This window comes from Macaca mulatta, chromosome 9 (genome assembly GCF_049350105.2).
Source record: "Macaca mulatta isolate MMU2019108-1 chromosome 9, T2T-MMU8v2.0, whole genome shotgun sequence".
Classification (NCBI taxonomy): domain Eukaryota; kingdom Metazoa; phylum Chordata; class Mammalia; order Primates; family Cercopithecidae; genus Macaca; species Macaca mulatta.
In genome coordinates, this window is record NC_133414.1 from 43,161,246 (window position 1) to 43,233,334 (window position 72,089).

The window sequence follows — 72,089 nt, forward strand, 5'->3', positions numbered from 1 at the left end:
GAGTACAGATATTTCGGATCCCTTTGAAGACTATAGGGTCAAAGGAAATATCCTCCGATAACAAAGAGAAAGAAGCTTTCTGAGAAACTTCTTTGTGTTCTGTGAAATGATCGCACAGAGTTACAGCTTTCCCCTCAAGAAGCCTTTCGCTAAGAGAGTTCTTGTGGAATAGGCAAAGTGATATTTTGAAGCCCATAGTGGGCTATGGTTAAAAAATAAATATCCTCCGATGAAATCTGGAAAGAAGCTTTCTGAGAAACTGCTTAGTGTTCTGTTAATTCATCTCACAGAGTTACATCTGTATTTCGTGGATCTCTTTGCTAGCCTTATTTCTGTGGAATCTGAGAACCGATATTTCTGATCCCTTTGAAGACTATAGGGCCAAAAGAAATATCCTCCGATAACAAAGAGAAAGAAGCTTTGTGAGAAACTTCTTTGTGTTCTGTGAAATCATCTCACAGAGTTACAGCTTTCCCCTCAAGAAGCCTTTCGCTAAGACAGTTCTTGTGGAATAGGCAAAGTGATATTTGGAAGCCCATAGAGGGCTATGGTGAAAAAGGAAATATCCTCCGATGAAATCTGGAAAGAAGCTTTCTGAGAAACTGCTTAGTGTTCTGTTAATTCATCTCACAGAGTTACATGTGTATTTCGTGGATCTCTTTGCTAGCCTTATTTCTGTGGAATCTGAGAACAGATATTTCGGAACCCTTTGAAGACTATAGGGCCAAAGGAAATATCATGACAAAACAAAGAGAAAGAAGCTTTCTGAGAAACTTCTTTGTGTTCTGTGAAATCACCTCACAGAGTTACAGCTTTCCCCTCAAGAAGCCTTTCGCTAAGACAGTTCTTGTGGAATAGGCAAAGTGATATTTGGAAGCCCATAGAGGGCTATGGTGAAAAAGGATATATCCTCAGATGAAATCTGGAAAGAAGCTTTCTGAGAACCTGCTTAGTGTTCTGTTAATTCATCTCACAGAGTTACATGTGTATTTCGTGGATCTCTTTGCTAGCCTTATTTCTGTGGTATCTGAGAACAGATATTTCTGATCCCTTTGAAGACTAGAGGGCCAAAGGAAATATCCTCCGATAACAAAGAGAAAGAAGCTTTGTGAGAAACTTCTTTGTGTTCTGTGAAATCATCTCACAGAGTTACAGCTTTCTCCTCAAGAAGCCTTTCGCTAAGACAGTTCTTGTGGAATAGGCAAAGTGATATTTGGAAGCCCATAGAGGGCTATGGTGAAAAAGGAAATATCCTCCGATGAAATCTGGAAAGAAGCTTTCTGAGAAACTGCTTAGTGTTCTGTTAATTCATCTCACAGAGTTACATGTGTATTTCGTGGATCTCTTTGCTAGCCTTATTTCTGTGGAATCTGAGAACAGATATTTCGGAACCCTTTGAAGACTATAGGGCCAAAGGAAATATCATGCCAAAACAAAGAGAAAGAAGCTTCCTGAGAAACTTCTTTGTGTTCTGTGAAATCACCTCACAGAGTTACAGCTTTCCCCTCAAGAAGCCTTTCGCTAAGACAGTTCTTGTGGAATTGGCAAAGTAATATTTGGAAGCCCATAGAGGGCTACGGTGAAAAAGGAAATATCCTCAGATGAAATCTGTAAAGAAGCTTTCTGAGAAATTGCTTAGTGTTCTGTTAATTCATCTCAAAGAGTTACATGTATATTTCGTGGATCTCTTTGCTAGCCTTATTTCTGTGGAATCTGAGAACCGATATTTCGGATCCCTCTGAAGACTATAGGGCCAAAGGAAATATCCTCTGATAACAAAGAGAAAGAAGCTTTCTGAGAAACTTCTTTGTGTTCTGTGAAATCATCTCACAGAGTTACAGCTTTCCCCTCAAGAAGCCTTTCGCTAAGACAGTTCTTGTGGAATTGGCAAAGTGATATTTGGAAGCCCTTTGAGGGCTATGGGGAAAAAGGAAATATCCTCAGATGAAATCTGGAAAGAAGCTTTCTGATAAACTGCTTAGTGTTCTGTTAATTCATCTGACAGAGTTACATGTGTATTTCGTGGATCTCTTTGCTAGCCTTATTTCTGTGGAATCTGAGAACAGATATTTCGGATCCCATTGATGACTATAGGGCCAAAGGAAATATCCTCCGATAACAAAGAGAAAGAAGCTTTCTGAGAAACTTCTTTGTGTTCTGTGAAATCATCTCACAGAGTTACAGCTTTCCCCTCAAGAAGCCTTTCGCTAAGACAGTTCTTGTGGAATTGGCAAAGTGATATTTGGAAGCCCATAGAGGGCTATGGTGAAAAAGGAAATATCCTCCGATGAAATCTGGAAAGAAGCTTTCTGATAAACTCCTTAGTGTTCCGTTAATTCATCTCACAGAGTTACATGTGAATTTCGTGGATCTCTTTGCTAGCCTTATTTCTGTGGAATCTGAGAACCGATATTTTGGATCCCTTTGAAGACTATAGGGCCAAAGGAAATATCCTCCCATAACAAAGAGAAAGAAGGTTTCTGAGAAACTTCTTTGTGTTCTGTGAAATCATCTCACAGAGTTACAGCTTTCTCCTCAAGAAGCCTTTCGCTAAGACAGTTCTTGTGGAAATGGCAAAGTGATATTTGGAAGCCCATAGAGGGCTATGGTGAAAAAGGAAATATCCTCCAATGAAATCTGGAAAGAAGCTTTCTGGGAAACTGCTTAGTGTTCTGTTAATTCACCTCACAGAGTTACATATGTATTTCGTGGATCTCTTTGCTAGCCTTATTTCTGTGGAATCTGAGAACCGATATTTCGGATCCCTTTGAAGACTATAGGGCCAAAGGAAATATCCTCCGATAACAAAGAGAAAGAAGCTTTCTGAGAAACTTCTTTGTGTTCTGTGAAATCATCTCACAGAGTTACAGCTTTCCCCTCCAGAAGCCTTTCGCTAAGACAGTTCTTGTGGAAATGGCAAAGTGATATTTGGAAGCCCATAGAGCGCTATGGTGAAAAAGGAAATATCCTCTGATGAAATCTGGAAAGAAGCTTTCTGAGAAACTGCTTAGTGTTCTGTTAATTCATCTCACAGAGTTACATGTGTATTTCGTGGATCTCTTTGCTAGCCTTATTTCTGTGGAATCCGAGAACAGATATTTCGGATCCCTTTGAAGACTATAGGGCCAAAGGAAATATCCTCCGATAACAAAGAGAAAGAAGCTTTCTGAGAAACTCCTTTGTGTTCTGTGAAATCATCTAAAGGAGTTACAGCTTCCCCTCTAGAAGCCTTTCGCTAAGACAGTTCTTGTGGAATTGGCAAAGTGATATTTGGAAGCCCATAGAGGGCTATGGTGAAAAAGGAAATATCCTCCGATGAAATCTGGAAAGAAGCTTTCTGAGAAACTGCTTAGTGTTCTGTTAATTCATCTCACCGAGTTACATGTGTATTTCGTGGATCTCTTTGCTAGCCTTATTTCTGTGGAATCTGAGAACAGATATTTCGGATCCCTTTGAAGACTATAGGGCCAGAGGAAATATGCTCCGATAACAAAGAGAAAGAAGCTTTCTGAGAACCTTCTTTGTGTTCTGTGAAATCATCACACAGAGTTACAGCTTTCCCCTCAAGAAAACTTTCGCTAAGACAGTTCTTGTGGAATTGGCAAAGTGATATTTTGAAGCCCATAGTGGGCTATGGTTAAAAAATAAATATCCTCCGATGAAATCTGGAAAGAAGCTTTCTGAGAAACTGCTTAGTGTTCTGTTAATTCATCTCACAGAGTTACGTGTGTATTTCGTGGATCTCTTTGCTAGCCTTATTTCTGTGGAATCTGACAACCGATATTTCAGATCCCTTTGAAGACTATAGGGCCAAAGGAAATATCCACCGATAACAAAGAGAAAGAAGCTTTCTGAGAAACTTCTTTGTGTTCTGTGAAATCATCTCACAGAGTTACAGCTTTCCCCTCAAGAACCCTTTCGCTAAGACAGTTCTTGTGGATTAGGCAAAGTGATATTTGGAAGCCCATAGAGGGCTATGGTGAAAAAGGATATATCCTCAGATGAAATCTGGAAAGAAGCTTTCTGAGAACCTGCTTAGTGTTCTCTTAATTCATCTCACAGAGTGACATGTGCATTTCGTGGATCTCTTTGCTAGCCTTATTTCTGTGGAATCTGAGAACAGATATTTCGGATCCCTTTGAAGACTTCAAGGCCAAAGGAAATATCCTCCGATAACAAAGAGAAAGAAACTTTCTGAGAAACTTCTTTGTGTTCTGTGAAATCATCTCACAGAGTTACAGCTTTCCCCTCAAGAAGCCTTTCGCTAAGACAGTTCTTGTGGAATAGGCAAAGTGATATTTGGAAGCCCATAGAGGGCTATGGTGAAAAAGGAAATATCCTCCGATGAAATCTGGAAAGAAGCTTTCTGGGAAACTGCTTAGTGTTCTGTTAATTCATCTCACAGAGTTACATGTGTATTTCGTGGATCTCTTTGCTAGCCTTATTTCTGTGGAATCTGAGAAGAGATATTTCGGATCCCTTTGAAGACTATAGGGCCAAAGGAAATATCCTCCGATAACAAAGAGAAAGAAGCTTTCTGAGAAACTGCTTTGTGTTCTTTGAAATCATCTCACAGAGTTACACCTTTCTCCTCAAGAAGCCTTTCGCTAAGACAGTTCTTGTGGAATTGTCAAAGTGATATTTGGAAGCCCATAGAGGGCTAAGGTGAAAAAGGAAATATCCTCAGATGAAATCTGGAAAGAAGCTTTCTGAGAAACTGCTTAGTGTTCTGTTAATTCATCTCACAGAGTTACATGTGTATTTCGTGGATCTCTTTGCTAGCCTTATTTCTGTGGAATCTGAGAACAGATATTTCGGATCCCTTTGAAGACTATAGGGCCAAAGGAAATATCCTCCCATAACAAAGAGAAAGAAGCTTTCTGAGAAACTTCTTTGTGTTCTGTGAAATCATCTCAAGGAGTTACAGCTTCCCCTCCAGAAGCCTTTCGCTAAGACAGTTCTTGTGGAATTGGCAAAGTGATATTTGGAAGCCCATAGAGGGCTATGGTGAAAAAGGAAATATCCTCCGATGAAATCTGGAAAGAAGCTTTCTGATAAACTGCTTAGTGTTCTGTTAATTCATCTCACAGAGTTACATGTGTATTTCGTGGATCTCTTTGCTAGCCTTATTTCTGTGGAATCTGAGAACCGATATTTCGGATCCCTTTGAAGACTATAGGGCCAAAGGAAATATCCTCCGATAACAAAGAGAAAGAAGCTTTATGGAAACTTCTTTGTGTTCTGTGAAATCATCTCACAGAGTTACAGCTTTCCCCTCAAGAAGCCTTTCGCTAAGACAGTTCTTGTGGAATTGGCAAAGTGATATTTGGAAGCCCATAGAGGGCTATGGTGAAAAAGGAAATATCCTCAGATGAAATCTGGAAAGAAGCTTTCTGAGAAACTGCTTAGTGTTCTGTTAATTCATCTCACAGAGTTACATGTGTATTTCGTGGATCTCTTTGCTAGCCTTATTTCTGTGGAATCTGAGAACAGATATTTCAGATCCCTTTGATGACTCTAGGGCCAAAGGAAATATCCTCCCATAACAAAGAGAAAGAAGCTTTCTGAGAAACTTCTTTGTGTTCTGTGAAATCATCTCACAGAGTTACAGCTTTCCCTTCAAGAAGCCTTTCGCTAAGACAGTTCTTGTGGAATTGGCAAAGTGATATTTTTAAGCCCATAGAGGGCTATGGTGAAAAAGGAAATATCCGCCGATGAAATCTGGAAAGAAGCTTTCTGAGAAACTGCTTAGTGTTCTGTTAATTCATCTCAAAGAGTTACATGTGTATTTCGTGGATCTCTTTCCGAGCCTTATTTCTGTGGAATCTGAGAACAGATATTTCGGATCCCTTTGAATGGTATAGGGCCAAAGGAAATATCCTCCCATAACAAAGAGAAAGAAGCTTTCTGAGAAACTTCTTTGTGTTCTGTGAAATCATCTCACAGAGTTACAGCTTTCCCCTCAAGAAGCCTTTCGCTAAGACAGTTCTTGTGGAATAGGCAAAGTGATATTTGGAAGCCCTTTGAGGGCTATGGTGAAAAAGGAAATATCCGCACAGGAAATCTGGAAAGATGCTGTCTGAGAAACTGCTTAGTGTTCTGTTAATTCATCTCACAGAGTTACATGTGTATTTCGTGGATCTCTTTGCTAGACTTATTTCTGTGGAATCTGAGTACAGATATTTCGGATCCCTTTGAAGACTATAGGGACAAAGGAAATATCCTCCGATAACAAAGAGAAAGAAGCTTTCTGAGAAACTTCTTTGTGTTCTGTGAAATCATCTCACAGAGTTACAGCTCTCCCCTAAAGAAGCCTTTCGCTAAGACAGTTCTTGTGGAATTGGCAAAGTGATATTTGGAAGCCCATAGTGGGCTATGGTGAAAAAGGAAATATCCTCTGATGAAATCTAGAAAGAAGCTTTCTGAGAAACTGCTTAGTGTTCTGTTCATTCATCTCACAGAGTTACATCGGTATTTCGTGGATCTCTTTGCTAGCCTTATTTCTGTGGCATCAGAGAACAGATATTTCGGATCCCTTTGAAGAATATTGGGCCAAGGGAAATATCTTCCTATAACAAAGAGAAACAAGCTTTCTGAGAAACTTCTTTGTGTTCTGTGAAATGATCTCACAGAGTTACAGCTTTCCCCTTAAGAACCCTTTCGCTAAGACAGTTCTTGTGGAATTGGCAAAGTGATATTTGGAAGCCCATAGAGGGCTATGGTGCAAAAGGAAATATCCTCAGATGAAATCTGGAAAGAAGCTTTCTGAGAAACTGCTTAGTGTTCTGTTAATTCATCTCACAGAGTTACATGTGTATTTCGTGGATCTCTTTCCGAGCCTTATTTCTATGGAATCTGAGAACAGATATTTCGGATCCCTTTGAATGGTATAGGGCCAAAGGAAATATCCTCCCATAACAAAGAGAAAGAAGCTTTCTGAGAAACTTCTTTGTGTTCTGTGAAATCATCTCACAGAGTTACAGCTTTCCCCTCAAGAAGCCTTTCGCTAAGACAGTTCTTGTGGAATAGGCAAAGTGATATTTGGAAGCCCTTTGAGGGCTATGATGAAAAAGGAAATATCCGCACAGGAAATCTGGAAAGAAGCTGTCTGAGAAACTGCTTACTGTTCTGTTAATTCATCTCACAGAGTTACATGTGTATTTCGTGGATCTCTTTGCTAGCCTTATTTCTGTGGAATCTGAGTACAGATATTTCGGATCCCTTTGAAGACTATAGGGACAAAGGAAATATCCTACGATAAAAAAGAGAAAGAAGCTTTCTGAGAAACTTCTTTGTGTTCTGTGAAGTCATCTCACAGAGTTACAGCTCTCCCCTCAAGAAGCCTTTCGCTAAGACAGTTCTTGTGGAATTGGCAAAGTGATATTTGGAAGCCCATAGAGGGCTATGGTGAAAAAGGAAATATCCTCTGATGAAATCTGGAAAGAAGCTTTCTGAGAAACTGCTTAGTGTTCTGTTCATTCATCTCACAGAGTTACATCGGTATTTCGTGGATCTCTTTGCTAGCCTTATTTCTGTGGCATCTGAGAACAGATATTTCGGATCCCTTTGAAGACTATAGGGCCAAGGGAAATATCTTCGTATAACAAAGAGAAAGAAGCTTTCTGAGAAACTTCTTTGTGTTCTGTGAAATGATCTCACAGAGTTACAGCTTTCCCCTCAAGAACCCTTTCGCTAAGACAGTTCTTGTGGAATTGGCAAAGTGATATTTGGAAGCCCTTTGAGGGCTATGGTGAAAAAGGAAATATCCGCACAGGAAATCTGGAAAGAAGCTTTCTGAGAAACTGCTTAGTGTTCTGTTAATTCATCTCACAGAGTTACATGTGTATTTCGTGGATCTCTTTGCTAGCCTTATTTCTGTGGAATCTGAGAACAGATATTTCGGATCCCTTTGAAGACTATAGGGCCAAAGGAAATATCCTCCGATAACAAAGAGAAAGAAGCTTTCTGAGAAACTGCTTTGTGTTCTGTGAAATCATCTCACAGAGTTACAGCTTTCCGCTCAAGAAGCCTTTCGCTAAGACAGTTCTTGTGGAATAGGCAAAGTGATATTTGGAAGCCCATAGAGGGCTATGGTGAAAAAGGTAATATCCTCAGATGAAATCTGGAAAGAAGCTTTCTGAGAAACTGCTTAGTGTTCTGTTAATTCATCTCACAGAGTTACATGTGTATTTCGTGGATCTCTTTGCTAGCCTTATTTCTGTGGAATCTGAGAACAGATATTTTGGATCGCTCTGAAGAGTATAGGGCCAAAGGAAATATCCTCCCATAACAAAGCGAAAGAAGCTTTCTGAGAAACTTCTTTGTGTTCTGTGAAATCATCTCACAGAGTTACAGCTTTCCCCTCAAGAAGCCTTTCGCTAAGACAGTTCTTGTGGAATAGGCAAAGTGATATTTGGAAGCCCTTTGAGGGCTATGGTGAAAAAGGAAATATCCGCACAGGAAATCTGGAAAGAAGCTTTCTGAGAAACTGCTTAGTGTTCTGTTAATTCATCTCACAGAGTTACATGTGTATTTCGTGGATCTCTTTGCTAGCCTTATTTCTGTGGAATCTGAGTACAGATATTTCGGATCCCTTTGAAGACTATAGGGACAAAGGAAATATCCTCCAATAACAAAGAGAAAGAAGCTTTCTGAGAAACTTCTTTGTGTTCTGTGAAATCATCTCACAGAGTTACAGCTTTCCCCTCAGGAAGCGTTTCACTAAGACAGTTCTTGTGGAATAGGCAAAGAGATATTTGGAAGCCCTTTGATGGCTATGGTGAAAAAGGAAATATCCGCACAGGAAATCTGGAAAGAAGCTGTCTGAGAAACTGCTTAGTGTTCTGTTAATTCATCTCACAGAGTTACATGTGTATTTCGTGGATCTCTTTGCTAGCCTTATTTCTGTGGAATCTGAGTACAGATATTTCGGATCCCTTTGAAGACTATAGGGACAAAGGAAATATCCTCCGATAACAAAGAGAAAGAAGCTTTCTGAGAAACTTCTTTGTGTTCTGTGAAATCATCTCACAGAGTTACAGCTCTCCCCTCAAGAAGCCTTTCGCTAAGACAGTTCTTGTGGAATTGGCAAAGTGATATTTGGAGGCCCATAAAGGGCTATGGTGAAAAAGGAAATATCCTCTGATGAAATCTAGAAAGAAGCTTTCTGAGAAACTGCTTAGTGTTCTGTTCATTCATCTCACAGAGTTACATCGGTATTTCGTGGATCTCTTTGCTAGCCTTATTTCTGTGGAATCTGAGAACAGATATTTCGGATCCCTTTGAAGACTATAGGGCCAAGGGAAATATCTTCCTATAACAAAGAGAAAGAAGCTTTCTGAGAAACTTCTTTGTGTTTTGTGAAATGATCTCACAGAGTTACAGCTTTCCCCTCAAGAACCCTTTCGCTAAGACAGTTCTTGTGGAATTGGCACAGTGATATTTGGAAGCCCATAGAGGGCTATGGTGAAAAAGGAAATATCCTCAGATGAAATCTGGAAAGAAGCTTTCTGAGAAACTGCTTAGTATTCTGTTAATTCATCTCACAGAGTTACATGTGTATTTCGTGGATCTCTTTGCTAGCCTTATTTCTGTGGAATCTGAGAACAGATATTTCGGATCCCTTTGAAGAGTATAGGGCCAAAGGAAATATGCTCCGATAACAAAGAGAAAGAAGCTTTCTGAGAACCTTCTTTGTGTTCTGTGAAATCATCTCACAGAGTTACAGCTTTCCCCTCAAAAAGCCTTTCGCTAACACAGTTCTTATGGAATTGGCAAAGTGATATTTGGAAGCCCATAGAGGGCTATGGTGAAAAAGGAAATATCCTCAGATGAAATCTGGAAAGAAGCTTTCTGAGAAACTGCTTAGTGTTCTGTTAATTCATCTCACAGAGTTACATGTGTATTTCGTGGATCTCTTTGCTAGCCTTATTTCTGTGGAATCTGAGAACAGATATTTCGGATCCCTTTGAAGACTATAGGGCCAAAGGAAATATCCTCCGATAACAAAGAGAAAGAAGCTTTCTGAGAAACTTCTTTGTGTTCTGTGAAATCATCTCACAGAGTTACAGCTTTCCGCTCAAGAAGCCTTTCGCTAAGACACTTCTTGTGGAATTGGCAAAGTGATATTTGGAAGCCCACAGAGGGCTATGGTGAAAAAGGTAATATCCTCAGATGAAATCTGGAAAGAAGCTTTCTGAGAAACTGCTTAGTGTTCTGTTAATTCATCTCACAGAGTTACATGTGTATTTCGTGGATCTCTTTGCTAGCCTTATTTCTGTGGAATCTGAGAACAGATATTTCGGATCCCTTTGAATGGTATAGGGCCAAAGGAAATATCCTCCGATAACAAAGAGAAAGAAGCTTTCTGAGAAACTTCTTTGTGTTCTGTGAAATCATCTCACAGAGTTACAGGTCTCCCCTCAAGAAGCCTTTCGCTAAGACAGTTCTTGTGGAATAGGCAAAGTGATATTTGGAAGCCCTTTGAGGGCTATGGTGAAAAAGGAAATATCCTCTGATGAAATCTGGAAAGAAGCTTTCTGAGAAACTGCTTAGTTTTCTGTTCATTCATCTCACAGAGTTACATCGGTATTTCGTGGATCTCTTTGCTAGCCTTATTTCTGTGGCAACTGAGAACAGATATTTCGGATCCCTTTGAAGACTATAGGGCCAAGGGAAATATCTTCCTATAACAAAGAGAAAGAAGCTTTCTGAGAAACTTCTTTGTGTTTTGTGAAATGATCTCACAGAGTTACAGCTTTCCCCTCAAGAACCCTTTCGCTAAGACAGTTCTTGAGGAATTGGCACAGTGATATTTGGAAGCCCATAGAGGGCTATGGTGAAAAAGGAAATATCCACAGATGAAATCTGGAAAGAAGCTTTCTGAGAAACTGCTTAGTGTTCTGTTAATTCATCTCACAGAGTTACATGTGTATTTCGTGGATCTCTTTGCTAGCCTTATTTCTGTGGAATCTGAGAACAGATATTTCGGATCCCTTTGAAGACTATAGGGCCAAAGAAAATATGCTCCGATAACAAAGAGAAAGAAGCTTTCTGAGAACCTTCTTTGTGTTCTGTGAAATCATCACACAGAGTTACAGCTTTCCCCTCAAGAAGCCTTTCGCTAACACAGTTCTTATGGAATTGGCAAAGTGATATTTGGAAGCCCATAGAGGGCTATGGTGAAAAAGGAAATATCCTCAGATGAAATCTGGAAAGAAGCTTTCTGAGAAACTGCTTAGTGTTCTGTTAATTCATCTCACAGAGTTACATCTGTATTTCGTGGATCTCTTTGCTAGCCTTATTTCTGTGGAATCTGAGAACAGATATTTCGGATCCCTTTGAACACTATAGGGCGAAAGGAAATATCCTCCCATAACAAAGAGAAGGAAGGTTTCTGAGAAACTTCTTTGTGTTCTGCGAAATCATCTCACAGAGTTACAGCTTTCTCCTCAAGAACCCTTTCGCTAAGACAGTTCTTGTGGAATTGGCAAAGTGATATTTGGAAGCACATAGAGGGCTTTGTTGAAAAAGGAAATATCCTCAGATGAAATCTGGAAAGAAGCTTTCTGAGAAACTGCTTAGTGTTCCGTTAATTCATCTCACAGAGTTACATGTGTATTTCGTGGATCTCTTTGCTAGCCTTATTTCTGTGGAATCTGAGAACAGATATTTCGGATCCCTTTGAAGACTATAGGGCCAAAGGAAATATCCTCCAATAACAAAGAGAAAAAAGCTTTCTGAGAAACTCTTTTATGTTCTGTGAAATCACCTCAAGGAGTTACAGCTTCCCCTCCAGAAGCCTTTCGCTAAGACAGTTCTTGTGGAATTGGCAAAGTGATATTTGGAAGCCCATAGAGGGCTATGGTGAAAAAGGCAATATCCTCAGATGAAATCTGGAAAGAAGCTTTCTGAGAAACTGCTTAGTGTTCTGTTAATTCATCTCACAGAGTTACATGTGTATTTCGTGGATCTCTTTGCTAGCCTTATTTCTGTGGAATCTGAGAACCGATATTTCGGATCCCTTTGAAGACTATAGGGCCAAAGGAAATATCCTCCCATAACAAAGAGAAAGAAGCTTTCTGAGAAACTTCTTTGTGTTCTGTGAAATCACCTCACAGAGTTACAGCTTTCCCTTCAAGAAGCCTTTCGCTAAGACAGTTCTTGTGGAATAGGCAAAGTGATATTTGGAAGCCCATAGAGGGCTATGGTGAAAAAGGAAATATCCGCCGATGAAATCTGGAAAGAAGCTTTCTGAGAAACTGCTTAGTGTTCTGTTAATTCATCTCACAGAGTTACATGTGTATTTCGTGGATCTCTTTGCTAGCCTTATTTCTGTGGATTCTGAGAACACATATTTCGGATCCCTTTGAATGGTATAGGGCCAAAGGAAATATCCTCCCATAACAAAGAGAAAGAAGATTTCTGAGAAATTTCTTTGTGTTCTGTGAAATCATCTCACAGAGTTACAGCTTTCCCCTCAAGAAGCCTTTCGCTAAGACAGTTCTTGTGGAATAGGCAAAGTGATATTTGGAAGCCCTTTGAGGGCTATGGTGAAAAAGGAAATATCCTCTGATGAAATCTGGAAAGAAGCTTTCTGAGAAACTGCTTAGTGTTCTGTTAATTCATCTCACAGAGTTACATGTGTATTTCGTGGATCTCTTTGCTAGCCTTATTTCTGTGGCATCTGAGAACAGATATTTCGGATCCCTTTGAAGACTATAGGGCCAAAGGAAATATCCTCCGATAACAAAGAGAAAGAAGCTTTCTGAGAAACTTCTTTGTGTTCTGTGAAATCATCTCACAGAGTTACAGCTTTCCGATCAAGAAGCCTTTCGCTAAGACAGTTCTTGTGGAATAGGCAAAGTGATATTTGGAAGCCCATAGAGGGCTATGGTGAAAAAGGTAATATCCTCAGATGAAATCTGGAAAGAAGCTTTCTGAGAAACTGCTTAGTGTTCTGTTAATTCATCTCACAGAGTTACATGTGTATTTCGTGGATCTCTTTGCTAGCCTTATTTCTGTGGAATCTGAGAACAGATATTTCGGATCCCTTTGAATGGTATAGGGCCAAAGGAAATATCCTCCCATAACAAAGAGAAAGAAGCTTTCTGAGAAACTTCTTTGTGTTCTGTGAAATCATCTCACAGAGTTACAGCTTTCCCCTCAAGAAGCCTTTCGCTAAGACAGTTCTTGTGGAATAGGCATAGTGATATTTGGAAGCCCTTTGAGGGCTATGGTGAAAAAGGAAATATCCGCACAGGAAATCTGGAAAGAAGCTGTCTGAGAAACTGCTTAGTGTTCTGTTAATTCATCTCACAGAGTTACATGTGTATTTCGTGGATCTCTTTGCTAGCCTTATTTCTGTGGAATCTGAGTACAGATATTTCGGATCCCTTTGAAGACTATAGGGACAAAGGAAATATCCTCCGATAACAAAGAGAAAGAAGCTTTCTGAGAAACTTCTTTGTGTTCTGTGAAATCATCTCACAGAGTTACAGCTCTCCCCTCAAGAAGCCTTTCGCTAAGACAGTTCTTGTGGAATTGGCAAAGTGATATTTGGAAGCCCATAGAGGGCTATGGTGAAAAAGGAAATATCCTCTGATGAAATCTGGAAAGAAGCTTTCTGAGAAACTGCTTAGTGTTCTGTTAATTCATCTCACAGAGTTACATCGGTATTTCGTGGATCTCTTTGCTAGCCTTATTTCTGTGGCATCTGAGAACAGATATTTCGGATCCCTTTGAAGACTATAGGGCCAAGGGAAATATCCTCCTATAACAAAGAGAAAGAAGCTTTCTGAGAAACTTCTTTGTGTTTTGTGAAATGATCTCACAGAGTTACAGCTTTCCCCTCAAGAACCCTTTCGCTAAGACAGTGTTTTTGGAATTGGCAAAGTGATATTTGGAAGCCCATAGAGGGCTATGGTGAAAAAGGAAATATCCTCCGATGAAATCTGGAAAGAACCTTTCTGAGAAACTGCTTAGTGTTCTGTTAATTCATCTCACAGAGTTACATGTGTATTTCGTGGATCTCTTTGCTAGCCTTATTTCTGTGGAATCTGAGAACAGATATTTCGGATCCCTTTGAAGACTATAGGGCCAAAGGAAATATCCTCCGATAACAAAGAGAAAGAAGCTTTCTGAGAAACTTCTTTGTGTTCTGTGAAATCATCTCACAGAGTTACAGCTTTCCGCTCAAGAAGCCTTTCGCTAAGACAGTTCTTGTGGAATAGGCAAAGTGATATTTGGAACCCCTAGAGGGCTATGGTGAAAAAGGTAATATCCTCAGATGAAATCTGGAAAGAAGCTTTCTGAGAAACTGCTTAGTGTTCTGTTAATTCATCTCACAGAGTTACATGTGTATTTCGTGGATCTCTTTGCTAGCCTTATTTCTGTGGAATCTGAGAACAGATATTTCGGATCCCTTTGAATGGTATAGGGCCAAAGGAAATATCCTCCCATAACAAAGAGAAAGAAGCTTTCTGAGAAACTTCTTTGTGTTCTGTGAAATCATCTCACAGAGTTACAGCTTTCCCCTCAAGAAGCCTTTCGCTAAGACAGTTCTTGTGGAATAGGCAAAGTGATATTTGGAAGCCCTTTGAGGGCTATGGTGAAAAAGGAAATATCCGCACAGGAAATCTGGAAAGAAGCTGTCTGAGAAACTGCTTAGTGTTCTGTTAATTCATCTCACAGAGTTACATGTGTATTTCGTGGATCTCTTTGCTAGCCTTATTTCTGTGGAATCTGAGTACAGATATTTCGGATCCCTTTGAAGACTATAGGGACAAAGGAAATATCCTCCGATAACAAAGAGAAAGAAGCTTTCTGAGAAACTTCTTTGTGTTCTGTGAAATCATCTCACAGAGTTACAGCTCTCCCCTCAAGAAGCCTTTCGCTAAGACAGTTCTTGTGGAATTGGCAAAGTGATATTTGGAAGCCCATAGAGGGCTATGGTGAAAAAGGAAATATCCTCTGATGAAATCTGGAAAGAAGCTTTCTGAGAAACTGCTTAGTGTTCTGTTCATTCATCTCACAGAGTTACATCGGTATTTCGTGGATCTCTTTGCTAGCCTTATTTCTGTGGCATCTGAGAACAGATATTTCGTATCCCTTTGAAGACTATAGGGCCAAGGGAAATATCCTCCTATAACAAAGAGAAAGAAGCTTTCTGAGAAACTTCTTTGTGTTTTGTGAAATGATCTCACAGAGTTACAGCTTTCCCCTCAAGAACCCTTTCGCTAAGACAGTTCTTGTGGAATTGGCAAAGTGATATTTGGAAGCCCATAGAGAGCTATGGTGAAAAAGGAAATATCCTCCGATGAATACTGGAAAGAAGCTTTCTGAGAAACTGCTTAGTGTTCTGTTAATTCATCTCACAGAGTTACATGTGTATTTCGTGGATCTCTTTGCTAGCCTTATTTCTGTGGAATCTGAGAACAGATATTTCGGATCCCTTTGAAGACTATAGGGCCAAAGGAAATATCCTCCGATAACAAAGAGAAAGAAGCTTTCTGAGAAACTTCTTTGTGTTCTGTGAAATCATCTCACAGAGTTACAGCTTTCCCCTCAAGAAGCCTTTCGCTAAGACAGTTCTTGTGGAATAGGCAAAGTGATATTTGGAAGCCCATAGAGGGTATGGTGAAAAAGGAAATATCCTCTGATGATATCTGGAAAGAAGCTTTCTGAGAAAGTGCTTAGTTTTCTGTTCATTCATCTCACAGAGTTACATCGGTATTTCGTGGATCTCTTTGCTAGCCTTATTTCTGTGGCATCTGAGAACAGATATTTCGGATCCCTTTGAAGACTATAGGGCCAAGGGAAATATCTTCCTATAACAAAGAGAAAGAAGCTTTCTGAGAAACTTCTTTGTGTTTTGTGAAATGATCTCACAGAGTTACTGCTTTCCCCTCAAGAACCCTTTCGCTAAGACAGTTCTTGTGGAATTGACACAGTGATATTTGGAAGCCCATAGAGGGCTATGGTGAAAAAGGAAATATCCACAGATGAAATCTGGAAAGAAGCTTTCTGAGAAACTGCTTAGTGTTCTGTTAATTCATCTCACAGAGTTACATGTGTATTTCGTGGATCTCTTTGCTAGCCTTATTTCTGTGGAATCTGAGAACAGATATTTCGGATCCCTTTGAAGACTATAGGGCCAAAGGAAATATGCTCCGATAACAAAGAGAAAGAAGCTTTCTGAGAACCTTCTTTGTGTTCTGTGAAATCATCACACAGAGTTACAGCTTTCCCCTCAAGAAGCCTTTCGCTAACACAGTTCTTATGGAATTGGCAAAGTGATATTTGGAAGCCCATAGAGGGCTATGGTGAAAAAGGAAATATCCTCAGATGAAATCTGGAAAGAAGCTTTCTGAGAAACTGCTTAGTGTTCTGTTAATTCATCTCACAGAGTTACATCTGTATTTCGTGGATCTCTTTGCTAGCCTTATTTCTGTGGAATCTGAGAACAGATATTTCGGATCCCTTTGAACACTATAGGGCGAAAGGAAATATCCTCCCATAACAAAGAGAAGGAAGGTTTCTGAGAAACTTCTTTGTGTTCTGTGAAATCATCTCACAGAGTTACAGCTTTCTCCTCAAGAACCCTTTCGCTAAGACAGTTCTTGTGGAATTGGCAAAGTGATATTTGGAAGCACATAGAGGGCTATGTTGAAAAAGGAAATATCCTCAGATGAAATCTGAAAAGAAGCTTTCTGAGAAACTGCTTAGTGTTCTGTTAATTCATCTCACAGAGTTACATGTGTATTTCCTGGATCTCTTTGCTAGCCTTATTTCTGTGGAATCTGAGAAGAGATATTTCGGATCCCTTCGAAGACTATAGGGCCAAAGGAAATATCCTCCAATAACAAAGAGAAAGAAGCTTTCTGAGAAACTTCTTTGTGTTCTGAGAAATCATCTCACAGAGTTACAGCTTTCCGCTCAAGAAGCCTTTCGCTAAGACAGATCTTGTGGAATAGGCAAAGTGATATTTGGAAGCCCATAGACGGCTATGGTGAAAAAGGAAATATCCTCAGATGAAATCTGGAAAGAAGCTTTCTGAGAAACTGCTTAGTGTTCTGTTAATTCATCTCACAGAGTTACATGTGTATTTCGTGGATCTCTTTGCTAGCCTTATTTCTGTGGAATCTGAGAACAGATATTTCGGATCCCTTTGAAGACTATAGGGCCAAAGGAAATATCCTCCCATAACAAAGAGAAAAAAGCTTTCTGAGAAACTCCTTTGTGTTCTGTGAAATCATCTCAAGGAGTTACAGCTTCCCCTCCAGAAGCCTTTCGCTAAGACAGTTCTTGTGGAATTGGCAAAGTGATATTTGGAAGCCCATAGAGGGCTATGGTGAAAAAGGCAATATCCTCAGATGAAATCTGGAAAGAAGCTTTCTGAGAAACTGCTTAGTGTTCTGTTAATTCATCTCACAGAGTTACATGTGTATTTCGTGGATCTCTTTGCTAGCCTTATTTCTGTGGAATCTGAGAACCGATATTTCGGATCCCTTTGAAGACTATAGGGCCAAAGGAAATATCCTCCCATAACAAAGAGAAAGAAGCTTTCTGAGAAACTTCTTTCTGTTCTGTGAAATCACCTCACAGAGTTACAGCTTTCCCTTCAAGAAGCCTTTCGCTAAGACAGTTCTTGTGGAATAGGCAAAGTGATATTTGGAAGCCCATAGAGGGCTATGGTGAAAAAGGAAATATCCGCCGATGAAATCTGGAAAGAAGCTTTCTGAGAAACTGCTTAGTGTTCTGTTAATTCATCTCACAGAGTTACATGTGTATTTCCTGGATCTCTTTGCTAGCCTTATTTCTGTGGAATCTGAGAACACATATTTCGGATCCCTTTGAATGGTATAGGGCCAAAGGAAATATCCTCCCATAACAAAGAGAAAGAAGATTTCTGAGAAACTTCTTTGTGTTCTGTGAAATCATCTCACAGAGTTACAGCTTTCCCCTCAAGAAGCCTTTCGCTAAGACAGTTCTTGTGGAATAGGCAAAGTGATATTTGGAAGCCCTTTGAGGGCTATGGTGAAAAAGGAAATATCCTCTGATGAAATCTGGAAAGAAGCTTTCTGAGAAACTGCTTAGTGTTCTGTTCATTCATCTCACAGAGTTACATCGGTATTTCGTGGATCTCTTTGCTAGCCTTATTTCTGTGGCATCTGAGAACAGATATTTCGGATCCCTTTGAAGACTATAGGGCCAAGGGAAATATCTTCCTATAACAAAGAGAAAGAAGCTTTCTGAGAAACTTCTTTGTGTTCTGTGAAATGATCTCACAGAGTTACAGCTTTCCCCTCAAGAAGCATTTCGCTAAGATATTTCTTGTGGAATAGGCAAAGTGGTATTTGGAAGCCCATAGAGGGCTATGGTGAAAAAGGAAATATCCTCAGATGAAATCTGCAAAGAAGCTTTCTGAGAAACTGCTTAGTGTTCTGTTAATTCATCTCACAGAGTTACATGTGTATTTCGTGGATCTCTTTGCTAGCCTTATTTCTGTGGAATCTGAGAACAGATATTTCGGATGCCTTTGAAGACTATAGGGCCAAAGGAAATATCCTCCCATAACAAAGAGAAAGAATTTTTCTGAGAAACTCCTTTGTGTTCTGTGAAATCATCTCAAGGAGTTACAGCTTCCCCTCCAGAAGCCTTTCGCCAAGGCAGTTCTTGTGGAATTGGCAAAGTGATATTTGGAAGCCCATAGAGGGCTATGGTGAAAAAGGAAATATCCTCAGATGAAATCTGGAAAGAAGCTTTCTGAGAAACCGCTTAGTGTTCTGTTAATTCATCTCACCGAGTTACATGCGTATTTCGTGGATCTCTTTGCTAGCCTTATTTCCGTGGAATCTGAGAACCGATATTTCGGATCCCTTTGAAGACTATAGGGCCAAAGGAAATATCCTCCCATAACAAAGAGAAAGAAGCTTTCTGAGAAACTTCTTTGTGTTCTGTGAAATCATCTCACAGAGTTACAGCTTTCCCTTCAGGAAGCCTTTCGCTAAGACAATTCTTGTGGAATTGGCAAAGTGGTATTTGGAAGCCCATAGAGGGCTATGGTGAAAAAGGAAATATCCTCCGATGAAATCTGGAAAGAAGCTTTCTGAGAAACTGCTTAGTGTTCTGTTAATTCATCTCACAGAGTTACATGTGTATTTCGTGGATCTCTTTGCTAGCCTTATTTCTGTGGAATCTGAGAACAGATATTTCCGATCCCTTTGAAGACTATAGGGCCAAAGGAAATATCCTCCGATAACAAAGAGAAAGAAGCTTTCTGAGAAACTTCTTTGTGTTCTGTGAAATCATCTCACAGAGTTACAGCTTTCCCTTCAGGAAGCCTTTCGCTAAGACAATTCTTGTGGAATTGGCAAAGTGATATTTGGAAGCCCGTAGAGGGCTATGGTGAAAAAGGAAATATCCTCCGATGAAATCTGGAAAGAAGCTTTCTGAGAAACTGCTTAGTGTTCTGTTAATTCATCTCACAGAGTTACATGTGTATTTCGTGGATCTCTTTGCTAGCCTTATTTCTGTGGAATCTGAGAACAGATATTTCGGATCCCTTTGAAGACTATAGGGCCAAAGGAAATATCCTCCGATAACAAAGAGAAAGAAGCTTTCTGAGAAACTTCTTTGTGTTCTGTGAAATCATCTCACAGAGTTACAGCTTTCCGCTCAAGAAGCCTTTCGCTAAGACAGTTCTTGTGGAATAGGCAAAGTGATATTTGGAAGCCCATAGAGGGCTATGGTGAAAAAGGAAATATCCTCCGATGAAATCTGGAAAGAAGCTTTCTGAGAAACTGCTTAGTGTTCTGTTAATTCATCTCACAGAGTTACATGTGTATTTCGTGGATCTCTTTGGTAGCCTTATTTCTGTGGAATCTGAGAACAGATATTTCGGATCCCTTTGAAGACTATAGGGCCAAAGGAAATATCCTCCGATAACAAAGAGAAAGAAGCTTTCTGAGAAACTTCTTTGTGTTCTGTGAAATCATCTCACAGAGTTACAGCTTTCCGCTCAAGAAGCCTTTCGCTAAGACAGTTCTTGTGGAATAGGCAAAGTGATATTTGGAAGCCCATAGAGGGCTATGGTGAAAAAGGAAATATCCTTAGATGAAATCTGGAAAGAAGCTTTCTGAGAAACTGCTTAGTGTTCTGTTAATTCATCTCACAGAGTTACATGTGTATTTCGTGGATCTCTTTGCTAGCCTTATTTCTGTGGAATCTGAGAACAGATATTTCGGATCCCTAGGAATGGTATAGGGCCAAAGGAAATATCCTCCAATAACAAAGCGAAAGAAGCTTTCTGAGAAACTTTTTGTGTTCTGTGAAATCATCTCACAGAGTTACAGCTTTCCCCTCAAGAAGCCTTTCGCTAAGACAGTTCTTGTGGAATTGGCAAAGTGATATTTGGAGGCCCATAGAGGGCTATGGTGAAAAAGGAAATATCCTCTGATGAAATCTGGAAAGAAGCTTTCTGAGAAACTGCTTAGTGTTCTGTTCATTCATCTCACAGATTTACATCTGTATTTCGTGGATCTCTTTGCTAGCCTTATTTCTGTGGCATCTGAGAACAGATATTTCGGATCCCTTTGAAGACTATAGGGGCAAGGGAAATATCTTCCTATAACAAAGAGAAAAAAGCTTTCTGAGAAACTTCTTTGTGTTCTGTGAAATGATCTCACAGAGTTACAGCTTTCCCCTCAAGAACCCTTTCGCTAAGACAGTTCTTGTGGAATTGGCAAAGTGATATTTGGAAGCCCTTAGAGGGCTATGGTGAAAAAGGAAATATCCTCCGATGAAATCTGGAAAGAAGCTTTCTGAGAAACTGCTTAGTGTTCTGTTCATTCATCTCACAGAGTTACATGTGTATTTCGTGGATCTCTTTGCTAGCCTTATTTCTGTGGCATCTGAGAACCGATATTTCGGATCCCTTTGAAGACTATAGGGCCAAGGGAAATATCCTCCCATAACAAAGAGAAAGAAGCTTTCTGAGAAACTTCTTTGTGTTCTGTGAAATGATCTCACAGAGATACAGCTTTCCCCTCAAGAAGCCTTTCGCTAAGACAGTTCTTGTGGAATAGGCAAAGTGATATTTGGAAGCCCATAGAGGGCTATGGTGAAAAAGGAAATATCCTCTGATGAAATCTGAAAGAAGCTTTCTGAGAAACTGCTTAGTTTTCTGTTCATTCATCTCACAGAGTTACATGTGTATTTCGTGGATCTCTTTGCTTGCCTTATTTCTGTGGAATCTGAGAACAGATATTTCGGATCCCTTTGAAGACTATAGGGCCAAAGGAAATATGCTCCGATAACAAAGAGAAAGAAGCTTTCTGAGAACCTTCTTTGTGTTCTGTGAAATCATCACACAGAGTTACAGCTTTCCCCTCAAGAAGCCTTTCGCTAACACAGTTCTTATGGAATTGGCAAAGTGATATTTGGAAGCCCATAGAGGGCTATGGTGAAAAAGGAAATATCCTCAGATGAAATCTGGAAAGAAGCTTTCTGAGAAACTGCTTAGTGTTCTGTTAATTCATCTCACAGAGTTACATCTGTATTTCGTGGATCTCTTTGCTAGCCTTATTTCTGTGGAATCTGAGAACAGATATTTCGGATCCCTTTGAACACTATAGGGCGAAAGGAAATATCCTCCCATAACAAAGAGAAGGAAGGTTTCTGAGAAACTTCTTTGTGTTCTGTGAAATTATCTCACAGAGTTACAGCTTTCTCCTCAAGAATCCTTTCGCTAAGACAGTTCTTGTGGAATTGGCAAAGTGATATTTGGAAGCACATAGAGGGCTATGTTGAAAAAGGAAATATCCTCAGATGAAATCTGAAAAGAAGCTTTCTGAGAAACTGCTTAGTGTTCTGTTAATTCATCTCACAGAGTTACATGTGTATTTCGTGGATCTCTTTGCTCGCCTTATTTCTGTGGAATCTGAGAAGAGATATTTCGGATCCCTTCGAAGACTATAGGGCCAAAGGAAATATCCTCCAATAACAAAGAGAAAGAAGCTTTCTGAGAAACTTCTTTGTGTTCTGAGAAATCATCTCACAGAGTTACAGCTTTCCGCTCAAGAAGCCTTTCGCTAAGACAGATCTTGTGGAATAGGCAAAGTGATATTTGGAAGCCCATAGACGGCTATGTTGAAAAAGGAAATATCCTCAGATGAAATCTGGAAAGAAGCTTTCTGAGAAACTGCTTAGTGTTCTGTTAATTCATCTCACAGAGTTACATGTGTATTTCGTGGATCTCTTTGCTAGCCTTATTTCTGTGGAATCTGAGAACAGATATTTCGGATCCCTTTGAAGACTATAGGGCCAAAGGAAATATCCTCCCATAACAAAGAGAAAAAAGCTTTCTGGGAAACTCCTTTGTGTTCTGTGAAATCATCTCAAGGAGTTACAGCTTCCCCTCCAGAAGCCTTTCGCTAAGACAGTTCTTGTGGAATTGGCAAAGTGATATTTGGAAGCCCATAGAGGGCTATGTTGAAAAAGGCAATATCCTCAGATGAAATCTGGAAAGAAGCTTTCTGAGAAACTGCTTAGTGTTCTGTTAATTCATCTCACAGAGTTACATGTGTATTTCGTGGATCTCTTTGCTAGCCTTATTTCTGTGGAATCTGAGAACCGATATTTCGGATCCCTTTGAAGACTATAGGGCCAAAGGAAATATCCTCCCATAACAAAGAGAAAGAAGCTTTCTGAGAAACTTCTTTGTGTTCTGTGAAATCACCTCACAGAGTTACAGCTTTCCCTTCAAGAAGCCTTTCGCTAAGACAGTTCTTGTGGAATAGGCAAAGTGATATTTGGAAGCCCATAGAGGGCTATGGTGAAAAAGAAAATATCCGCCGATGAAATCTGGAAAGAAGCTTTCTGAGAAACTGCTTAGTGTTCTGTTAATTCATCTCACAGAGTTACATGTGTATTTCGTGGATCTCTTTGCTAGCCTTATTTCTGTGGAATCTGAGAACACATATTTCGGATCCCTTTGAATGGTATAGGGCCAAAGGAAATATCCTCCCATAACAAAGAGAAAGAAGCTTTCTGAGAAACTTCTTTGTGTTCTGTGAAATCATCTCACAGAGTTACAGCTTTCCCCTCAAGAAGCCTTTCGCTAAGACAGTTCTTGTGGAATAGGCAAAGTGATATTTGGAAGCCCTTTGAGGGCTATGGTGAAAAAGGAAATATCCGCCGATGAAATCTGGAAAGAAGCTTTCTGAGAAACTGCTTAGTGTTCTGTTAATTCATCTCACAGAGTTACATGTGTATTTCGTGGATCTCTTTGCTAGCCTTATTTCTGTGGAATCTGAGAACACATATTTCGGATCCCTTTGAATGGTATAGGGCCAAAGGAAATATCCTCCCATAACAAAGAGAAAGAAGATTTCTGAGAAACTTCTTTGTGTTCTGTGAAATCATCTCACAGAGTTACAGCTTTCCCCTCAAGAAGCCTTTCGCTAAGACAGTTCTTGTGGAATAGGCAAAGTGATATTTGGAAGCCCTTTGAGGGCTATGGTGAAAAAGGAAATATCCTCTGATGAAATCTGGAAAGAAGCTTTCTGAGAAACTGCTTAGTGTTCTGTTCATTCATCTCACAGAGTTACATCGGTATTTCGTGGATCTCTTTGCTAGCCTTATTTCTGTGGCATCTGAGAACAGATATTTCGGATCCCTTTGAAGACTATAGGGCCAAGGGAAATATCTTCCTATAACAAAGAGAAAGAAGCTTTCTGAGAAACTTCTTTGTGTTCTGTGAAATGATCTCACAGAGTTACAGCTTTCCCCTCAAGAAGCCTTTCGCTAAGATAGTTCTTGTGGAATAGGCAAAGTGGTATTTGGAAGCCCATAGAGGGCTATGGTGAAAAAGGAAATATCCTCCGATGAAATCTGGAAAGAAGCTTTCTGAGAAACTGCTTAGTGTTCTGTTAATTCATCTCACAGAGTTACATGCGTATTTCGTGGATCTCTTTGCTAGCCTTATTTCCGTGGAATCTGAGAACCGATATTTCGGATCCCTTTGAAGACTATAGGGCCAAAGGAAATATCCTCCGATAACAAAGAGAAAGAAGCTTTCTGAGAAACTTCTTTGTGTTCTGTGAAATCATCTCACAGAGTTACAGCTTTCCCTTCAGGAAGCCTTTCGCTAAGACAATTCTTGTGGAATTGGCAAAGTGATATTTGGAAGCCCATAGAGGGCTATGGTGAAAAAGGAAATATCCTGCGATGAAATCTGGAAGAAGCTTTCTGAGATACTGCTTAGTGTTCTGTTAATTCATCTCACAGAGTTACATGTGTATTTCGTGGATCTCTTTGCTAGCCTTATTTCTGTGGAATCTGAGAACAGATATTTCGGATCCCTTTGAAGACTATAGGGCCAAAGGAAATATCCTCGGATAACAAAGAGAAAGAAGCTTTCTGAGAAACTTCTTTGTGTTCTGTGAAATCATCTCACAGAGTTACAGCTTTCCGCTCAAGAAGCCTTTCGCTAAGACAGTTCTTGTGGAATAGGCAAAGTGATATTTGGAAGCCCATAGAGGGCTATGGTGAAAAAGGAAATATCCTCCGATGAAATCTGGAAAGAAGCTTTCTGAGAAACTGCTTAGTGTTCTGTTAATTCATCTCACAGAGTTACATGTGTATTTCGTGGATCTCTTTGCTAGCCTTATTTCTGTGGAATCTGAGAACAGATATTTCGGATCCCTTTGAAGACTATAGGGCCAAAGGAAATATCCTCCGATAACAAAGAGAAAGAAGCTTTCTGAGAAACTTCTTTGTGTTCTGTGAAATCATCTCACAGAGTTACAGCTTTCCGCTCAAGAAGCCTTTCGCTAAGACAGTTCTTGTGGAATAGGCAAAGTGATATTTGGAAGCCCATAGAGGGCTATGGTGAAAAAGGAAATATCCTTAGATGAAATCTGGAAAGAAGCTTTCTGAGAAACTGCTTAGTGTTCTGTTAATTCATCTCACAGAGTTACATGTGTATTTCGTGGATCTCTTTGCTAGCCTTATTTCTGTGGAATCTGAGAACAGATATTTCGGATCCCTAGGAATGGTATAGGGCCAAAGGAAATATCCTCCCATAACAAAGCGAAAGAAGCTTTCTGAGAAACTTTTTGTGTTCTGTGAAATCATCTCACAGAGTTACAGCTTTCCCCTCAAGAAGCCTTTCGCTAAGACAGTTCTTGTGGAATTGGCAAAGTGATATTTGGAGGCCCATAGAGGGCTATGGTGAAAAAGGAAATATCCTCTGATGAAATCTGGAAAGAAGCTTTCTGAGAAACTGCTTAGTGTTCTGTTCATTCATCTCACAGAGTTACATCGGTATTTCGTGGATCTCTTTGCTAGCCTTATTTCTGTGGCATCTGAGAACAGATATTTCGGATCCCTTTGAAGACTATAGGGCCAAGGGAAATATCTTCCTATAACAAAGAGAAAGAAGCTTTCTGAGAAACTTCTTTGTGTTCTGTGAAATGATCTCACAGAGTTACAGCTTTCCCCTCAAGAACCCTTTCGCTAAGACAGTTCTTGTGGAATTGGCAAAGTGATATTTGGAAGCCCTTAGAGGGCTATCGTGAAAAAGGAAATATCCTCCGATGAAATCTGGAAAGAAGCTTTCTGAGAAACTGCTTAGTGTTCTGTTAATTCATCTCACAGAGTTACATGTGTATTTCGTGGATCTCTTTGCTAGCCTTATTTCTGTGGAATCTGAGAACAGATATTTCGGATCCCTTTGAAGACTATAGGGCCAAAGGAAATATCCTCCGATAACAAAGAGAAAGAAGCTTTCTGAGAAACTTCTTTGTGTTCTGTGAAATCATCTCACAGAGTTACAGCTTTCCGCTCAAGAAGCCTTTCGCTAAGACAGTTCTTGTGGAATAGGCAAAGTGATATTTGGAAGCCCAAGGAGGGCTATGGTGAAAAAGGAAATATCCTCAGATGAAATCTGGAAAGAAGCTTTCTGAGAAACTGCTTAGTGTTCTGTTAATTCATCTCACAGAGTTACATGTGTATTTCGTGGATCTCTTTGCTAGCCTTATTTCTGTGGAATCTGAGAACAGATATTTCGGATCCCTAGGAATGGTATAGGGCCAAAGGAAATATCCTCCCATAACAAAGCGAAAGAAGCTTTCTGAGAAACTTCTTTGTATTCTGTGAAATCATCTCACAGAGTTACAGCTTTCCCCTCAAGAAGCCTTTCGCTAAGACAGTTCTTGTGGAATAGGCAAAGTGATATTTGGAAGCCCTTTGAGGGCTATGGTGAAAAAGGAAATATCCGCACAGGAAATCTGGAAAGAAGCTTTCTGAGAAACTGCTTAGTGTTCTGTTAATTCATCTCACAGAGTTACATGTGTATTTCGTGGATCTCTTTGCTAGCCTTTTTTCTGTGGAATCTGAGTACAGATATTTCGGATCCCTTTGAAGACTATAGGGACAAAGGAAATATCCTCCAATAACAAAGAGAAAGAAGCTTTCTGAGAAACTTCTTTGTGTTCTGTGAAATCATCTCACAGAGTTACAGCTCTCCCCTCAAGAAGCCTTTCGCTAAGACAGTTCTTGTGGAATTGGCAAAGTGATATATGAAAGCCCATAGAGGGCTATGGTGAAAAAGGAAATATCCTCTGATGAAATCTGGAAAGAAGCTTTCTGAGAAACTGCTTAGTGTTCTGTTCATTCATCTCACAGAGTTACATCGGTATTTCGTGGATCTCTTTGCTAGCCTTATTTCTGTGGCATCTGAGAACAGATAATTCGGATCCCTTTGAAGACTATAGGGCCAAGGGAAATATCCTCCTATAACAAAGAGAAAGAAGCTTTCTGAGAAACTTCTTTGTGTTTTGTGAAATGATCTCACAGAGTTACAGCTTTCCCCTCAAGAACCCTTTCGCTAAGACAGTTCTTGTGGAATTGGCACAGTGATATTTGGAAGCCCATAGAGGGCTATGGTGAAAAAGGAAATATCCACAGATGAAATCTGGAAAGAAGCTTTCTGAGAAACTGCTTAGTGTTCTGTTAATTCATCTCACAGAGTTACATGTGTATTTCGTGGATCTCTTTGCTAGCCTTATTTCTGTGGAATCTGAGAACAGATATTTCGGATCCCTTTGAAGACTATAGGGCCAAAGGAAATATGCTCCGATAACAAAGAGAAAGAAGCTTTCTGAGAACCTTCTTTGTGTTCTGTGAAATCATCTCACAGAGTTACAGCTTTCCCCTCAAGAAGCCTTTCGCTAACACAGTTCTTATGGAATTGGCAAAGTGATATTTGGAAGCCCATAGAGGGCTATGGTGAAAAAGGAAATATCCTAAGATGAAATCTGGAAAGAAGCTTTCTGAGATACTGCTTAGTGTTCTGTTAATTCATCTCACAGAGTTACATGTGTATTTCGTGGATCTCTTTGCTAGCCTTATTTCTGTGGAATCTGAGAACAGATATTTCGTATCCCTTTGAAGATTATAGGGCCAAAGGAAATATCCTCCCATAACAAAGAGAAAGAAGCTTTCTGAGAAACTTCTTTGTGTTCTGTGAAATCATCTCACAGAGTTACAGCTTTCCCCTCAAGAAGCCTTTCGCTAAGACAGTTCTTGTGGAATAGGCAAAGTGATATTTGGAAGCCCTTTGAGGGCTATGGTGAAAAAGGAAATATCCTCTGATGAAATCTGGAAAGAAGCTTTCTGAGAAACTGCTTAGTGTTCTGTTCATTCATCTCACAGAGTTACATCGGTATTTCGTGGATCTCTTTGCTAGCCTTATTTCTGTGGCATCTGAGAACAGATATTTCGGATCCCTTTGAAGACTATAGGGCCAAGGGAAATATCTTCCTATAACAAAGAGAAAGAAGCTTTCTGAGAAACTTCTTTGTGTTCTGTGAAATGATCTCACAGAGTTACAGCTTTCCCCTCAAGAAGCCTTTCGCTAAGATAGTTCTTGTGGAATAGGCAAAGTGGTATTTGGAAGCCCATAGAGGGCTATGGTGAAAAAGGAAATATCCTCCGATGAAATCTGGAAAGAAGCTTTCTGAGAAACTGCTTAGTGTTCTGTTAATTCATCTCACAGAGTTACATGCGTATTTCGTGGATCTCTTTGCTAGCCTTATTTCCGTGGAATCTGAGAACCGATATTTCGGATCCCTTTGAAGACTATAGGGCCAAAGGAAATATCCTCCGATAACAAAGAGAAAGAAGCTTTCTGAGAAACTTCTTTGTGTTCTGTGAAATCATCTCACAGAGTTACAGCTTTCCCTTCAGGAAGCCTTTCGCTAAGACAATTCTTGTGGAATTGGCAAAGTGATATTTGGAAGCCCATAGAGGGCTATGGTGAAAAAGGAAATATCCTGCGATGAAATCTGGAAAGAAGCTTTCTGAGATACTGCTTAGTGTTCTGTTAATTCATCTCACAGAGTTACATGTGTATTTCGTGGATCTCTTTGCTAGCCTTATTTCTGTGGAATCTGAGAACAGATATTTCGGATCCCTTTGAAGACTATAGGGCCAAAGGAAATATCCTCGGATAACAAAGAGAAAGAAGCTTTCTGAGAAACTTCTTTGTGTTCTGTGAAATCATCTCACAGAGTTACAGCTTTCCGCTCAAGAAGCCTTTCGCTAAGACAGTTCTTGTGGAATAGGCAAAGTGATATTTGGAAGCCCATAGAGGGCTATGGTGAAAAAGGAAATATCCTCCGATGAAATCTGGAAAGAAGCTTTCTGAGAAACTGCTTAGTGTTCTGTTAATTCATCTCACAGAGTTACATGTGTATTTCGTGGATCTCTTTGCTAGCCTTATTTCTGTGGAATCTGAGAACAGATATTTCGGATCCCTTTGAAGACTATAGGGCCAAAGGAAATATCCTCCGATAACAAAGAGAAAGAAGCTTTCTGAGAAACTTCTTTGTGTTCTGTGAAATCATCTCACAGAGTTACAGCTTTCCGCTCAAGAAGCCTTTCGCTAAGACAGTTCTTGTGGAATAGGCAAAGTGATATTTGGAAGCCCATAGAGGGCTATGGTGAAAAAGGAAATATCCTTAGATGAAATCTGGAAAGAAGCTTTCTGAGAAACTGCTTAGTGTTCTGTTAATTCATCTCACAGAGTTACATGTGTATTTCGTGGATCTCTTTGCTAGCCTTATTTCTGTGGAATCTGAGAACAGATATTTCGGATCCCTAGGAATGGTATAGGGCCAAAGGAAATATCCTCCCATAACAAAGCGAAAGAAGCTTTCTGAGAAACTTTTTGTGTTCTGTGAAATCATCTCACAGAGTTACAGCTTTCCCCTCAAGAAGCCTTTCGCTAAGACAGTTCTTGTGGAATTGGCAAAGTGATATTTGGAGGCCCATAGAGGGCTATGGTGAAAAAGGAAATATCCTCTGATGAAATCTGGAAAGAAGCTTTCTGAGAAACTGCTTAGTGTTCTGTTCATTCATCTCACAGAGTTACATCGGTATTTCGTGGATCTCTTTGCTAGCCTTATTTCTGTGGCATCTGAGAACAGATATTTCGGATCCCTTTGAAGACTATAGGGCCAAGGGAAATATCTTCCTATAACAAAGAGAAAGAAGCTTTCTGAGAAACTTCTTTGTGTTCTGTGAAATGATCTCACAGAGTTACAGCTTTCCCCTCAAGAACCCTTTCGCTAAGACAGTTCTTGTGGAATTGGCAAAGTGATATTTGGAAGCCCTTAGAGGGCTATCGTGAAAAAGGAAATATCCTCCGATGAAATCTGGAAAGAAGCTTTCTGAGAAACTGCTTAGTGTTCTGTTAATTCATCTCACAGAGTTACATGTGTATTTCGTGGATCTCTTTGCTAGCCTTATTTCTGTGGAATCTGAGAACAGATATTTCGGATCCCTTTGAAGACTATAGGGCCAAAGGAAATATCCTCCGATAACAAAGAGAAAGAAGCTTTCTGAGAAACTTCTTTGTGTTCTGTGAAATCATCTCACAGAGTTACAGCTTTCCCCTCAAGAAGCCTTTCGCTAAGACAGTTCTTGTGGAATAGGCAAAGTGATATTTGGAAGCCCTTTGAGGGCTATGGTGAAAAAGGAAATATCCGCACAGGAAATCTGGAAAGAAGCTTTCTGAGAAACTGCTTAGTGTTCTGTTAATTCATCTCACAGAGTTACATGTGTATTTCGTGGATCTCTTTGCTAGCCTTTTTTCTGTGGAATCTGAGTACAGATATTTCGGATCCCTTTGAAGACTATAGGGACAAAGGAAATATCCTCCAATAACAAAGAGAAAGAAGCTTTCTGAGAAACTTCTTTGTGTTCTGTGAAATCATCTCACAGAGTTACAGCTCTCCCCTCAAGAAGCCTTTCGCTAAGACAGTTCTTGTGGAATTGGCAAAGTGATATATGAAAGCCCATAGAGGGCTATGGTGAAAAAGGAAATATCCTCTGATGAAATCTGGAAAGAAGCTTTCTGAGAAACTGCTTAGTGTTCTGTTCATTCATCTCACAGAGTTACATCGGTATTTCGTGGATCTCTTTGCTAGCCTTATTTCTGTGGCATCTGAGAACAGATAATTCGGATCCCTTTGAAGACTATAGGGCCAAGGGAAATATCCTCCTATAACAAAGAGAAAGAAGCTTTCTGAGAAACTTCTTTGTGTTTTGTGAAATGATCTCACAGAGTTACAGCTTTCCCCTCAAGAACCCTTTCGCTAAGACAGTTCTTGTGGAATTGGCACAGTGATATTTGGAAGCCCATAGAGGGCTATGGTGAAAAAGGAAATATCCACAGATGAAATCTGGAAAGAAGCTTTCTGAGAAACTGCTTAGTGTTCTGTTAATTCATCTCACAGAGTTACATGTGTATTTCGTGGATCTCTTTGCTAGCCTTATTTCTGTGGAATCTGAGAACAGATATTTCGGATCCCTTTGAAGACTATAGGGCCAAAGGAAATATGCTCCGATAACAAAGAGAAAGAAGCTTTCTGAGAACCTTCTTTGTGTTCTGTGAAATCATCTCACAGAGTTACAGCTTTCCCCTCAAGAAGCCTTTCGCTAACACAGTTCTTATGGAATTGGCAAAGTGATATTTGGAGGCCATAGAGGGCTATGGTGAAAAAGGAAATATCCTAAGATGAAATCTGGAAAGAAGCTTTCTGAGAAACTGCTTAGTGTTCTGTTAATTCATCTCACAGAGTTACATCTGTATTTCGTGGATCTCTTTGCTAGCCTTATTTCTGTGGAATCTGAGAACAGATATTTCGGATCCCTTTGTAGACTATAGGGCCAAAGGAAATATCCTCGGATAACAAAGAGAAAGAAGCTTTCTGAGAAACTACTTTGTGTTCTGTGAAATCATCTCACAGAGTTACAGCTTTCACCTCAAGAAGCCTTTCGCTAAGACAGTTCTTGTGGAATAGGCAAAGTGATATTTGGAAGGCCATAGAGGGCTATGGTGAAAAAGGAAATATCCTAAGATGAAATCTGGAAAGAAGCTTTCTGAGAAACTGCTTAGTGTTCTGTTAATTCATCTCACAGAGTTACATGTGTATTTCGTGGATCTCTTTGCTAGCCTTATTTCTGTGGAATCTGAGAACAGATATTTCGGATCCCTTTGAAGACTATAGGGCCAAAGGAAATATCCTCCCATAACAAAGAGAAAGAAGCTTTCTGAGAAACTTCTTTGTGTTCTGTGAAATCATCTCACAGAGTTACAGCATTCCTCTCAAGAAGCCTTTCGCTAAGACAGTTCTTGTGGAATAGGCAAAGTGATATTTGGAAGCCCTTAGAGGGCTATGGTGAGAAAGGAAATATCCTCAGATGAAATCTGGAAAGAAGCTTTCTGAGAAACTGCTTAGTGTTCTGTTAATTCATCTCACAGAGTTACATGTGTATTTCGTGGATCTCTTGCTAGCCTTATTTCTGTGGAATGTGAGAACAGATATTTCGGATCCCTTTGAAGACTATAGGGCCAAAGGAAATATCCTCCGATAACAAAGAGAAAGAAGCTTTCTGAGAAACTACTTTGTGTTCTGTGAAATCATCTCACAGAGTTACAGCTTTCCCCTCAAGAAGACTTTCGCTAAGACAGTTCTTGTGGAATAGGCAAAGTGATATTTGGAAGGCCATAGAGGGCTATGGTGAAAAAGGAAATATGCTCAGATGAAATCTGGAAAGAACCTTTCTGAGAAACTGCTTAGTGTTCTGTTAATTCATCTCACAGAGTTACATGTGTATTTTGTGCATCTCTTTGCTAGCCTTATTTCTGTGGAATCTGAGAACAGATATTTCGTATCCCTTTGAAGATTATAGGGCCAAAGGAAATATCCTCCCATAACAAAGAGAAAGAAGCTTTCTTAGAAACTTCTTTGTGTTCTGTGAAATCATCTCACAGAGTTACAGCTTTCCCCTCAAGAAGCCTTTCGCTAAGACAGTTCTTGTGGAATTGGCAAAGTGATATTTGGAATCCCATAGAGGGCTATGGTGAAAAAGGAAATATCCGCCGATGAAATCTGGAAAGAAGCTTTCTGAGAAACTGCTTAGTGTTCTGTTAATTCATCTCACAGAGTTACATGTGAATTTCGTGGATCTCTTTGCTAGCCTTATTTCTGTGGAATCTGAGAACCGATATTTCGGATCCCTTTGAAGACTATTGGGCCAAAGGAAATATCCTCCCATAACAAAGAGAAAGAAGCTTTCTGACAAACTTCTTTGTGTTCTGTGAAATCATTTCACAGAGTTACAGCTTTCCCCTCAAGAAGCCTTTCGCTAAGACAGTTCTTGTGGAATTGGCAAAGTGATATTTGGAAGCCCATAGAGGGCTATGGTGAAAAAGGAAATATCCTCAGATGAAATCTGGAAAGAAGCTTTCTGAGAAACTGCTTAGTGTTCTGTTAATTCATCTCACAGGGTTACATGTGTATTTCGTGAATCTCTTTGCTAGCCTTATTTCTGTGGAATCTGAGAACAGATATTTAGGATCCCTCTGAAGACTATAGGGCCAAAGGAAATATCCTCCGATAACAAACAGAAAGAAGCTTTCTGAGAAACTTCTTTGTGTTCTGTGAAATCATCTCACAGAGTTACAGCTTTCCCCTCAAGAAGCCTTTCACTAAGAAAGTTCTTGTGGAATAGGGAAAGTGATATTTGGAAGCCCATAGAGGGCTATGGTGAAAAAGGAAATATCCTAAGATGAAATCTGGAAAGAAGCTTTCTGAGAAACTGCTTAGTGTTCTGTTAATTCATCTCACAGAGTTACATGTGTATTTCATGGATCTCTTTGCTAGCCTTATTTCTGTGGAATCTGAGAACAGATATTTCGGATCCCTATGAAGACTATAGGGCCAAAGTAAATATCCTCCCATAACAAAGAGAAAGAAGCTTTCTGAGAAACTTCTTTGTGTTCTTTGAAATCATCTCACAGAGTTACAGCTTTCCCCTCAAGAAGCCTTTCGCTAAGACAGTTCTTGTGGAATAGGCAAAGTGATATTTGGAAGCCCTTTGAGGGCTATGGTGAAAAAGGAAATATCCGCACAGGAAATCTGGAAAGAAGCTTTCTGAGAAACTGCTTAGTGTTCTGTTAATTCATCTCACAGAGTTACATGTGCATTTCGTGGATCTCTTTGCTAGCCTTATTTCTGTGGAAACTGAGTACAGATATTTCGGATCCCTTTGAAGACTATAGGGACAAAGGAAATATCCTCCGATAACAAAGAGAAAGAAGCTTTCTGAGAAACTTCTTTGTGTTCTGTGAAATCATCTCACAGAGTTACAGCTCTCTCCTCAAGAAGCCTTTCGCTAAGACAGTTCTTGTGGAATTGGCAAAGTGATATTTGGAAGCCCTTTGAGGGCTATGGTGAAAAAGGAAATATCCGCACAGGAAATCTCGAAAGAAGCTTTCTGAGAAACTGCTTAGTGTTCTGTTAATTCATCTCACAGAGTTACATGTGTATTTCGTGGATCTCTTTGCTAGCCTTATTTCCGTGGAATCTGAGAACAGATATTTCGGATCCCTTTGAAGACTATAGGGCCAAAGGAAATATGCTCCGATAACAAAGAGAAAGAAGCTTTCTGAGAACCTTCTTTGTGTTCTGTGAAATCATCTCACAGAGTTACAGCTTTCCCCTCAAGAAGCCTTTCGCTAAGACAGTTCTTGTGGAATTGGCAAAGTGATATTTGGAAGCCCATAGAGGGCTATGGTGAAAAAGGAAATATCCTCAGATGAAATCTGGAAAGAAGCTTTCTGAGAAACTGCTTAGTGTTCTGTTAATTCATCTCACAGAGTTACATCTGTGTTTCGTGGATCTCTTTGCTATCCTTATTTCTGTGGAATCTGAGAACAGATATTTCGGATCCCTTTGAAGACTATAGGGCCAAAGGAAATATCCTCCCATAACAAAGAGAAAGAGCTTTCTGAGAAACTTCTTTGTGTTCTGTGAAATCATCTCACAGAGTTACAGCTTTCCTCTCAAGAAGCCTTTCGCTAAGACAGTTCTTGTGGAATAGGCAAAGTGATATTTGGAAGCCCTTAGAGGGCTATGGTGAGAAAGGAAATATCCTCAGATGAAATCTGGAAAGAAGCTTTCTGAGAAACTGCTTAGTGTTCTGTTAATTCATCTCACAGAGTTACATGTGTATTTCGTGGATCTCTTGCTAGCCTTATTTCTGTGGAATCTGAGAACAGATATTTCGGATCCCTTTGAAGACTATAGGGCCAAAGGAAATATCCTCCGATAACAAAGAGAAAGAAGCTTTCTGAGAAACTACTTTGTGTTCTGTGAAATCATCTCACAGAGTTACAGCTTTCCCCTCAAGAAGACTTTCGCTAAGACAGTTCTTGTGGAATAGGCAAAGTGATATTTGGAAGGCCATAGAGGGCTATGGTGAAAAAGGAAATATGCTCAGATGAAATCTGGAAAGAACCTTTCTGAGAAACTGCTTAGTGTTCTGTTAATTCATCTCACAGAGTTACATGTGTATTTTGTGCATCTCTTTGCTAGCCTTATTTCTGTGGAATCTGAGAACAGATATTTCGTATCCCTTTGAAGATTATAGGGCCAAAGGAAATATCCTCCCATAACAAAGAGAAAGAAGCTTTCTGAGAAACTTCTTTGTGTTCTGTGAAATCATCTCACAGAGTTACAGCTTTCCCCTCAAGAAGCCTTTCGCTAAGACAGTTCTTGTGGAATTGGCAAAGTGATATTTGGAATCCCATAGAGGGCTATGGTGAAAAAGGAAATATCCGCCGATGAAATCTGGAAAGAAGCTTTCTGAGAAACTGCTTAGTGTTCTGTTAATTCATCTCACAGAGTTACATGTGAATTTCGTGGATCTCTTTGCTAGCCTTATTTCTGTGGAATCTGAGAACCGATATTTCGGATCCCTTTGAAGACTATAGGGCCAAAGGAAATATCCTCCCATAACAAAGAGAAAGAAGCTTTCTGACAAACTTCTTTGTGTTCTGTGAAATCATCTCACAGAGTTACAGCTTTCCCCTCAAGAAGCCTTTCGCTAAGACAGTTCTTGTGGAATTGGCAAAGTGATATTTGGAAGCCCATAGAGGGCTATGGTGAAAAAGGAAATATCCTCAGATGAAATCTGGAAAGAAGCTTTCTGAGAAACTGCTTAGTGTTCTGTTAATTCATCTCACAGGGTTACATGTGTATTTCGTGAATCTCTTTGCTAGCCTTATTTCTGTGGAATCTGAGAACAGATATTTAGGATCCCTCTGAAGACTATAGGGCCAAAGGAAATATCCTCCGATAACAAACAGAAAGAAGCTTTCTGAGAAACTTCTTTGTGTTCTGTGAAATCATCTCACAGAGTTACAGCTTTCCCCTCAAGAAGCCTTTCGCTAAGACAGTTCTTGTGGAATAGGCAAAGTGATATTTGGAAGCCCTTTGAGGGCTATGGTGAAAAAGGAAATATCCGCACAGGAAATCTGGAAAGAAGCTTTCTGAGAAACTGCTTAGTGTTCTGTTAATTCATCTCACAGAGTTACATGTGTATTTCGTGGATCTCTTTGCTAGCCTTATTTCTGTGGAATCTGAGAACAGATATTTCGGATCCCTATGAAGACTATAGGGCCAAAGTAAATATCCTCCCATAACAAAGAGAAAGAAGCTTTCTGAGAAACTTCTTTGTGTTCTGTGAAATCATCTCACAGAGTTACAGCTTTCCCCTCAAGAAGCCTTTCGCTAAGACAGTTCTTGTGGAATAGGCAAAGTGATATTTGGAAGCCCTTTGAGGGCTATGGTGAAAAAGGAAATATCCGCACAGGAAATCTGGAAAGAAGCTTTCTGAGAAACTGCTTAGTGTTCTGTTAATTCATCTCACAGAGTTACATGTGCATTTCGTGGATCTCTTTGCTAGCCTTATTTCTGTGGAAACTGAGTACAGATATTTCGGATCCCTTTGAAGACTATAGGGACAAAGGAAATATCCTCCGATAACAAAGAGAAAGAAGCTTTCTGAGAAACTTCTTTGTGTTCTGTGAAATCATCTCACAGAGTTACAGCTCTCTCCTCAAGAAGCCTTTCGCTAAGACAGTTCTTGTGGAATTGGCAAAGTGATATTTGGAAGCCCTTTGAGGGCTATGGTGAAAAAGGAAATATCCGCACAGGAAATCTCGAAAGAAGCTTTCTGAGAAACTGCTTAGTGTTCTGTTAATTCATCTCACAGAGTTACATGTGTATTTCGTGGATCTCTTTGCTAGCCTTATTTCCGTGGAATCTGAGAACAGATATTTCGGATCCCTTTGAAGACTATAGGGCCAAAGGAAATATGCTCCGATAACAAAGAGAAAGAAGCTTTCTGAGAACCTTCTTTGTGTTCTGTGAAATCATCTCACAGAGTTACAGCTTTCCCCTCAAGAAGCCTTTCGCTAAGACAGTTCTTGTGGAATTGGCAAAGTGATATTTGGAAGCCCATAGAGGGCTATGGTGAAAAAGGAAATATCCTCAGATGAAATCTGGAAAGAAGCTTTCTGAGAAACTGCTTAGTGTTCTGTTAATTCATCTCACAGAGTTACATCTGTGTTTCGTGGATCTCTTTGCTAGCCTTATTTCTGTGGAATCTGAGAACAGATATTTCGGATCCCTTTGAAGACTATAGGGCCAAAGGAAATATCCTCCCATAACAAAGAGAAAGAAGCTTTCTGAGAAACTTCTTTGTGTTCTGTGAAATCATCTCACAGAGTTACAGCTTTCCTCTCAAGAAGCCTTTCGCTAAGACAGTTCTTGTGGAATAGGCAAAGTGATATTTGGAAGCCCTTAGAGGGCTATGGTGAGAAAGGAAATATCCTCAGATGAAATCTGGAAAGAAGCTTTCTGAGAAACTGCTTAGTGTTCTGTTAATTCATCTCACAGAGTTACATGTGTATTTCGTGGATCTCTTGCTAGCCTTATTTCTGTGGAATCTGAGAACAGATATTTCGGATCCCTTTGAAGACTATAGGGCCAAAGGAAATATCCTCCGATAACAAAGAGAAAGAAGCTTTCTGAGAAACTACTTTGTGTTCTGTGAAATCATCTCACAGAGTTACAGCTTTCCCCTCAAGAAGACTTTCGCTAAGACAGTTCTTGTGGAATAGGCAAAGTGATATTTGGAAGGCCATAGAGGGCTATGGTGAAAAAGGAAATATGCTCAGATGAAATCTGGAAAGAACCTTTCTGAGAAACTGCTTAGTGTTCTGTTAATTCATCTCACAGAGTTACATGTGTATTTTGTGCATCTCTTTGCTAGCCTTATTTCTGTGGAATCTGAGAACAGATATTTCGTATCCCTTTGAAGATTATAGGGCCAAAGGAAATATCCTCCCATAACAAAGAGAAAGAAGCTTTCTGAGAAACTTCTTTGTGTTCTGTGAAATCATCTCACAGAGTTACAGCTTTCCCCTCAAGAAGCCTTTCGCTAAGACAGTTCTTGTGGAATTGGCAAAGTGATATTTGGAATCCCATAGAGGGCTATGGTGAAAAAGGAAATATCCGCCGATGAAATCTGGAAAGAAGCTTTCTGAGAAACTGCTTAGTGTTCTGTTAATTCATCTCACAGAGTTACATGTGAATTTCGTGGATCTCTTTGCTAGCCTTATTTCTGTGGAATCTGAGAACCGATATTTCGGATCCCTTTGAAGACTATAGGGCCAAAGGAAATATCCTCCCATAACAAAGAGAAAGAAGCTTTCTGACAAACTTCTTTGTGTTCTGTGAAATCATCTCACAGAGTTACAGCTTTCCCCTCAAGAAGCCTTTCGCTAAGACAGTTCTTGTGGAATTGGCAAAGTGATATTTGGAAGCCCATAGAGGGCTATGGTGAAAAAGGAAATATCCTCAGATGAAATCTGGAAAGAAGCTTTCTGAGAAACTGCTTAGTGTTCTGTTAATTCATCTCACAGGGTTACATGTGTATTTCGTGAATCTCTTTGCTAGCCTTATTTCTGTGGAATCTGAGAACAGATATTTAGGATCCCTCTGAAGACTATAGGGCCAAAGGAAATATCCTCCGATAACAAACAGAAAGAAGCTTTCTGAGAAACTTCTTTGTGTTCTGTGAAATCATCTCACAGAGTTACAGCTTTCCCCTCAAGAAGCCTTTCGCTAAGACAGTTCTTGTGGAATAGGCAAAGTGATATTTGGAAGCCCTTTGAGGGCTATGGTGAAAAAGGAAATATCCGCACAGGAAATCTGGAAAGAAGCTTTCTGAGAAACTGCTTAGTGTTCTGTTAATTCATCTCACAGAGTTACATGTGTATTTCGTGGATCTCTTTGCTAGCCTTTTTTCTGTGGAATCTGAGTACAGATATTTCGGATCCCTTTGAAGACTATAGGGACAAAGGAAATATCCTCCGATAACAAAGAGAAAGAAGCTTTCTGAGAAACTTCTTTGTGTTCTGTGAAATCATCTCACAGAGTTACAGCTCTCCCCTCAAGAAGCCTTTCGCTAAGACAGTTCTTGTGGAATTGGCAAAGTGATATATGAAAGCCCATAGAGGGCTATGGTGAAAAAGGAAATATCCTCTGATGAAATCTGGAAAGAAGCTTTCTGAGAAACTGCTTAGTGTTCTGTTCATTCATCTCACAGAGTTACATCGGTATTTCGTGGATCTCTTTGCTAGCCTTATTTCTGTGGCATCTGAGAACAGATAATTCGGATCCCTTTGAAGACTATAGGGCCAAGGGAAATATCCTCCTATAACAAAGAGAAAGAAGCTTTCTGAGAAACTTCTTTGTGTTTTGTGAAATGATCTCACAGAGTTACAGCTTTCCCCTCAAGAACCCTTTCGCTAAGACAGTTCTTGTGGAATTGGCACAGTGATATTGGGAAGCCCATAGAGGGCTATGGTGAAAAAGGAAATATCCACAGATGAAATCTGGAAAGAAGCTTTCTGAGAAACTGCTTAGTGTTCTGTTAATTCATCTCACAGAGTTACATGTGTATTTCGTGGATCTCTTTGCTAGCCTTATTTCTGTGGAATCTGAGAACAGATATTTCGGATCCCTTTGAAGACTATAGGGCCAAAGGAAATATGCTCCGATAACAAAGAGAAAGAAGCTTTCTGAGAACCTTCTTTGTGTTCTGTGAAATCATCTCACAGAGTTACAGCTTTCCCCTCAAGAAGCCTTTCGCTAACACAGTTCTTATGGAATTGGCAAAGTGATATTTGGAAGCCCATAGAGGGCTATGGTGAAAAAGGAAATATCCTAAGATGAAATCTGGAAAGAAGCTTTCTGAGAAACTGCTTAGTGTTCTGTTAATTCATCTCACAGAGTTACATCTGTATTTCGTGGATCTCTTTGTTAGCCTTATTTCTGTGGAATCTGAGAACAGATATTTCGGATCCCTTTGAAGACTATAGGGCCAAAGGAAATATCCTCGGATAACAAAGAGAAAGAAGCTTTCTGAGAAACTACTTTGTGTTCTGTGAAATCATCTCACAGAGTTACAGCTTTCACCTCAAGAAGCCTTTCGCTAAGACAGTTCTTGTGGAATAGGCAAAGTGATATTTGGAAGGCCATAGAGGGCTATGGTGAAAAAGGAAATATCCTAAGATGAAATCTGGAAAGAAGCTTTCTGAGAAACTGCTTAGTGTTCTGTTAATTCATCTCACAGAGTTACATGTGTATTTCGTGGATCTCTTTGCTAGCCTTATTTCTGTGGAATCTGAGAACAGATATTTCGGATCCCTTTGAAGACTATAGGGCCAAAGGAAATATCCTCCCATAACAAAGAGAAAGAAGCTTTCTGAGAAACTTCTTTGTGTTCTGTGAAATCATCTCACAGAGTTACAGCATTCCTCTCAAGAAGCCTTTCGCTAAGACAGTTCTTGTGGAATAGGCAAAGTGATATTTGGAAGCCCTTAGAGGGCTATGGTGAGAAAGGAAATATCCTCAGATGAAATCTGGAAAGAAGCTTTCTGAGAAACTGCTTAGTGTTCTGTTAATTCATCTCACAGAGTTACATGTGTATTTCGTGGATCTCTTGCTAGCCTTATTTCTGTGGAATGTGAGAACAGATATTTCGGATCCCTTTGAAGACTATAGGGCCAAAGGAAATATCCTCCGATAACAAAGAGAAAGAAGCTTTCTGAGAAACTACTTTGTGTTCTGTGAAATCATCTCACAGAGTTACAGCTTTCCCCTCAAGAAGACTTTCGCTAAGACAGTTCTTGTGGAATAGGCAAAGTGATATTTGGAAGGCCATAGAGGGCTATGGTGAAAAAGGAAATATGCTCAGATGAAATCTGGAAAGAACCTTTCTGAGAAACTGCTTAGTGTTCTGTTAATTCATCTCACAGAGTTACATGTGTATTTTGTGCATCTCTTTGCTAGCCTTATTTCTGTGGAATCTGAGAACAGATATTTCGTATCCCTTTGAAGATTATAGGGCCAAAGGAAATATCCTCCCATAACAAAGAGAAAGAAGCTTTCTGAGAAACTTCTTTGTGTTCTGTGAAATCATCTCACAGAGTTACAGCTTTCCCCTCAAGAAGCCTTTCGCTAAGACAGTTCTTGTGGAATTGGCAAAGTGATATTTGGAATCCCATAGAGGGCTATGGTGAAAAAGGAAATATCCGCCGATGAAATCTGGAAAGAAGCTTTCTGAGAAACTGCTTAGTGTTCTGTTAATTCATCTCACAGAGTTACATGTGAATTTCGTGGATCTCTTTGCTAGCCTTATTTCTGTGGAATCTGAGAACAGATATTTAGGATCCCTCTGAAGACTATAGGGCCAAAGGAAATATCCTCCGATAACAAACAGAAAGAAGCTTTCTGAGAAACTTCTTTGTGTTCTGTGAAATCATCTCACAGAGTTACAGCTTTCCCCTCAAGAAGCCTTTCACTAAGAAAGTTCTTGTGGAATAGGGAAAGTGATATTTGGAAGCCCATAGAGGGCTATGGTGAAAAAGGAAATATCCTAAGATGAAATCTGGAAAGAAGCTTTCTGAGAAACTGCTTAGTGTTCTGTTAATTCATCTCACAGAGTTACATGTGTATTTCATGGATCTCTTTGCTAGCCTTATTTCTGTGGAATCTGAGAACAGATATTTCGGATCCCTATGAAGACTATAGGGCCAAAGTAAATATCCTCCCATAACAAAGAGAAAGAAGCTTTCTGAGAAACTTCTTTGTGTTCTGTGAAATCATCTCACAGAGTTACAGCTTTCCCCTCAAGAAGCCTTTCGCTAAGACAGTTCTTGTGGAATAGGCAAAGTGATATTTGGAAGCCCTTTGAGGGCTATGGTGAAAAAGGAAATATCCGCACAGGAAATCTGGAAAGAAGCTTTCTGAGAAACTGCTTAGTGTTCTGTTAATTCATCTCACAGAGTTACATGTGCATTTCGTGGATCTCTTTGCTAGCCTTATTTCTGTGGAAACTGAGTACAGATATTTCGGATCCCTTTGAAGACTATAGGGACAAAGGAAATATCCTCCGATAACAAAGAGAAAGAAGCTTTCTGAGAAACTACTTTGTGTTCTGTGAAATCATCTCACAGAGTTACAGCTCTCTCCTCAAGGAGCCTTTCGCTAAGACAGTTCTTGTGGAATTGGCAAAGTGATATTTGGAAGCCCTTTGAGGGCTATGGTGAAAAAGGAAATATCCGCACAGGAAATCTCGAAAGAAGCTTTCTGAGAAACTGCTTAGTGTTCTGTTAATTCATCTCACAGAGTTACATGTGTATTTCGTGGATCTCTTTGCTAGCCTTATTTCCGTGGAATCTGAGAACAGATATTTCGGATCCCTTTGAAGACTATAGGGCCAAAGGAAATATGCTCCGATAACAAAGAGAAAGAAGCTTTCTGAGAACCTTCTTTGTGTTCTGTGAAATCATCTCACAGAGTTACAGCTTTCCCCTCAAGAAGCCTTTCGCTAAGACAGTTCTTGTGGAATTGGCAAAGTGATATTTGGAAGCCCATAGAGGGCTATGGTGAAAAAGGAAATATCCTCAGATGAAATCTGGAAAGAAGCTTTCTGAGAAACTGCTTAGTGTTCTGTTAATTCATCTCACAGAGTTACATCTGTGTTTCGTGGATCTCTTTGCTAGCCTTATTTCTGTGGAATCTGAGAACAGATATTTCGGATCCCTTTGAAGACTATAGGGCCAAAGGAAATGTCCTCCCATAACAAAGAGAAAGAAGCTTTCTGAGAAACTTCTTTGTGTTCTGTGAAATCATCTCACAGAGTTACAGCTTTCCTCTCAAGAAGCCTTTCGCTAAGACAGTTCTTGTGGAATAGGCAAAGTGATATTTGGAAGCCCTTAGAGGGCTATGGTGAGAAAGGAAATATCCTCAGATGAAATCTGGAAAGAAGCTTTCTGAGAAACTGCTTAGTGTTCTGTTAATTCATCTCACAGAGTTACATGTGTATTTCGTGGATCTCTTGCTAGCCTTATTTCTGTGGAATCTGAGAACAGATATTTCGGATCCCTTTGAAGACTATAGGGCCAAAGGAAATATCCTCCGATAACAAAGAGAAAGAAGCTTTCTGAGAAACTACTTTGTGTTCTGTGAAATCATCTCACAGAGTTACAGCTTTCCCCTCAAGAAGACTTTCGCTAAGACAGTTCTTGTGGAATAGGCAAAGTGATATTTGGAAGGCCATAGAGGGCTATGGTGAAAAAGGAAATATGCTCAGATGAAATCTGGAAAGAACCTTTCTGAGAAACTGCTTAGTGTTCTGTTAATTCATCTCACAGAGTTACATGTGTATTTTGTGCATCTCTTTGCTAGCCTTATTTCTGTGGAATCTGAGAACAGATATTTCGTATCCCTTTGAAGATTATAGGGCCAAAGGAAATATCCTCCCATAACAAAGAGAAAGAAGCTTTCTGAGAAACTTCTTTGTGTTCTGTGAAATCATCTCACAGAGTTACAGCTTTCCCCTCAAGAAGCCTTTCGCTAAGACAGTTCTTGTGGAATTGGCAAAGTGATATTTGGAATCCCATAGAGGGCTATGGTGAAAAAGGAAATATCCGCCGATGAAATCTGGAAAGAAGCTTTCTGAGAAACTGCTTAGTGTTCTGTTAATTCATCTCACAGAGTTACATGTGAATTTCGTGGATCTCTTTGCTAGCCTTATTTCTGTGGAATCTGAGAACCGATATTTCGGATCCCTTTGAAGACTATAGGGCCAAAGGAAATATCCTCCCATAACAAAGAGAAAGAAGCTTTCTGACAAACTTCTTTGTGTTCTGTGAAATCATCTCACAGAGTTACAGCTTTCCCCTCAAGAAGCCTTTCGCTAAGACAGTTCTTGTGGAATTGGCAAAGTGATATTTGGAAGCCCATAGTGGGCTATGGTGAAAAAGGAAATATCCTCAGATGAAATCTGGAAAGAAGCTTTCTGAGAAACTGCTTAGTGTTCTGTTAATTCATCTCACAGGGTTACATGTGTATTTCGTGAATCTCTTTGCTAGCCTTATTTCTGTGGAATCTGAGAACAGATATTTAGGATCCCTCTGAAGACTATAGGGCCAAAGGAAATATCCTCCGATAACAAACAGAAAGAAGCTTTCTGAGAAACTTCTTTGTGTTCTGTGAAATCATCTCACAGAGTTACAGCTTTCCCCTCAAGAAGCCTTTCGCTAAGACAGTTCTTGTGGAATAGGCAAAGTGATATTTGGAAGCCCTTTGAGGGCTATGGTGAAAAAGGAAATATCCGCACAGGAAATCTGGAAAGAAGCTTTCTGAGAAACTGCTTAGTGTTCTGTTAATTCATCTCACAGAGTTACATGTGTATTTCGTGGATCTCTTTGCTAGCCTTATTTCTGTGGAATCTGAGAACAGATATTTCGGATCCCTATGAAGACTATAGGGCCAAAGTAAATATCCTCCCATAACAAAGAGAAAGAAGCTTTCTGAGAAACTTCTTTGTGTTCTGTGAAATCATCTCACAGAGTTACAGCTTTCCCCTCAAGAAGCCTTTCGCTAAGACAGTTCTTGTGGAATAGGCAAAGTGATATTTGGAAGCCCTTTGAGGGCTATGGTGAAAAAGGAAATATCCGCACAGGAAATCTGGAAAGAAGCTTTCTGAGAAACTGCTTAGTGTTCTGTTAATTCATCTCACAGAGTTACATGTGCATTTCGTGGATCTCTTTGCTAGCCTTATTTCTGTGGAAACTGAGTACAGATATTTCGGATCCCTTTGAAGACTATAGGGACAAAGGAAATATCCTCCGATAACAAAGAGAAAGAAGCTTTCTGAGAAACTTCTTTGTGTTCTGTGAAATCATCTCACAGAGTTACAGCTCTCTCCTCAAGAAGCCTTTCGCTAAGACAGTTCTTGTGGAATTGGCAAAGTGATATTTGGAAGCCCTTTGAGGGCTATGGTGAAAAAGGAAATATCCGCACAGGAAATCTCGAAAGAAGCTTTCTGAGAAACTGCTTAGTGTTCTGTTAATTCATCTCACAGAGTTACATGTGTATTTCGTGGATCTCTTTGCTAGCCTTATTTCCGTGGAATCTGAGAACAGATATTTCGGATCCCTTTGAAGACTATAGGGCCAAAGGAAATATGCTCCGATAACAAAGAGAAAGAAGCTTTCTGAGAACCTTCTTTGTGTTCTGTGAAATCATCTCACAGAGTTACAGCTTTCCCCTCAAGAAGCCTTTCGCTAAGACAGTTCTTGTGGAATTGGCAAAGTGATATTTGGAAGCCCATAGAGGGCTATGGTGAAAAAGGAAATATCCTCAGATGAAATCTGGAAAGAAGCTTTCTGAGAAACTGCTTAGTGTTCTGTTAATTCATCTCACAGAGTTACATCTGTGTTTCGTGGATCTCTTTGCTAGCCTTATTTCTGTGGAATCTGAGAACAGATATTTCGGATCCCTTTGAAGACTATAGGGCCAAAGGAAATATCCTCCCATAACAAAGAGAAAGAAGCTTTCTGAGAAACTTCTTTGTGTTCTGTGAAATCATCTCACAGAGTTACAGCTTTCCTCTCAAGAAGCCTTTCGCTAAGACAGTTCTTGTGGAATAGGCAAAGTGATATTTGGAAGCCCTTAGAGGGCTATGGTGAGAAAGGAAATATCCTCAGATGAAATCTGGAAAGAAGCTTTCTGAGAAACTGCTTAGTGATCTGTTAATTCATCTCACAGAGTTACATGTGTATTTCGTGGATCTCTTGCTAGCCTTATTTCTGTGGAATCTGAGAACAGATATTTCGGATCCCTTTGAAGACTATAGGGCCAAAGGAAATATCCTCCGATAACAAAGAGAAAGAAGCTTTCTGAGAAACTACTTTGTGTTCTGTGAAATCATCTCACAGAGTTACAGCTTTCCCCTCAAGAAGACTTTCGCTAAGACAGTTCTTGTGGAATAGGCAAAGTGATATTTGGAAGGCCATAGAGGGCTATGGTGAAAAAGGAAATATGCTCAGATGAAATCTGGAAAGAACCTTTCTGAGAAACTGCTTAGTGTTCTGTTAATTCATCTCACAGAGTTACATGTGTATTTTGTGCATCTCTTTGCTAGCCTTATTTCTGTGGAATCTGAGAACAGATATTTCGTATCCCTTTGAAGATTATAGGGCCAAAGAAAATATCCTCCCATAACAAAGAGAAAGAAGCTTTCTGAGAAACTTCTTTGTGTTCTGTGAAATCATCTCACAGAGTTACAGCTTTCCCCTCAAGAAGCCTTTCGCTAAGACAGTTCTTGTGGAATTGGCAAAGTGATATTTGGAATCCCATAGAGGGCTATGGTGAAAAAGGAAATATCCGCCGATGAAATCTGGAAAGAAGCTTTCTGAGAAACTGCTTAGTGTTCTGTTAATTCATCTCACAGAGTTACATGTGAATTTCGTGGATCTCTTTGCTAGCCTTATTTCTGTGGAATCTGAGAACCGATATTTCGGATCCCTTTGAAGACTATAGGGCCAAAGGAAATATCCTCCCATAACAAAGAGAAAGAAGCTTTCTGACAAACTTCTTTGTGTTCTGTGAAATCATCTCACAGAGTTACAGCTTTCCCCTCAAGAAGCCTTTCGCTAAGACAGTTCTTGTGGAATTGGCAAAGTGATATTTGGAAGCCCATAGAGGGCTATGGTGAAAAAGGAAATATCCTCAGATGAAATCTGGAAAGAAGCTTTCTGAGAAACTGCTTAGTGTTCTGTTAATTCATCTCACAGGGTTACATGTGTATTTCGTGAATCTCTTTGCTAGCCTTATTTCTGTGGAATCTGAGAACAGATATTTAGGATCCCTCTGAAGACTATAGGGCCAAAGGAAATATCCTCCGATAACAAACAGAAAGAAGCTTTCTGAGAAACTTCTTTGTGTTCTGTGAAATCATCTCACAGAGTTACAGCTTTCCCCTCAAGAAGCCTTTCGCTAAGACAGTTCTTGTGGAATAGGCAAAGTGATATTTGGAAGCCCTTTGAGGGCTATGGTGAAAAAGGAAATATCCGCACAGGAAATCTGGAAAGAAGCTTTCTGAGAAACTGCTTAGTGTTCTGTTAATTCATCTCACAGAGTTACATGTGTATTTCGTGGATCTCTTTGCTAGCCTTTTTTCTGTGGAATCTGAGTACAGATATTTCGGATCCCTTTGAAGACTATAGGGACAAAGGAAATATCCTCCGATAACAAAGAGAAAGAAGCTTTCTGAGAAACTTCTTTGTGTTCTGTGAAATCATCTCACAGAGTTACAGCTCTCCCCTCAAGAAGCCTTTCGCTAAGACAGTTCTTGTGGAATTGGCAAAGTGATATATGAAAGCCCATAGAGGGCTATGGTGAAAAAGGAAATATCCTCTGATGAAATCTGGAAAGAAGCTTTCTGAGAAACTGCTTAGTGTTCTGTTCATTCATCTCACAGAGTTACATCGGTATTTCGTGGATCTCTTTGCTAGCCTTATTTCTGTGGCATCTGAGAACAGATAATTCGGATCCCTTTGAAGACTATAGGGCCAAGGGAAATATCCTCCTATAACAAAGAGAAAGAAGCTTTCTGAGAAACTTCTTTGTGTTTTGTGAAATGATCTCACAGAGTTACAGCTTTCCCCTCAAGAACCCTTTCGCTAAGACAGTTCTTGTGGAATTGGCACAGTGATATTGGGAAGCCCATAGAGGGCTATGGTGAAAAAGGAAATATCCACAGATGAAATCTGGAAAGAAGCTTTCTGAGAAACTGCTTAGTGTTCTGTTAATTCATCTCACAGAGTTACATGTGTATTTCGTGGATCTCTTTGCTAGCCTTATTTCTGTGGAATCTGAGAACAGATATTTCGGATCCCTTTGAAGACTATAGGGCCAAAGGAAATATGCTCCGATAACAAAGAGAAAGAAGCTTTCTGAGAACCTTCTTTGTGTTCTGTGAAATCATCTCACAGAGTTACAGCTTTCCCCTCAAGAAGCCTTTCGCTAACACAGTTCTTATGGAATTGGCAAAGTGATATTTGGAAGCCCATAGAGGGCTATGGTGAAAAAGGAAATATCCTAAGATGAAATCTGGAAAGAAGCTTTCTGAGAAACTGCTTAGTGTTCTGTTAATTCATCTCACAGAGTTACATCTGTATTTCGTGGATCTCTTTGCTAGCCTTATTTCTGTGGAATCTGAGAACAGATATTTCGGATCCCTTTGAAGACTATAGGGCCAAAGGAAATATCCTCGGATAACAAAGAGAAAGAAGCTTTCTGAGAAACTACTTTGTGTTCTGTGAAATCATCTCACAGAGTTACAGCTTTCACCTCAAGAAGCCTTTCGCTAAGACAGTTTTTGTGGAATAGGCAAAGTGATATTTGGAAGGCCATAGAGGGCTATGGTGAAAAAGGAAATATCCTAAGATGAAATCTGGAAAGAAGCTTTCTGAGAAACTGCTTAGTGTTCTGTTCATTCATCTCACAGAGTTACATGTGTATTTCGTGGATCTCTTTGCTAGCCTTATTTCTGTGGAATCTGAGAACAGATATTTCGGATCCCTTTGAAGACTATAGGGCCAAAGGAAATATCCTCCCATAACAAAGAGAAAGAAGCTTTCTGAGAAACTTCTTTGTGTTCTGTGAAATCATCTCACAGAGTTACAGCTTTCCTCTCAAGAAGCCTTTCGCTAAGACAGTTCTTGTGGAATAGGCAAAGTGATATTTGGAAGCCCTTAGAGGGCTATGGTGAGAAAGGAAATATCCTCAGATGAAATCTGGAAAGAAGCTTTCTGAGAAACTGCTTAGTGTTCTGTTAATTCATCTCACAGAGTTACATGTGTATTTCGTGGATCTCTTGCTAGCCTTATTTCTGTGGAATGTGAGAACAGATATTTCGGATCCCTTTGAAGAATATAGGGCCAAAGGAAATATCCTCCGATAACAAAGAGAAAGAAGCTTTCTGAGAAACTACTTTGTGTTCTGTGAAATCATCTCACAGAGTTACAGCTTTCCCCTCAAGAAGACTTTCGCTAAGACAGTTCTTGTGGAATAGGCAAAGTGATATTTGGAAGGCCATAGAGGGCTATGGTGAAAAAGGAAATATGCTCAGATGAAATCTGGAAAGAACTTTTCTGAGAAACTGCTTAGTGTTCTGTTAATTCATCTCACAGAGTTACATGTGTATTTTGTGCATCTCTTTGCTAGCCTTATTTCTGTGGAATCTGAGAACAGATATTTCGTATCCCTTTGAAGATTATAGGGCCAAAGGAAATATCCTCCCATAACAAAGAGAAAGAAGCTTTCTGAGAAACTTCTTTGTGTTCTGTGAAATCATCTCACAGAGTTACAGCTTTCCCCTCAAGAAGCCTTTCGCTAAGACAGTTCTTGTGGAATTGGCAAAGTGATATTTGGAATCCCATAGAGGGCTATGGTGAAAAAGGAAATATCCGCCGATGAAATCTGGAAAGAAGCTTTCTAAGAAACTGCTTAGTGTTCTGTTAATTCATCTCACAGAGTTACATGTGAATTTCGTGGAACTCTTTGCTAGCCTTATTTCTGTGGAATCTGAGAACCGATATTTCGGATCCCTTTGAAGACTATAGGGCCAAAGGAAATATCCTCCCATAACAAAGAGAAAGAAGCTTTCTGACAAACTTCTTTGTGTTCTGTGAAATCATCTCACAGAGTTACAGCTTTCCCCTCAAGAAGCCTTTCGCTAAGACAGTTCTTGTGGAATTGGCAAAGTGATATTTGGAAGCCCATAGAGGGCTATGGTGAAAAAGGAAATATCCTCAGATGAAATCTGGAAAGAAGCTTTCTGAGAAACTGCTTAGTGTTCTGTTAATTCATCTCACAGGGTTACATGTGTATTTCGTGAATCTCTTTGCTAGCCTTATTTCTGTGGAATCTGAGAACAGATATTTAGGATCCCTCTGAAGACTATAGGGCCAAAGGAAATATCCTCCGATAACAAACAGAAAGAAGCTTTCTGAGAAACTTCTTTGTGTTCTGTGAAATCATCTCACAGAGTTACAGCTTTCCCCTCAAGAAGCCTTTCACTAAGAAAGTTCTTGTGGAATAGGGAAAGTGATATTTGGAAGCCCATAGAGGGCTATGGTGAAAAAGGAAATATCCTAAGATGAAATCTGGAAAGAAGCTTTCTGAGAAACTGCTTAGTGTTCTGTTAATTCATCTCACAGAGTTACATGTGTATTTCATGGATCTCTTTGCTAGCCTTATTTCTGTGGAATCTGAGAACAGATATTTCGGATCCCTATGAAGACTATAGGGCCAAAGTAAATATCCTCCCATAACAAAGAGAAAGAAGCTTTCTGAGAAACTTCTTTGTGTTCTGTGAAATCATCTCACAGAGTTACAGCTTTCCCCTCAAGAAGCCTTTCGCTAAGACAGTTCTTGTGGAATAGGCAAAGTGATATTTGGAAGCCCTTTGAGGGCTATGGTGAAAAAGGAAATATCCGCACAGGAAATCTGGAAAGAAGCTTTCTGAGAAACTGCTTAGTGTTCTGTTAATTCATCTCACAGAGTTACATGTGCATTTCGTGGATCTCTTTGCTAGCCTTATTTCTGTGGAAACTGAGTACAGATATTTCGGATCCCTTTGAAGACTATAGGGACAAAGGAAATATCCTCCGATAACAAAGAGAAAGAAGCTTTCTGAGAAACTTCTTTGTGTTCTGTGAAATCATCTCACAGAGTTACAGCTCTCTCCTCAAGAAGCCTTTCGCTAAGACAGTTCTTGTGGAATTGGCAAAGTGATATTTGGAAGCCCTTTGAGGGCTATGGTGAAAAAGGAAATATCCGCACAGGAAATCTCGAAAGAAGCTTTCTGAGAAACTGCTTAGTGTTCTGTTAATTCATCTCACAGAGTTACATGTGTATTTCGTGGATCTCTTTGCTAGCCTTATTTCCGTGGAATCTGAGAACAGATATTTCGGATCCCTTTGAAGACTATAGGGCCAAAGGAAATATGCTCCGATAACAAAGAGAAAGAAGCTTTCTGAGAACCTTCTTTGTGTTCTGTGAAATCATCTCACAGAGTTACAGCTTTCCCCTCAAGAAGCCTTTCGCTAAGACAGTTCTTGTGGAATTGGCAAAGTGATATTTGGAAGCCCATAGAGGGCTATGGTGAAAAAGGAAATATCCTCAGATGAAATCTGGAAAGAAGCTTTCTGAGAAACTGCTTAGTGTTCTGTTAATTCATCTCACAGAGTTACATCTGTGTTTCGTGGATCTCTTTGCTAGCCTTATTTCTGTGGAATCTGAGAACAGATATTTCGGATCCCTTTGAAGACTATAGGGCCAAAGGAAATATCCTCCCATAACAAAGAGAAAGAAGCTTTCTGAGAAACTTCTTTGTGTTCTGTGAAATCATCTCACAGAGTTACATCTTTCCTCTCAAGAAGCCTTTCGCTAAGACAGTTCTTGTGGAATAGGCAAAGTGATATTTGGAAGCCCTTAGAGGGCTATGGTGAGAAAGGAAATATCCTCAGATGAAATCTGGAAAGAAGCTTTCTGAGAAACTGCTTAGTGTTCTGTTAATTCATCTCACAGAGTTACATGTGTATTTCGTGGATCTCTTGCTAGCCTTATTTCTGTGGAATCTGAGAACAGATATTTCGGATCCCTTGAAGACTATAGGGCCAAAGGAAATATCCTCCGATAACAAAGAGAAAGAAGCTTTCTGAGAAACTACTTTGTGTTCTGTGAAATCATCTCACAGAGTTACAGCTTTCCCCTCAAGAAGACTTTCGCTAAGACAGTTCTTGTGGAATAGGCAAAGTGATATTTGGAAGGCCATAGAGGGCTATGGTGAAAAAGGAAATATGCTCAGATGAAATCTGGAAAGAACCTTTCTGAGAAACTGCTTAGTGTTCTGTTAATTCATCTCACAGAGTTACATGTGTATTTTGTGCATCTCTTTGCTAGCCTTATTTCTGTGGAATCTGAGAACAGATATTTCGTATCCCTTTGAAGATTATAGGGCCAAAGGAAATATCCTCCCATAACAAAGAGAAAGAAGCTTTCTGAGAAACTTCTTTGTGTTCTGTGAAATCATCTCACAGAGTTACAGCTTTCCCCTCAAGAAGCCTTTCGCTAAGACAGTTCTTGTGGAATTGGCAAAGTGATATTTGGAATCCCATAGAGGGCTATGGTGAAAAAGGAAATATCCGCCGATGAAATCTGGAAAGAAGCTTTCTGAGAAACTGCTTAGTGTTCTGTTAATTCATCTCACAGTGTTACATGTGAATTTCGTGGATCTCTTTGCTAGCCTTATTTCTGTGGAATCTGAGAACCGATATTTCGGATCCCTTTGAAGACTATAGGGCCAAAGGAAATATCCTCCCATAACAAAGAGAAAGAAGCTTTCTGACAAACTTCTTTGTGTTCTGTGAAATCATCTCACAGAGTTACAGCTTTCCCCTCAAGAAGCCTTTCGCTAAGACAGTTCTTGTGGAATTGGCAAAGTGATATTTGGAAGCCCATAGAGGGCTATGGTGAAAAAGGAAATATCCTCAGATGAAATCTGGAAAGAAGCTTTCTGAGAAACTGCTTAGTGTTCTGTTAATTCATCTCACAGGGTTACATGTGTATTTCGTGAATCTCTTTGCTAGCCTTATTTCTGTGGAATCTGAGAACAGATATTTAGGATCCCTCTGAAGACTATAGGGCCAAAGGAAATATCCTCCGATAACAAACAGAAAGAAGCTTTCTGAGAAACTTCTTTGTGTTCTGTGAAATCATCTCACAGAGTTACAGCTTTCCCCTCAAGAAGCCTTTCACTAAGAAAGTTCTTGTGGAATAGGGAAAGTGATATTTGGAAGCCCATAGAGGGCTATGGTGAAAAAGGAAATATCCTAAGATGAAATCTGGAAAGAAGCTTTCTGAGAAACTGCTTAGTGTTCTGTTAATTCATCTCACAGAGTTACATGTGTATTTCATGGATCTCTTTGCTAGCCTTATTTCTGTGGAATCTGAGAACAGATATTTCGGATCCCTATGAAGACTATAGGGCCAAAGTAAATATCCTCCCATAACAAAGAGAAAGAAGCTTTCTGAGAAACTTCTTTGTGTTCTGTGAAATCATCTCACAGAGTTACAGCTTTCCCCTCAAGAAGCCTTTCGCTAAGACAGTTCTTGTGGAATAGGCAAAGTGATATTTGGAAGCCCTTAGAGGGCTGTGGTGAAAAAGGAAATATCCTCAGATGAAATCTGGAAAGAAGCTTTCTGAGAAACTGCTTAGTGTTCTGTTAATTCATCTCACAGAGTTACATGTGTATTTCGTGGATCTCTTGCTAGCCTTATTTCTGTGGAATCTGAGGACAGATATTTCGGATCCCTTTGAAGACTATAGGGCCAAAGGAAATATCCTCCGATAACAAAGAGAAAGAAGCTTTCTGAGAAACTACTTTGTGTTCTGTGAAATCATCTCACAGAGTTACAGCTTTCACCTCAAGAAGCCTTTCGCTAAGACAGTTTTTGTGGAATAGGCAAAGTGATATTTGGAAGGCCATAGAGGGCTATGGTGAAAAAGGAAATATCCTAAGATGAAATCTGGAAAGAAGCTTTCTGAGAAACTGCTTAGTGTTCTGTTAATTCATCTCACAGAGTTACATGTGTATTTCATGGATCTCTTTGCTAGCCTTATTTCTGTGGAATCTGAGAACAGATATTTCGGATCCCTTTGAAGACTATAGGGCCAAAGTAAATATCCTCCCATAACAAAGAGAAAGAAGCTTTCTGAGAAACTTCTTTGTGTTCTGTGAAATCATCTCACAGAGTTACAGCTTTCCCCTCAAGAAGCCTTTCGCTAAGACAGTTCTTGTGGAATAGGCAAAGTGATATTTGGAAGCCCTTAGAGGGCTATGGTGAAAAAGGAAATATCCTCAGATGAAATCTGGAAAGAAGCTTTCTGAGAAACTGCTTAGTGTTCTGTTAATTTATCTCACAGAGTTACATGTGTATTTCGTGGATCTCTTGCTAGCCTTATTTCTGTGGAATCTGAGGACAGATATTTCGGATCCCTTTGAAGACTATAGGGCCAAAGGAAATATCCTCCGATAACAAGGAGAAAGAAGCTTTCTGAGAAACTACTTTGTGTTCTGTGAAATCATCTCACAGAGTTACAGCTTTCACCTCAAGAAGCCTTTCGCTAAGACAGTTCTTGTGGAATAGGCAAAGTGATATTTGGAAGGCCATAGAGGGCTATGGTGAAAAAGGAAATATCCTCAGATGAAATCTGGAAAGAACCTTTCTGAGAAACTTCTTAGTGTTCTGTTAATTCATCTCACAGAGTTACATGTGTATTTTGTGCATCTCTTTGCTAGCCTTATTTCTGTGGAATCTGAGAACAGATATTTCGTATCCCTTTGAAGATTATAGGGCCAAAGGAAATATCCTCCCATAACAAAGAGAAAGAAGATTTCTGAGAAACTTCTTTGTGTTCTGTGAAATCATCTCACAGAGTTACAGCTTTCCCCTCAAGAAGCCTTTCGCTAAGACAGTTCTTTTGGAATTGGCAAAGTGATATTTGGAAGCCCACAGTGGGCTATGGTGAAAAAGGAAATATCCTCCGATGAAATCTGGAAAGAAGCTTTCTGAAAAACTGCTTAGTGTTCTGTTAATTCATCTCACAGAGTTACATGTGTATTTCGTGGATCTCTTTGCTAGCCTTATTTCTGTGGAATCTGAGAACAGATATTTCGGATCCCTCTGAAGACTATAGGGCCAAACGTAATATCCTCCGATAACAAACAGAAAGAAGCTTTCTGAGAAACTTCTTTGTGTTCTGTGAAATCATCTCACAGAGTTACAGCTTTCCCCTCAAGAAGCCTTTCGCTAAGACCGTTCTTGTGGAATAGGCAAAGTGATATTTGGAAGCCCATAGAGGGCTATGGTGAAAAAGGAAATATCCTCAGATGAAATCTGGAAAGAAGCTTTCTGAGAAACTGCTTAGTGTTCTGTTAATTCATCTCACAGAGTTATATGTGTATTTCGTGGACCTCTTTGCTAGCCTTATTTCTGTGGAATCTGAGAACAGATATTTCCGATCCCTTTGAAGACTAGAGGGCCAAAGGAAATATCCTCCCATAACAAAGAGAAAGAAGCTTTCTGAGAAACTTCTTTGTGTTCTGTGAAATCATCTCACAGAGTTACAGCTTTCCCCTCAAGAAGCCTTTCGCTAAGACAGTTCTTGTGGAATTGGCAAAGTGATATTTGGAAGCCCATAGAGGGCTATGGTGAAAAAGGAAATATCCTCAGATGAAATCTGGAAAGAAGCTTTCTGAGAAACTGCTTAGTGTTCTGTTAATTCATCTCACAGAGTTACATGTGCATTTCGTGGATCTCTTTGCTAGCCTTATTTCTGTGGAATCTGAGAACAGATATTTCGGATCCCTTTGAATGGTATAGGGCCAAAGGAAATATCCTCCCATAACAAAGAGATAGAAGCTTTGTGAGAAATTTCTTTGTGTTCTGTGAAATCATCTCACAGAGTTACAGCTTTCCCCTCAAGAAGCCTTTCGCTAAGACAGTTCTTGTGGAATAGGCAAAGTGATATTTGGAAGCCCTTTGAGGGCTATGGTGAAAAAGGAAATATCCGCACAGGAAATCTGGAAAGAAGCTTTCTGAGAAACTGCTTAGTGTTCTGTTAATTCATCTCACAGAGTTACATGTGCATTTCGTGGATCTCTTTGCTAGCCTTATTTCTGTGGAAACTGAGTACAGATATTGCGGATCCCTTTGAAGACTATAGGGACAAAGGAAATATCCTCCGATAACAAAGAGAAAGAAGCTTTCTGAGAAACTTCTTTGTGTTCTGTGAAATCATCTCACAGAGTTACAGCTCTCTCCTCAAGAAGCCTTTCGCTAAGACAGTTCTTGTGGAATTGGCAAAGTGATATTTGGAAGCCCTTTGAGGGCTATGGTGAAAAAGGAAATATCCGCACAGGAAATCTCGAAAGAAGCTTTCTGAGAAACTGCTTAGTGTTCTGTTAATTCATCTCACAGAGTTACATGTGTATTTCGTGGATCTCTTTGCTAGCCTTATTTCCGTGGAATCTGAGAACAGATATTTCGGATCCCTTTGAAGACTATAGGGCCAAAGGAAATATGCTCCGATAACAAAGAGAAAGAAGCTTTCTGAGAACCTTCTTTGTGTTCTGTGAAATCATCTCACAGAGTTACAGCTTTCCCCTCAAGAAGCCTTTCGCTAAGACAGTTCTTGTGGAATTGGCAAAGTGATATTTGGAAGCCCATAGAGGGCTATGGTGAAAAAGGAAATATCCTCAGATGAAATCTGGAAAGAAGCTTTCTGAGAAACTGCTTAGTGTTCTGTTAATTCATCTCACAGAGTTACATCTGTGTTTCGTGGATCTCTTTGCTAGCCTTATTTCTGTGGAATCTGAGAACAGATACTTCGGATCCCTTTGAACACTATAGGGCGAAAGGAAATATCCTCCCATAACAAAGAGAAAGAAGGTTTCTGAGAAACTTCTTTGTGTTCTGTGAAATCATGTCACAGAGTTACAGCTTTCTCCTCAAGAACCCTTTCGCTAAGACAGCTCTTGTGGAATTGGCAAAGTGATATTTAGAAGCACATAGAGGGCTCTGTTGAAAAAGGAAATATCCTCAGATGAAATCTGGAAAGAAGCTTTCTGAGAAACTGCTTAGTGTTCTGTTAATTCATCTCACAGAGTTACATGTGTATTTCGTGGATCTCTTTGCTAGCCTTATTTCTGTGGAATCTGAGAAGAGATATTGCGGATCCCTTTGAAGACTATAGGGCTAAAGGAAATATCCTCCAATAACAAAGAGAAGGAAGCGTTCTGAGAAACTTCTTTGTGTTCTGAGAAATCATCTCACAGAGTTACAGCTTTCCGCTCAAGAAGCCTTTCGCTAAGACAGATCTTGTGGAATAGGCAAAGTGATATTTGGAAGCCCATAGAGGGCTATGGTGAAAAAGGAAATATCCTCAGATGAAATCTGGAAAGAAGCTTTCTGAGAAACTGCTTAGTGTTCTGTTAATTTATCTCACAGAGTTACATGTGTATTTCGTGGATCTCTTGCTAGCCTTATTTCTGTGGAATCTGAGGACAGATATTTCGGATCCCTTTGAAGACTATAGGGCCAAAGGAAATATCCTCCGATAACAAAGAGAAAGAAGCTTTCTGAGAAACTACTTTGTGTTCTGTGAAATCATCTCACAGAGTTACAGCTTTCACCTCAAGAAGCCTTTCGCTAAGACAGTTCTTGTGGAATAGGCAAAGTGATATTTGGAAGGCCATAGAGGGCTATGGTGAAAAAGGAAATATCCTAAGATGAAATCTGGAAAGAAGCTTTCTGAGAAACTGCTTAGTGTTCTGTTAATTCATCTCACAGAGTTACATGTGTATTTCATGGATCTCTTTGCTATCCTTATTTCTGTGGAATCTGAGAACAGATATTTCGGATCCCTTTGAAGACTATAGGGCCAAAGTAAATATCCTCCCATAACAAAGAGAAAGAAGCTTTCTGAGAAACTTCTTTGTGTTCTGTGAAATCATCTCACAGAGTTACAGCTTTCCCCTCAAGAAGCCTTTCGCTAAGACAGTTCTTGTGGAATAGGCAAAGTGATATTTGGAAGCCCTTAGAGGGCTATGGTGAAAAAGGAAATATCCTCAGATGAAATCTGGAAAGAAGCTTTCTGAGAAACTGCTTAGTGTTCTGTTAATTTATCTCACAGAGTTACATGTGTATTTCGTGGATCTCTTGCTAGCCTTATTTCTGTGGAATCTGAGGACAGATATTTCGGATCCCTTTGAAGACTATAGGGCCAAAGGAAATATCCTCCGATAACAAAGAGAAAGAAGCTTTCTGAGAAACTACTTTGTGTTCTGTGAAATCATCTCACAGAGTTACAGCTTTCACCTCAAGAAGCCTTCCGCTAAGACAGTTCTTGTGGAATAGGCAAAGTGATATTTGGAAGGCCATAGAGGGCTATGGTGAAAAAGGAAATATCCTCAGATGAAATCTGGAAAGAACCTTTCTGAGAAACTTCTTAGTGTTCTGTTAATTCATCTCACAGAGTTACATGTGTATTTTGTGCATCTCTTTGCTAGCCTTATTTCTGTGGAATCTGAGAACAGATATTTCGTATCCCTTTGAAGATTATAGGGCCAAAGGAAATATCCTCCCATAACAAAGAGAAAGAAGCTTTCTGAGAAACTACTTTGTGTTCTGTGAAATCATCTCACAGAGTTACAGCTTTGCCCTCAAGAAGCCTTTCGCTAAGACAGTTCTTGTGGAATAGGCAAAGTGATATTTGGAAGCCCTTAGAGGGCTATGGTGAAAAAGGAAATATCCTCAGATGAAATCTGGAAAGAAGCTTTCTGAGAAACTGCTTAGTGTTCTGTTAATTCATCTCACAGAGTTACATGTGTATTTCGTGGATCTCTTGCTAGCCTTATTTCTGTGGAATCTGAGGACAGATATTTCGGATCCCTTTGAAGACTATAGGGCCAAAGGAAATATCCTCCGATAACAAAGAGAAAGAAGCTTTCTGAGAAACTACTTTGTTTTCTGTGAAATCATCTCACAGAGTTACAGCTTTCACCTCAAGAAGCCTTTCGCTAAGACAGTTCTTGTGGAATAGGCAAAGTGATATTTGGAAGGCCATAGAGGGCTATGGTGAAAAAGGAAATATCCTCAGATGAAATCTGGAAAGAACCTTTCTGAGAAACTTCTTAGTGTTCTGTTAATTCATCTCACAGAGTTACATGTGTATTTTGTGCATCTCTTTGCTAGCCTTATTTCTGTGGAATCTGAGAACAGATATTTCGTATCCCTTTGAAGATTATAGGGCCAAAGGAAATATCCTCCCATAACAAAGAGAAAGAAGATTTCTGAGAAACTTCTTTGTGTACTGTGAAATCATCTCACAGAGTTACAGCTTTCCCCTCAAGAACCCTTTCGCTAAGACAGTTCCTTTGGAATTGGCAAAGTGATATTTGGAAGCCCACAGTGGGCTATGGTGAAAAAGGAAATATCCTCCGATGAAATCTGGAAAGAAGCTTTCTGAAAAACTGCTTAGTGTTCTGTTAATTCATCTCACAGAGTTACATGTGTATTTCGTGGATCTCTTTGCTAGCCTTATTTCTGAGGAATCTGAGAACAGATATTTCGGATCCCTCTGAAGACTATAGGGCCAAAGGTAATATCCTCCGATAACAAACAGAAAGAAGCTTTCTGAGAAACTTCTTTGTGTTCTGTGAAATCATCTCACAGAGTTACAGCTTTCCCCTCAAGAAGCCTTTCGCTAAGACCGTTCTTGTGGAATAGGCAAAGTGATATTTGGAAGCCCTTAGAGGGCTATGGTGAAAAAGGAAATATCCGCACAGGAAATCTGGAAAGAAGCTTTCTGAGAAACTGCTTAGTGTTCTGTTAATTCATCTCACAGAGTTATATGTGTATTTCGTGGACCTCTTTGCTAGCCTTATTTCTGTGGAATCTGAGAACAGATATTTCCGATCCCTTTGAAGACTAAAGGGCCAAAGGAAATATCCTCCCATAACAAAGAGAAAGAAGCTTTCTGAGAAACTTCTTTGTGTTCTGTGAAATCATCTCACAGAGTTACAGCTTTCCCCTCAAGAAGCCTTTCGCTAAGACAGTTCTTGTGGAATTGGCAAAGTGATATTTGGAAGCCCATAGAGGGCTATGGTGAAAAAGGAAATATCCTCAGATGAAATCTGGAAAGAAGCTTTCTGAGAAACTGCTTAGTGTTCTGTTAATTCATCTCACAGAGTTACATGTGTATTTCGTGGATCTCTTTGCTAGCCTTATTTCTGTGGAATCTGAGAACAGATATTTCGGATCCCTTCAAGAGTATAGGGCCAAAGGAAATATCCTCCCATAACAAAGAGAAAGAAGCTTTCTGACAACCTTCTTTGTGTTCTGTGAAATCATCTCACAGAGTTACAGCTTTCCCCTCAAGAAGCCTTTCGCTAAGACAGTTCTTGTGGAATAGGCAAAGTAATATTTGGAAGCCCATAGAGGGCTATGTTGAAAAAGGAAATATCCTCAGATGAAATCTGGAAAGAAGCTTTCTGAGAAACTGCTTAGTGTTCTGTAAATTCATCTCACAGGGTTACATGTGTATTTCGTGGATCTCTTTGCTAGCCTTATTTCTGTGGAATATGAGAACAGATATTTCGGATCCCTTTGAAGACTATAGGGCCAAAGGAAATATCCTCCCATAACAAAGAGAAAGAAGCTTTCTGAGAAACTTCTTTGTGTTCTGTGAAATCATCTCACAGAGTTACAGCTCTCCCCTCAAGAAGCCTTTCGCTAAGACAGTTCTTGTGGAATTGGCAAAGTGATATTTGGAAGGCCATAGAGGGCTATGGTGAAAAAGGAAATATCCTCAGATGAAATCTGGAAGGAAGCTTTCTGAGAAACTGCTTAGTGTTCTGTTAATTCATCTCACAGAGTTACATGTGTATTTCGTGGATCTCTTTGCTAGCCTTATTTCCGTGGAATCTGAGAACAGATATTTCGGATCCCTTTGAAGACTATAGGGCCAAAGGAAATATCCTCCGATAACAAAGAGAAAGAAGCTTTCTGAGAACCTTCTTTGTGTTCTGTGAAATCATCTCACAGAGTTACAGCTTTCCCCTCAAGAAGCCTTTCGCTAAGACAGTTCTTGTGGAATTGGCAAAGTGATATTTGGAAGCCCATAGAGGGCTATGGTGAAAAAGGAAATATCCTCAGATGAAATCTGGAAAGAAGCTTTCTGAGAAACTGCTTAGTGTTCTGTTAATTCATCTCACAGAGTTACATCTGTGTTTCGTGGATCTCTTTGCTAGCCTTATTTCTGTGGAATCTGAGAACAGATATTTCGGATCCCTTTGAACACTATAGGGCGAAAGGAAATATCCTCCCATAACAAAGAGAAAGAAGGTTTCTGACAAACTTCTTTGTGTTCTGTGAAATCATCTCACAGAGTTACAGCTTTCTCCTCAAGAACCCTTTCGCTAAGACAGTTCTTGTGGAATTGGCAAAGTGATATTTGGAAGCACATAGAGGGCTATGTTGAAAAAGGAAATATCCTCAGATGAAATCTGGAAAGAAGCTTTCTGAGAAACTGCTTAGTGTTCTGTTAATTCATCTCACAGTGTTACATGTGTATTTCGTGGACCTCTTTGCTAGCCTTATTTCTGTGGAATCTGAGAAGAGATATTGCGGATCCCTTTGAAGACTACAGGGCTAAAGGAAATATCCTCCAATAACAAAGAGAAGGAAGCGTTCTGAGAAACTTCTTTGTGTTCTGAGAAATCATCTCACAGAGTTACAGCTTTCCGCTCAAGAAGCCTTTCGCTAAGACAGATCTTGTGGAATAGGCAAAGTGATATTTGGAAGCCCATAGAGGGCTATGGTGAAAAAGGAAATATCCTCAGATGAAATCTGGAAAGAAGCTTTCTGAGAAACTGCTTAGTGTTCTGTTAATTTATCTCACAGAGTTACATGTGTATTTCGTGGATCTCTTTGCTAGCCTTATTTCTGTGGAATCTGAGAACCGATATTTCGGATCCCTTTGAAGACTATAGGGCCAAAGGAAATATCCTCCCATAACAAAGAGAAAGAAGCTTTCTGACAAACTTCTTTGTGTTCTGTGAAATCATCTTACAGAGTTACAGCTTTCCCCTCAAGAAGCCTTTCGCTAAGACAGTTCTTGTGGAATAGGCAAAGTGATATTTGGAAGCCCATAGAGGGCTATGTTGAAAAAGGAAATATCCTCAGATGAAATCTGGAAAGAAGCTTTCTGAGAAACTGCTTAGTGTTCTGTAAATTCATCTCACAGGGTTACATGTGTATTTCGTGGATCTCTTTGCTAGCCTTATTTCTGTGGAATATGAGAACAGATATTTCGGATCCCTTTGAAGACTATAGGGCCAAAGGAAATATCCTCCGATAACAAAGAGAAAGAAGCTTTCTGAGAAACTTCTTTGTGTTCTGTGAAATCATCTCACAGAGTTACAGCTTTCCGCTCAAGAAGCCTTTCGCTAAGACAGTTCTTTTGGAATAGGCAAAGTGATATTTGGAAGCCCATAGAGGGCTATGGTGAAAAAGGTAATATCCTCAGATGAAATCTCGAAAGAAGCTTTCTGAGAAACTGCTTAGTGTTCTGTTAATTCACCTCACAGAGTTACATGTGTATTTCGTGGATCTCTTTGCTAGCCTTATTTCTGTGGAATCTGAGAACAGATATTTCGGATCCCTTTGAATGGTATAGGGCCAAAGGAAATATCCTCCCATAACAAAGAGAAAGAAGCTTTCTGAGAAATTTCTTTGTGTTCTGTGAAATCATCTCACAGAGTTACAGCTTTCCCCTCAAGAAGCCTTTCGCTAAGACAGTTCTTGTGGAATAGGCAAAGTGATATTTGGAAGCCCTTTGAGGGCTATGGTGAAAAAGGAAATATCCGCACAGGAAATCTCGAAAGAAGCTTTCTGAGAAACTGCTTAGTGTTCTGTTAATTCATCTCACAGAGTTACATGTGCATTTCGTGGATCTCTTTGTTAGCCTTATTTCTGTGGAAACTGAGTACAGATATTTCGGATCCCTTTGAAGACTATAGGGACAAAGGAAATATCCTCCGATAACAAAGAGAAAGAAGCTTTCTGAGAAACTTCTTTGTGTTCTGTGAAATCATCTCACAGAGTTACAGCTCTCCCCTCAAGAAGCCTTTCGCTAACACAGTTCTTGTGGAATTGGCAAAGTGATATTTGGAAGGCCATAGAGGGCTATGGTGAAAAAGGAAATATCCTCAGATGAAATCTGGAAAGAAGCTTTCTGAGAAACTGCTTAGTGTTCTGTTAATTCATCTCACAGAGTTACATGTGTATTTCGTGGATCTCTTTGCTAGCCTTATTTCCGTGGAATCTGAGAACAGATATTTCGGATCCCTTTGAAGACTATAGGGCCAAAGGAAATATGCTCCGATAACAAAGAGAAAGAAGCTTTCTGAGAACCTTCTTTGTGTTCTGTGAAATCATCTCACAGAGTTACAGCTTTCCCCTCAAGAAGCCTTTCGCTAAGACAGTTCTTGTGGAATTGGCAAAGTGATATTTGGAAGCCCATAGAGGGCTATGGTGAAAAAGGAAATATCCTCAGATGAAATCTGGAAAGAAGCTTTCTGAGAAACTGCTTAGTGTTCTGTTAATTCATCTCACAGAGTTACATCTGTGTTTCGTGGATCTCTTTGCTAGCCTTATTTCTGTGGAATCTGAGAACAGACACTTCGGATCCCTTTGAACACTATAGGGCGAAAGGAAATATCCTCCCATAACAAAGAGAAAGAAGGTTTCTGAGAAACTTCTTTGTGTTCTGTGAAATCATCTCACAGAGTTACAGCTTTCTCCTCAAGAACCCTTTCGCTAAGACAGTTCTTGTGGAATTGGCAAAGTGATATCTGGAAGCACATAGAGGGCTATGTTGAAAAAGGAAATATCCTCAGATGAAATCTGGAAAGAAGCTTTCTGAGAAACTGCTTAGTGTTCTGTTAATTCATCTCACAGAGTTACATGTGTATTTCGTGGATCTCTTTGCTAGCCTTATTTCTGTGGAATCTGAGAAGAGATATTGCGGATCCCTTTGAAGACTATAGGGCTAAAGGAAATATCCTCCAATAACAAAGAGAAGGAAGCGTTCTGAGAAACTTCTTTGTGTTCTGAGAAATCATCTCACAGAGTTACAGCTTTCCGCTCAAGAAGCCTTTCGCTAAGACAGATCTTGTGGAATAGGCAAAGTGATATTTGGAAGCCCATAGAGGGCTATGGTGAAAAAGGAAATATCCTCAGATGAAATCTGGAAAGAAGCTTTCTGAGAAACTGCTTAGTGTTCTGTTAATTTATCTCACAGAGTTACATGTGTATTTCGTGGATCTCTTTGCTAGCCTTATTTCTGTTGAATCTGAGAACAGATATTTCGGATCCCTTTGAAGACTATAGGGCCAAAGGAAATATCCTCCCATAACAAAGAGAAAAAAGCTTTCTGAGAAACTCCTTTGTGTTCTGCGAAATCATCTCAAGGAGTTACAGATTCCCCTCCAGAAGCCTTTCGCTAAGACAGTTCTTGTGGAATTGGCAAAGTGATATTTGGAAGCCCATAGAGGGCTATGGTGAAAAAGGATATATCCGCCGATGAAATCTGGAAAGAAGCTTTCTGAGAAACTGCTTAGTGTTCTGTTAATTCATCTCACAGAGTTACATGTGAATTTCGTGGATCTCTTTGCTAGCCTTATTTCCTTGGCATCTGAGAACCGATATTTCGGATCCCTTTGAAGACTATAGGGCCAAAGGAAATATCCTCCCATAACAAAGAGAAAGAAGCTTTCTGACAAACTTCTTTGTGTTCTGTGAAATCATCTCTCAGAGTTACAGCTTTCCCCTCAAGAAGCCTTTCGCTAAGACAGTTCTTGTGGAATTGGCAAAGTGATATTTCGAAGCCTATAGAGGGCTATGGTGAAAAAGGAAATACCATAGATGAAATCTGGAAAGAAGCTTTCTGAGAAACTGCTTAGTGTTCTGTTAATTCATCTCACAGAGTTACATGTGTATTTCGTGGATCTCTTTTCTAGCCTTATTTCTGTGGAATCTGAGAACAGATATTTCGGATCCCATTGATGACTATAGGGCCAAAGGAAATATCATGCCAAAACAAAGAGAAAGAAGCTTTCTGAGAAACTTCTTTGTGTTCTGTGAAATCATCTCACAGAGTTACAGCTCTCGCCTCAAGAAGCCTTTCGCTAAGACAGTTCTTGTGGAATTGGCAAAGTGATATTTGGAAGCCCATAGAGGGCTATGGTGAAAAAGGAAATATCCTCACAGGAAATCTGGAAAGAAGCTTTCTGAAAAACTGCTTAGTGTTCTGTTAATTCATCTCACAGAGTTACATCGGTATTTCGTGGATCTCTTTGCTAGCCTTATTTCTGTGGAATCTGAGAACAGATATTTCGGATCCCTTTGAAGACTATAGGGCCAAAGGAAATATCCTCCGATAACAAAGAGAAAGAAGCTTTCTGAGAAACTTCTTTGTGTTCTGTGAAATCATCTCACAGAGTTACAGCTTTCCCCTCAAGAAGCCTTTCGCTAAGACAGTTCTTGTGGAATTGGCAAGGTGATATTTGGAAGCCCATAGAGGGCTATGGTGAAAAAGGAAATATCCTCAGATGAAATCTGGAAAGAAGCTTTCTGAGAAACTGCTTAGTGTTCTGTTAATTCATCTCACAGAGTTACATCTGTATTTCGTGGATCTCTTTGCCAGCCTTATTTCTGTGGAATCTGAGAACAGATATTTCGGATCCCTTTGAAGACTATAGGGCCAAAGGAAATATCCTCCCATAACAAAGAGAAAGAAGCTTTCTGAGAAACTTCTTTGTGTTCTGTGAAATCATCTCACAGAGTTACAGCTTTCCCCTCAAGAAGCCTTTCGCTAAGACAGTTCTTGTGGAATTGGCAAAGTGATATTTGGAAGCCCATAGAGGGCTATGGTGAAAAAGGAAATATCCTCAGATGAAATCTGCAAAGAAGCTTTCTGAGAAACTGCTTAGTGTTCTGTTAATTCATCTCACAGAGTTACATGTGTATTTCGTGTATCTCTTTGCTAGCCTTATTTCTGTGGAATCTGAGAACAGATATATCGGAACCCTTTGAAGACTATAGCCCATAGGAAATATCCTCCGATAACAAAGAGAAAGAAGTTTTCTGACGAACTTCTTTGTGTTCTGTGAAATCATCTCACAGAGTTACAGCTTTCCCCTCAAGAAGCCTTTCGCTAAGACAGTCCTTGTGGAATAGGCAAAGTGATATTTGGAAGCCCATAGAGGGCTCTGGTGAAAAAGGAAATATACTCAGATGAAATCTGCAAAGAAGCTTTCTGAGAAACTGCTTAGTGTTCTGTTAATTCATCTCACAGAGTTACATGTGAATTTCGTGGATCTCTTTACTAGCCTTATTTCCTTGGAATCTGAGAACCGATATTTCGGATCCCTTTGAAGACTATAGGGCCAAAGGAAATATCCTCCCATAACAAAGAGAAAGAAGCTTTCTGACAAACTTCTTTGTGTTCTGTGAAATCATCTCACAGAGTTACAGCTTTCCCCTCAAGAAGCCTTTCGCTAAGACAGTTCTTGTGGAATAGGCAAAGTGATATTTGGAAGCCCTTTGAGGGCTGTGGTGAAAAAGGAAATATCCTCAGATGAAATCTGGAAAGAAGCTTTCTGAGAAACTGCTTAGTGTTCTGTAAATTCATCTCACAGGGTTACATGTGTATTTCGTGGATCTCTTTGCTAGCCTTATTTCTGTGGAATCTGAGAACAGATATTTCGGACCCCTTTGAAGAATAGAGGGCCAAAGGAAATATCCTCCGATAACAAAGAGAAAGAAGCTTTCTGAGAAACTTCTTTGTGTTCTGTGAAATCATCTCACAGAGTTACAGCTTTCCTCTCAAGAAGCCTTTCGCTAAGACAGTTCTTGTGGAATAGGCAAAGTGATATATGGAAGCCCTTAGAGGGCTATGGTGAAAAAGGAAATATCCTCAGATGAAATCTGGAAAGAAGCTTTCTGAGAAACTGCTTAGTGTTCTGTTAATTCATCTCACAGAGTTACATGTGTATTTCGTGGATCTCTTTGCTAGCCTTATTTCTGTGAAATCTGAGAACAGATATTTCGGATCCCTTTGAATATTATAGGGCCAAAGGAAATATCCTCCGATAACAAAGAGAAAGAAGCTTTCTGAGAAACTTCTTTGTGTTCTGTGAAATCATCTCACAGAGTTACAGCTTTCCCCTCAAGAAGCCTTTCGCTAAGACAGGTCTTGTGGAATTGGCAAAGTGATATTTGGAAGCCCATAGAGGGCTATGGTGAAAAAGGAAATATCCTCCGATGAAATCTGGAAAGAAGCTTTCTGAGAAACTGCTTAGTGTTCTGTTAATTCATCTCACAGAGTTACATGTGTATTTCGTGGATCTCTTTGCTAGCCTTATTTCTGTGGAATCTGAGAACAGATATTTCGGATCTCTTTGAAGACTATAGGGCCAAAGCAAATATCCTCCCATAACAAAGAGAAAGAAGCTTTCTGACAAACTTCTTTGTGTTCTGTGAAATCATCTCTCAGAGTTACAGCTTTCCCCTCAAGAAGCCTTTCGCTAAGACAGTTCTTGTGGAATTGGCAAAGTGATATTTCGAAGCCTATAGAGGTCTATGGTGAAAAAGGAAATATCCTCAGATGAAATCTGGAAAGAAGCTTTCTGAGAAACTGCTTAGTGTTCTGTTAATTCATCTCACAGAGTTACATTTGTATTTCGTGGATCTCTTTCCTAGCCTTATTTCTGTGGAATCTGAGAACCGATATTTCGGATCCCTTTGAAGAGTATTGGGCCAAAGGAAATATCCTCCGATAACAAAGAGAAAGAAGGTTTCTGAGAAACTTCTTTGTGTTCTGTGAAATCATCTCACAGAGTTACAGCTTTCCCCTCAAGAAGCCTTTCGCTAAGACAGTCCTTGTGGAATAGGCAAAGTGATATTTGGAAGCCCATAGAGGGCTCTGGTGAAAAAGGAAATATACTCAGATGAAATCTGCAAAGAAGCTTTCTGAGAAACTGCTTAGTGTTCTGTTAATTCATCTCACAGAGTTACAACTGTATTTCGTGGATCTCTTTGCTAGCCTTATTTCTGTGGAATCTGAGAACAGATAATTCGGATCCCATTGAAGACTATAGGGCCAAAGGAAATATCCTCCGATAACAAAGAGAAAGAAGCTTTCTGAGAAACTTCTTTGTGTTCTGTGAAATCATCTCACAGAGTTACAGCTTTCCCCTCAAGAAGCCTTTCGCTAGGACAGTTCTTGTGGAATTGGCAAAGTGATATATGGAACCCCTAGATGGCTATGGTGAAAAAGGAAATATCCTCAGATGAAATCTGGAAAGAAGCTTTCTGAGAAACTGCTTAGTGTTCTGTTAATTCATCTCACAGAGTTACATGTGTATTTCGTGGATCTCTTTGCTAGCCTTATTTTTGTGGAATCTGAGAAAAGATATTTCGGATCCCTTTGAAGACTATAGGGCCAAAAGAAATATCCTCCCATAACAAAGAGAAAGAAGCTTTCTGAGAAACTTCTTTGTGTTCTGTGAAATCATCTCAAGGAGTTACAGCTTCCCCTCCAGAAGCCTTTCGCTAAGACAGTTCTTGTGGAATTGGCAAATTGATATTTGGAAGCCCATAGAGGGCTATGGTGAAAAAGGAAATATCCTCAGATGAAATCTGGAAAGAAGCTTTCTGAGAAACTGCTTAGTGTTCTGTTAATTCATCTCACAGAGTTACATCTGTATTTCGTGGATCTCTTTGCCAGCCTTATTTCTGTGGAATCTGAGAACAGATATTTCGGATCCCTTTGAAGACTATAGGGCCAAAGGAAATATCCTCCGATAAAAAAGAGAAAGAAGCTTTCTGAGAAACTTCTTTGTGTTCTGTGAAATCATCTCACAGAGTTACAGCTTTCCCCTCAAGAAGCCTTTCGCTAAGACAGTTCTTGTGGAATTGGCAAAGTGATATTTGGAAGCCCATAGAGGGCTATGGTGAAAAAGGAAATATCCTCAGATGAAATCTGGAAAGAAGCTTTCTGAGAAACTGCTTAGTGTTCTGTTAATACATCTCACAGAGTTACATGTGTATTTCGTGTATCTCTTTGCTAGCCTTATTTCTGTGGAATCTGAGAACAGATATATCGGAACCCTTTGAAGACTATAGCCCATAGGAAATATCCTCCGATAACAAAGAGAAAGAAGCTTTCTGACGAACTTCTTTGTGTTCTGTGAAATCATCTCACAGAGTTACAGATTTCCCCTCAAGAAGCCTTTCGCTAAGACAGGTCTTGTGGAATTGGCAAAGTGATATTTGGAAGCCCATAGAGGGCTAAGTTGAAAAAGGAAATATCCTCAGATGAAATCTGGAAAGAAGCTTTCTGAGAAACTGCTTAGTGTTCTGTTAATTCATCTCACAGAGTTACATATGTATTTGGTGGATCTCTTTGCTAGCCTTATTTCTGTGGAATCTGGGAACAGATATTTCGGATCCCTTTGAAGACTATAGGGCCAAAGGAAATATCCTCCCATAACGAAGAGAAAGAAGGTTTCTGAGAAACTTCTTTGTGTTCTGTGAAATCATCTCACAGAGTTACAGCTTCCTCCTCAAGAACCCTTTCGCTAAGATAGTTCTTGTGGAATTGGCAAAGTGATATTTGGAAGCCCATAGAGGGCTAGGGTGAAAAAGGAAATATCCTCAGATGAAATCTCAAAGAAGCTTTCTGAGAAACTGCTTAGTGTTCTGTTAATACATCTCACAGAGTTACATGTGTATTTCGTGGATCTCTTTGCTAGCCTTATTTCTGTGGAATCTGAGAACAGATATTTTCGATCCCTTTGAGGACTATAGGGCCAAATGAAATATCTTCCCATAACACAGAGAAAGAAGCTTTCTGACAAAGTTCTTTGTGTTCTGTGAAATCATCTCAAGGATTTACAGCTTCCCCTCCAGAAGCCTTTCGCTAAGACAGTTCTTGTGGAATTGGCAAAGTGATATTTGGAAGCCCGTAGAGGGCTATGGTGAAAAAGGAAATATCCTCAGATGAAATCTGGAAAGAAGCTTTCTGAGAAACTGCTTAGTGTTCTGTTAATTCATCTCACAGAGTTACATGTGTATTTCGTGGATCTCTTTGCTAGCCTTATTTCTGTGGAATATGAGAACAGATATTTCGGAACCCTTTGAAGACTACAGGGCCAAAGGAAATATCATGCCAAAACAAAGAGAAAGAAGCTTTCTGAGAAACTTCTTTGTGTTCTGTGAAATCATCTCACAGAGTTACAGCTTTCCCCTCAAGAAGCCTTTCGCTAAGACAGTTCTTGTGGAATTGGCAAAGTGATATTTGGAAGCCCTTAGAGGGCTATGGTGAAAAAGGAAATATCCTCAGATGAAATCTGGAAAGAAGCTTTCTGAGAAACTGCTTAGTGTTCTGTTAATTCATCTCACAGAGTTACATGTGTATTTCGTGGATCTCTTTGCTTGCCTTATTTCTGTGGAATCTGAGAACAGATATTTCGGATCCCTTTGAAGACTATAGTGCCAAAGGAAATATCCTCCCATAACAAAGAGAAAGAAGCTTTCTGAGAAATTTCTTTGTGTTCTGTGAAATCATCTCACAGAGTTACAGCTTTCCCCTCTAGAAGCCTTTCGCTAAGACAGTTCTTGTGGAATTGGCAAAGTGATATTTGGAAGCCCATAGAGGGCTATGGTGAAAAAGGAAATATCCTCATAGGAAATCTGGAAAGAAACTTTCTGAGAAACTGCTTAGTGTTCTGTTAATTCATCTCACAGAGTTACATGTGTATTTCGTGGATCTCTTTGCTAGCCTTATTTCAGTGGAATCTGAGAACACATATTTCGGATCCCATTGATGACTATAGGGCCAAAGGAAATATCCTCCGATAATAAAGAGAAAGAAGCTTTCTGAGAAACTTCTTTGTGTTCTGTGAAATCATCTCACAAAGTTACAGCTTTACCCTCAAGAAGCCTTTTGCTAAGACAGTTCTTGTGGAATTGGCAAAGTGATATTTGGAAGCCCTTAAAGGGCTATGGTGAAAAAGGAAATATCCTCCGATGAAATCTGGAAAGAAGCTTTTTGAAAAACTGCTTAGTGTTCTGTTAATTCATCTCACAGAGATACATGTGTATTTCGTGGATCTCTTTGCTAGCCTTATTTCTGTGGAATCTGAGAACAGATATTTCGGATCCCATTGATGACTATAGGGCCAAAGGAAATATCCTCCGATAACAAAGAGAAAGAAGCTTTCTGAGAAACTTCTTTGTGTTCTGTGAAATAATCTCACAGAGTTACAGCTTTCCCCTCAAGAAGCCTTTCTCTAAGACTGTTCTTGTGGAATTGGCAAAGTGATATTTGGAAGCCCATAGAAGGCTACGGTGAAAAAGGAAATATCCTCAGATGAAATCTGGAAAGAAGCTTTCTGAGAAACTGCTTAGTGTTCTGTTAATTCATCTCACAGAGTTACATGTGTATTTCGTCGATCTCTTTGCTAGTCTTATTTCTGTGGAATCTGAGAACAGATATTTCGGATCCCTTTGAAGACTATACGGCCAAAGGAAATATCCTCCGATAACAAAGAGAAAGAACCTTTCTGAGAAACTTCTTTGTGTTCTGTGAAATCATCTCACAGGGTTACAGCTTTCCCCTCAAGAAGCCTTTCGCTAAGACAGTTCTTGTGGAATAGGCAAAGTGATATTTGGAAGCCCATAGAGGGCTCTGGTGAAAAAGGAAATATACTCATATGAAATCTGCAAAGAAGCTTTTTGAGAAACTGCTTAGTGTTCTGTTAATTCATCTCACAGAGTTACAACTGTATTTCGTGGATCTCTTTGCTAGCCTTATTTCTGTGGAATCTGAGAACAGATATTTCGGATCCCATTGAAGACTATAGGGCCAAAGGAAATATCCTCCGATAACAAATAGAAAGAACCTTTCTGAGAAACTTCTTTGTGTTCTGTGAAATCATCTCACAGAGTTACAGCTTTCCCCTCAAGAAGCCTTTCGCTAGGACAGTTCTGGTGGAATTGGCAAAGTGATATTTGGAACCCCTAGAGGGCTATGGTGAAAAAGGAAATATCCTGAGATGAAATCTGGAAAGAAGCTTTCTGAGAAACTGCTTAGTGTTCTGTTAATTCATCTCACAGAGTTACATGTGTATTTCGTGGATCTCTTTGCTAGCCTTATTTCTGTGGAATCTGAGAACAGATATTTCGGATCCCTTTGAAGACTATAGGGCCAAAAGAAATATCCTCCCATAACAAAGAGAAAGAAGCTTTCTGAGAAACTTCTTTGTGTTCTGTGAAATCATCTCACAGAGTTACAGCTTTCCCCTCAAGAAGGCTTTCCCTAGGACAGTTCTTGTGGAATTGGCAAAGTGATATTTGGAAGCCCATAGAGGGCTAGGGTGAAAAAGGAAATATCCTCAGATGAAATCTGGAAAGAAGCTTTCTGAGAAACTGCTTAGTGTTCTGTTAATTCATCTCACAGAATTACATGTGTATTTCGTGGATCTCTTTGCTAGCCTTATTTCTGTGGAATCTGACAACAGATATTTCGGATCCCTTTGAAGACTATAGGGCCAAAGGAAATATCCTCCCATAACAAAGAGGAAGAAGATTTCTGACAAACCTCTTTGTGTT